Genomic DNA, 70741 nt, shown 5'->3' on the forward strand with positions numbered 1-70741 from the left:
TTATGCAGGAATATGGCGTCTCTTCCCCAGTATGGAAAAGATCTCTTTTGACATCGCCAATCCCCGGTTCAGATTTCACAGTAACAATACCTGGCTCCTCGCATATATAGGGACATGGCGTATCTTCCCTGGTAGGGAGAATATCTCCTTCTACATCGTCAGTCCCCGGTTCAACCTTTATATTCACCGGAGCGATATCCATAATCGTTTCTTTTTAGAGTAGATACAAATTATTGACCTAAATCTTCGATTAATCCTGGAAATAATACAAATTATATTAAAAAGAAAATCAAAAATTTCAAAACCAGTAATCAAACTTATGTTTTGAAATAATGAAATTGCGAATATGATGTAATACGATGCTGTATTTGTAAACTGTCGTTTTTCAGTCATCCAATGACACTTTTCCCACAATTCAAATCAGTGGTTCTGAACCTTTTTGAAGTCAGGGAGCACTTTTGATCGTAAAGAAAATTTGCGGTATACCAAAACTAAAGAATAAAAAAAACATACAAGGATAAATCTTATTAAAAATAAAACTGAATATTTTATTACAGACAAGTTAAAAATTACATCCATTAAAAAAAAAACACAAATACACCAATGAAACTTTTTGCGGTGAAAGTTATTTAATGTATATAAATTTTGGCGATATGAGGTCTAATATTTGATAAAGCTCCTATCATTTCTTCGTCAAAATTGCTAAGTTTTTCGCGTTTCTTCGTTTTAAGATTGGTAAATGTCGAAAAACCTAGCTCACACAAATATGAGGTTGAAAACTGTGATATTTAAAAAAAAATTAAAGGTGCAATTTTGTTGAAAATAGCATACACACAACACTATCGAAATAAACACATAAAAGATTATGTAATAACAGGGTCTGTATATTAGCTAAATAAACGCAATGACGCAAGGGGAATTCCCTGCAATCAAAGGGTGCTACCATCTAGCCATTATATTTGCAACTCAAATCGCACAGTAAATGAGTCAACATTAAATTTTGGTTTTCATAGTTTCGCGGAGCACCGGTTAAGAACCACTGGTTTAAATTTTTTCCATCAGAAAAAATACGACTATAGCAAGTTATTTAGACATTATAGACAATGATGAAGCTTTTGTGAATATAATTCACCGTTATGCCTAAGATAGTTGACTTCACGCCCTTGTATGAAATTTATCTATGTTTGCAGATGCTTGGTTCAGCATCACATTTCAATACAATGTTGTTTCTGGCTGACTTGAATCTGACCTTCAAATTCTTGGGCTTGTTGCAAACATAGCAACCTTTACTTGAGTATTGCAAAGTTGGCAATCTCCAAAATTAAATGGATCTTTTCACTTGTTTATTGACATAATTATTCATTTATGTTTGTTTTTAATTTATTTTGAATCTTTAAATAGGGCACACAATTCTTATGCGTGCTCCAGTAATAACAATGTACATTGATTTAATTTATAAGTAATAATATATTTAAATATAACACAAGATTTTTCTAGTCTTGTGGGTGTTTTATGCCAGTTGAGAAATGCCGTTTTTGTGATCGACACTATTTTCAGAAGTTGATTATTACATTTTTTTTGGATGAAAGCGGTCTGGCTGTTAGCAAAACATGAATCGCCCTTAATGCACCATGACACCAATATCTCTTTTTATTATTATTTTGGACTGGCTGCTTTCAGCATAACTACGTTCACTTGGCAGTCAAATAAAATACGGAATGATCATAATAAAAAATCATTTTAATTTTAAAAAATTGAAGCGATTATTGGATCAGTTTTTTGTGATTAGCTCAAAATAAAGAAATACAATACGTATTTTACCCGATTTGCAATTAGTAGCCACAACATTATTATGTCGACCATCGCCAGCGCTGCGATTCTTATTAATCTAAAATTGCTTTATTTATTTATTTATTTAAATCTTAAAGTAGGGCACACATATCATACATATTGTCATGTGTGTTCTAATAATAACATTGCAAATATATTTAATTTATAAATTGTTTATCACATGTGTCTTGACCATTATTTTAAATTTGGATATGTTTTTTTCTTCATTTCGGAAGAAGATATTACATAAGAGTTAATTTGTTAAAATTGTCTACAGTTACAGCTATTGTCATATCCAGCGTGTTAACCGCTGAAGAATAGACGTCCCGTCCTCGTATGAAGTACGCAAGACGCTTGCCTCACACACGGCAGTTCCGGGTTCGATTCCCGGTGAGAACATAATAACTAAATGTGACCTTTCTCAATGTACAAATCTACAAATCAAATATATTTTGTTATTCTTTAGATATTGAATTTCGACTTACTTTTTGTGGCGATTTTTATGTTAAAACTTCTTTTAATCATCTTTAAACATTATAATTTACGCATTTATTGCCTACAGGAGACTCATACTACTTCGCGTGACAGCTAAACCTCAGATAAAATGTAATGTTCATTCCACAAACAAACATAAATTATGGCTAGAAGTTAAGGCTGTTCCACGATTTCTGTGAGAACTCTATCGTGTACAAATTGTTTATTGACCGATTCTGTTTATAATTTCTTTATGTTCAAACCGTTCCTCATCATGATTTGTAATATTTGTTTTATTGAAATAATTATGTTTAAATAAATTCTTTATTTTTTTACAATAAACTTATATTACTTTTAAGATGTATGTAAAACATTTTAACATATTCTCCATCCCTGTTGTAATTTATTAATCTTTATGACTCCCAAACGACAAACAAACAAACCATCACGCCGTTTCCCCGTAGGGGTAGGCAGAGAGGATAGAACGCCATAACACTCTATCTTGGCATACAGACCTCGCTTCCTCTACATTCATACATCTTCTTATGCACGCACGCCGATTATTCCTACTTTTGACATGTCCATCTTCAAGTATTTGATGGACTTGATCGTGCCATGTCTTTCTCGGTCTTCCTCGTTTTCTGCATCCATCAACATTTGCATCGTAGATCCTTTTAGTCTTTCTTTCGCTGTCCATTCGCTCTACATGTCCAAACCAACGCAGCACCCCTTTCTTAATTCTGTCAATAATGCATGTCTCAGCCTTACACACTTCACGGATCTCGACATTTGTGCACCTATCATACATCGTTTTACCACACATTCGCCTGAGGGATCGCATTTCGACAGCATTCAACCTACTTTCATCATTATTTTTCCAATTCCATACTTCGCTCCCATACATTAGAGTTGAAACTAGAACTCCGTTGTGAACTGCTAGTTTAGCCTCCTGCGATAAACATTTGTTTGCCAAAGTAGATTTTAGTGCACCGTTCACCCTGTTCCCGGCACTCACCCTCCTTTCAATATCTTTATCGGCCTTTCCGTCCCTAGTAAACATACTTCCCAGGTACACAAATTCTTCTACCTGATTCAGAATATCTCCGTTCACGCTGATCTCACATTTAGTTATATTTTCATCCCTTTCAAAAACCATCACTTTGGATTTATCAACATTCATAAGCAAATCGCTTTTCTTGCATACCTCGTAGACTTTTGTTACTAAGAATTGAAGGTCGAATTTATGACTCCCGAAGGCCTAAAATCCAGTCTTTTGTCTAAAAACATTTGGACAAACTCAAATGTTGCAACAAAACCAACTGGTCCGAATTCAGTTCAAACTTTGGAAAAATGTTTTCAGGCGTTGTCTAGTTTGTGAAATAATTCAGTCAGATGAATCTCTTCGCAACAATAAAAATTTAACTCCATTAAAATCAACAAATGGAAGAACTTAACAAATATAGATGTTCAAACATAGGCAAAATTGTGAATGTTACACAGTGTGTAAAGCGGCCACTTAAACCAGCCAATGACAGGTCATAAGCCCTTTAAATACCTAGACTTCTTTATTCTCTTTTTTAAGGTATTCTCCATCCCTGTTATATATAAATATATTTGAATAATTTATAAAGCGCCGTTTTTTGTAAAAATCACCTCAAGGGCGCTGTACAATAAATAAATATACCACCACGTCTTGCAGCTACAGAGCGCATGGACGGTTGGGATTCTTGTTCCTCGTCTCCAATTATGATATACAGGAGCTAGATTACAGCACGTCTTGCAGCTACAGAGCGCATAGACAATAAAAAATCCAGCCCCTTATTTTCATTTTTTATTTTTTATTTGACAATAAAGTTTAAAGATTAAGTAAAATTTTAAAAAAAATAAATAAAAAATAGAAGTTGGATTACAACAAGTCTTGCAGCTACTGAGCGCATGGACGGTTGGAATTCTAGACCTGACTTATTAAATTTGGATATTTGATAACATTTACCTATTGAAGCTAGAATACTTATCGTCTTGCAGCTACAAAGTGCATGGACGAGTAAAATTTTGGCAACTTAAATTTATCAGTAAATTTACAAAAACAAACATTGAACATAATAGTAAATTTGTAATGTTGTAATCTGTTTATTATTTCAACTTCATTTTTACTCCCTAGCGTTTATTTTTTTATTTTGATTTTAATAATTAAAATTTATCATTATTGTAAAATTATGTTTGTTAATATTTTGATTATTTTGTTGTAATTTTTCTAGTTATTTAGTTCTATTTTCCTTCTAATATTTTACTCTGAGTTTCTCTTTTCTATAGTTTTCTTAGTGGGTCTTTTCTGTTAGTGCTTATTTCAATTTATGTTACAATTTTGTTATTTTAGTTAAACGTTTATTGCTACAATAATTATTTTATGTTATTCTTGTATTTGCATTTTTGCTGTCTATTGTTTGTTTATTCCTGATGTTCTTATGTTTATTGTTAATTAATGTTTCTTGTTTTTGGCCGATGTTATTATGTTTTGGTAGAAGGCCCTAATAAAGGGGAAAAAAAACTCTATCGACAGACTTGGTAATCTCACAAGATTTGCTTATAAAAATTAGTATGTATTCCCTTTGCTTTAGTTTAACTGTTTTAACGCCGATGCTACTATTTTTAATAATAATTTATTTATCTTAATAACTAGTCCAACCAATAAAGTTGTAATGATTAACGTCAAACATAAAAACCTAACCTCCAGTATTCTAAAAAGGTGCATGTGTTTTCACGGTCACTATTATCAATATGTTTATTTTTTGGGTGAAACCGTGTGTGATAGATTTGTTCCGACGTTTCGGCTACCATTGCAGGAGCCATCTTCAGGATAAACTGTGTGTTTTGTGGAAAAAAGTAAGTGCTTAAGTACTAGTGATTTGTACAGTGTCAATTTGTAAAATATTAATATAGAAGCGCATGTGTGCGAGTTTTTATGTGTGAGGATGCGTGGGTAATGGAGTAGAGTGTCGTTTTGGTAGGCGTGTGAATATATGTGTGAGTGTATATGGGTGTAAAGGTGGGTTTGTGGACAGGGTGTGTGTGGTTGATATTATTGAATAGAAACATCTTAAATTCATAATGTAAAAACATTTATTTTATGATATGTTTTAAATACAATAAAAAGATTATTAACTCTTAAATAACTGTGCTTCAAAAATCTTTTACGCGTGACGATGTAATATTGTGTTACCACAAGCAAAAGACGGAATATTCAAAAGTTCTGATATTTGAAATAAAAAAACATGGAAACATATTGTTTCATAATTCCTTTTTAATTATTTATAAAAATAAACATATTATTTAGCTTGATAAAGCAAAATTAATTAAAAATTATAAACATGACGGATATCTTACATGCGGGCATCCCACATCGCTGTCAGTAACTTACTGAATCTCTTTCACACAAACACCGGCCTCAGAACAGCGTCTCTGTCTTCCTGGTTATGAGTTTTATCTTCGTGCTCTCTCTTAAACAGGTTCATTGCTAGATAGGCGTCATTTACTTTTCTTGTAGCAAGGATAAATATTTTTTGTAAAATATCCATTGAAAGATTGTTAAAAATACAATTTCATTGTTTTAAAAAATAAGAGAGATATATTAAGTCTTGCATTGTATGTTGACTAGTGGCACATCACAGCCACTCAAGAATTATCAACAATATTTTGAGTTTGTCAAAAATTTTGTTTACAAGGACTGGATTCTACTCCCTAGGGAGTTGTTAATATCAACATATTACAACAGACATAAAGAACAATTAAGAGAAGGTAATATAGAATCCTAGACATTTACAGAGCTTGTGATCTGTCATTGGCTGGTTTAAGTGGCCACGTTACACACTGTGTAACATTCACCATTAGGCCTTTATTTGAATATCTTTATTCCTTCGATTCTTCCATCAGTTGACGTTTGTGCAGTGAAAGAGCTGAAACCTTTTTCATGTGGGTGAGATTCATCCAGCGTATGAAGTAGCCACTTAAACCAGCCAATGACAGGTCATAAGCCATGTAAATGCCTAGACTTCCATATTCCCTCATCGAAAATGTTTTCTCTCTCTGATGCAACACATAGTATGAATAACTCCCTAGGGAGGAAATCCAGCCAGTCTGCAAGCATTCGGACATACCTACTCAAAACATTGTTAAATTAACTACCTGGTAAAAGAAGAAGTATAAAAATTGGAAAATTGTTTTCAGGCGTTGCCTCGTAGGTGAATTGGGTCAGGAATCTCACCCGCATGATAAAGGTTTCAGCTCTTTTACTTCACAAAAGTCAACAGATAGAAGATTTTTTTTCATCGTGTTGGAAAACGGACACAAAACCGTCTAATACGACTGGAGTGATAGGTATGGATTTTTTTTTCATGTACTGTGGTAGTATTCTGAATTTTCTCTAACCCCTAGAGAGTGGTTAATTTGGGGGTTTAATTAAACTTTGCTGCATTTATGGCCACACTGATGATAAAACGTCAAACAAATATGAACACATGAAAGTTAAATGAAAATTTTCATTCAGACCATTATTGCGATCTTAAGCATTACCTAAAATACATAATTACGTTGAACGGACCAAACCACATTTTTCCGTTTTTAAACAACTGTATACTCCATTTGACGTTTAATTCTCAATGTGGCCATTGTATGAAGCAAAGTTAAAAAGATAAATCGCTTAATTAACCACTGTCTTGGGGGTAGATTGAGAAAATTCACAATGCCACCCCAGATGCAATTTCAGTCATACAAAAAATAACAAATTATACATTTTATTGCTATTATAAAATGTCATCAATAAGTTTGCAATTTTCTTAGTAAGAAAAAAATAATTTTTAATATCCTGATTATTTTATAAGGTGTTGTATATAATTTATTATTATCTAATAACAATTATTGTACAATTGATTGTTTAATGTAACCAAAATACTTATTAATCCATAGAGGAATGTAATACGTATCAATATGTCACACTCTAGGCGCTTAATACAGAAGACCCTTTTAACTGGCAACATTGTACGCGCAGTCTGTAGCATTATCGCCGTCATCTAATGGCCGCCATTTCGTGTCTGACGGTTCCTAAAGTATTATCGGTATAAAACGAGCGTGTAATCTCCAATTAAGTCTGCGTTCGCTCGCCACGAACAAAGAAGCAACTTTGGGTAATTTCCCTTTTATTTTTACTTATAAACATTACTGGGAATCCAATATTAAAAACTTTACGGGGCGGGGGTTTGGCCAATGTAACCAAAGTAATCCATTAACATATCTTATGATGTTCTGGTATCTGTCGTAGTCAGGAACGATAGATTGTCGTGTTTTTCTGAATAATATTATGAAAATCGACGAGCTGATCGTAAATTCTTTTTCGGCAGCCGTGACCTTGGTATTTTTATTGACTAAACTTAACACTTCAGAAGTCGAACCTAAAAAAGTTACATGGATACGCGCGGATGCTTGTGCCGAAATGAGCGTTGTAAGTGTATCCTTCAAAACATGTAGAACATAATATGTTACGTGCTCAGTGCGAAGTATTTTTTTGCATGAAAAACGCGCTTTTTTAACGCCTGGTCTTCGACAAATTGACCAAAATCTGTTCATCGCAGCCTCTGTTTCATTATCATTGTTTGTCGGCCTCGTAGTGTAATGGTCAGCGCGGCTCATATCAAACTCCCGCCGCCGCAGCCTTTTCCCCAGAAAATCCTTTGGATTGAGTATAAGTGTTAAAAAACTACAGCGAACTATTACTAAGTATGACAAGTGTAAGGGAGAAACAGACTAAGACCTGCTCGGACGTTCCATTAAAGGCTCGCAGCCCCTAGAAACAAGTTTACCAGAAAATTGAATTACTTTGAACCTTAAAGTCGACAGTGAATAATATCAACGTGACCGGATCCTCGGTCCATGCTGATTATCCTTGTTCAGATCAGCGCCGTCGCAGACACGCTGTATTTTCTTGTAGCGAGTTGTGGTTGAGTGGGATTTGAACCTCGGACCTTTGGTCTGTGAGTCCACAATACTACCACAGTAACTTGAACTTGCCCCTGTCTCGAGCTGTGCTTGCGGAGATAACCATCAATCGGCTGAACACATCCTGTGGCACTGTGTGCTATTAGATGATGCCAGACATGAGATGCTAAATGGTCTGACAGGGGTCATGCGACCAGCGTGGAATGTGTATCTGATGGCCAACAGTACAAATTTTTCACTCTCCCGTCAGTTTGTCCGGACTTGGGTATCGCGTTGGGAGCTCCTCAGATGCGCGGACGCCTAGGTGGGTAAAATATGGTGGGACAGGCAACTGTTCCTGTGGGATGCTCATTCAGTTGGGACTGTTCTTCCTTCCGAGCGGAACGAACACGTTCTTTTGTTTTGTTAAATTATCCAACTTTTGTGAAAATCACCTCAAGGGCGCTGTACAATTAATAAATATCCCAGTACGTCTTGCAGCTACAGAGCGCATGGACGGTTGGGATTCTAGTTCCTCGTTTTTAATTAAGATCAATCAAAAATCATAACAGATAGGAGCTAGATTACAGGACGTCTTCCAGCTACAAAGCGCATAGACAGTTAGAAATTTAGCTCCCATTTACACATTTAAAAAATTGACAAATAAATTTAGTATATTAAAAAATAATAATAATATGAATAGTAAAAAGGAGTAAGATTTCAACACGCCTTGCAGCTACTAAGCGCATAGACGATTGGAATTCTAGACCCCGTTTACAAAATTTAGGTATTTTAAAGTTGATATATGAAAGCTAGATAACCAATCATCGTGCAGCTACAAAGCGCATGGACGAGAGGAATTCCAGCAAAGTTAAAACAATATTAATAAATTTATAAAAAATAAAGTATAGTAGTAAATTGGTCAAGTGTTCATGCCAAGAAGTAAGCAATAAAAAACTAAATAAATCAAACACTGCTTCAACTCCATGGTTAACAAAGAGAAATAGATGTCCGAAGAGAAGCTTTTGTAGACAGTGGGTAGATACCGTCGCCATGTGGCCCGCTAGCTGGTAGATAGTTTCTGGAAACGCACGTGTTTAGTACTATTATGCCTTTTGTTCCAATGACTTGGTGTCCATTTTGGTTCGTATTATTTCGTTTTATGAGACGCAACATTCCTGTTCAAATTCACTTTTTTACATGAATATTACACAAACGCGTATATGAGCGGTTTGATTTATCATTTTGTATATTATAAGAAGGCAGATATTTGAAATATTATGTATTAATCAATAATTACGTGGGTGGTATTCGGATTCTCTGCCTCTGACCACCCAGGGAGTCCTTCTTTATCCAAAGTCGTTATCTCATTGTAAATATCCGTGTTTTTACTTATGTTTTGTGTAAGTTATGTTACTATAGTTTTAAGAAAATGTTTTTGTATATTTGGATACGCTTATTTATGTAAATTATTTTTGAACGTATTTTTTTTTAATAAAAAAAAAAACAGAGGCATTGAGGGGATCCTGAGGGGTAGGGACGACGTGTTGGCCTCTGTCCATACGTCCTCCTTCCCCCTCCTTAATCTGCATAGAGTTTGTATTCCTTAGGAATATTTATAATAACTTTCCTCTATGCGCAGCTGACAGAGAGTCCCCCAGGACTCTATATCAGCTGCGGGTGGATGGTGGGCTTAAGGGTCTCCCCTCAATACTACCACGGTACAATAGCCCGATTCAATATTGTATTTTAATCGGCCCTAATCATGTTTAGAAAGCATTGTTTATTTCATTTTGTTAGTTCGAGAAATCTGTAATTAATTAATTTTTTTGATATTTTCCATTCGCGTTGTATTTTTTTTATCAAAGACCGTCTGATTTATACAATTAATGAAATACATGAAAAAATAATTATATGAACATATCGCTATAGATGTGCATCGTATACATTTTCAGGTGATTGATCTACAGATAAAGCGAGTTCTTTGTAAGTCTTAAGACTGTGGAACATATTATGTTCGCTTCAGTCAATATTAAGTCTGAGCCGGGGACTGGTGATGTAGAAGGAAATATTTTCCATGTTGGTGAAGAGACGCCATGTTCCCACAGAAGCGAAAATCCAGGTGTTGCTAACGTGAAGACTGAACCGGAGAATAGCGAGGTAAAATATAACATTCTCCATACTGCAGAAGGTGCACTATGCCTCTACAAAAGTGAGGATCAAGGTCTTGCTACCGTGAAGGCTGAACCGGTGACTAGCGATGTAAGAGAAAATATTCTCCGCACTGCGGAAGGGACGCTATGTCTCAACAAAAGCGAGAATTTAGATATTGTTACCGTGAAGACTGAACCAGGGACAAGTGATGTAAAAGAAACTATTATCCATTTCGGGGAAGGGATGATATGTCTCTACAAAGGCGAGGGATCTGGTATTGCTACCGTGAAGGCTGATCCGGGGACAAATTCTGAACAACGGCATACTAAGGAGAGTGATATGTTGAGCTTTACAGAAATTGACATTGATCATCCTGATATAAAAAAAGAATGTTTATTGTCCTCTCGCAACATTGAAGGTAATAAAAAGTCCCTTATATTTATTTTTTATCTGAATTTTTGCCGGAGTTCATTTTCACGAGACATTCAAGATATTTCCTTAAGTTTTATAAAATGGTTCAAAATCAGTAGATTGTTGTTTTGGCCTCTACTTAGCTACTTGCCCGGCTCTACAAAGTATCGCCCGTAACAATATGTAATCGCTTGTTGACCAACTCAATAAGTCTATAAATAATATTAAATGCAATAAATCTATTTATCACTGATTAATTTTAATGTACCGAAAAAGACAACTCGGCAAACCTACCAATACTGTGACAACAATACTTCGACTTCATATTATGGTGAAAATGCTGACATCAATTGACTTCACACTCTTGGCAATAAGCATCAAGACGTTGATGACTCATTGTACGTGAAGTTTAGTACATACAGGGCGGTCCTTCTCCTATTTTTCATGGAAGCTAGTACCCAATAGTTCTAAATACAATTTTTTTATCATTTAGTATTTTTCAAAATGTCGGCCTCGTGGTGTAGCGGTCAGCGCGTTTTCCTACCATGCAAGAGGTTTCGGGTTCGATTCCCGACATGGTTAACATAAAATATTTATTTAAAAAGGTGTTTTTACACTAAAATATTTCATAGTCCCCTGGACGGCCATCTGAAGCGTGAGACTGATCATCTTACCTTCATGTAACAAAAATGATCAAGATACGCTGTGATTGGTGCACTAATGCAGTGCCCAATGCGTCGTTCGATGCGGAAAGGGAATGATGATTATGATTGTTTAAAATTGTTTAAATTTCATTGTTATGTTTTTTTCTTTTCTTTTCTTGATTTTATTTATAAGTTAAAATATTTATATTTTTAAATGAGCATGTGTTTTTATGTATATTTTTAATAGTAACCTTAGTAGTAGTTTTAAATAATAATACATGAAACTATTTTTTTATCGTTTAGTGTATAGTAGAGTCTTGGTTATCCGACCTTCGGTTATCCGACCTTCCGAGTTATCAGACCTACCGAGGCAATTTTCCCCTTTTCTTTACCCGACTGCACGCATTATATTTGCGCGCCAGGCGACAGTCCTCAGTACTTACGTAGCTCTTTCGCTGAGTTTTAGTTCGTTACATTTAGTTATATTACATGTACGTACATATTTGAAAAGTTTTCGATATGTAAATTAAATTAGGTAACACATTTTGAATGTCGTTTTTAAAATTTTTCGTGTTATCCGACTTTTTCGCTTATCCGACCTTGTAGCGGACGGTTTAGGTCGGATAATCGAGACTCTACTGTATTTAAAATTGTTTTAATTTCTTTATTAATATGTACTGCTTTCTTAATTATTTTTTTACAGTTTCAATACATTTCTATGACCAAATATTTTCTTTATTATCAATATTTTTAAAACTAGTAATATAAATTTCAAACTCTGCACTTTTTTTTTGATTTCTTAATTTGTAAATAACTGTTTTGTATTAATTTGTTTTCAATACCTACTATATTTAAATTAAAATTCCACTTAAGCGCATGTATTTTATTGCGTATGCAACTTATACGTAAAAGGCACTAAGTGTCGTTTATTTCCATAAAATATGTTTTTAATAGTAAAAGAGATAAATTAGCGTTCTTATAATTAACCCAAATATTTCCATTATAATAACTATTTTTAACGAGTTGTGAATAACTCACTATCAAAAAATGAAAATCAAGTTGCGGTAGAGTAGGGTTCGAACCTCGGACATCTGATCCGTGAGTCCGCAACACTAGCCACTGGACCGCATATCAATTATATATGGTGAGACTCCCCCTCGCCAGACATTATTACTATTTGCATAACGGTCTCTCGATATTTCTGTCCGTGCTAATATTTTTACTTTTACCTTTCAGATACTACTAAATCACCACCATTATCACTGGAGAGAATAAATCTAGCGTCGCATAATGCAGAACCGCTACCGGGGTGTGACTTTGATACACTACAGAAGAATACTCGTAATCAACAGGTGTTGGGACCATTTAAATGCCCATATTGTAGTTTTTCATCGAATTTAAAAGAAAATTTTATAGTTCACATGTCAATGCATACTGCTGAGAAACCGTTTTCATGCTCACTATGTGATTATACATGCTCTTTAAAATCTAATTTAAATAAACACGTGATGACACATACCGGTGAGAAACCGTTTTCATGCTCGCAATGTAGCTATACATGTTCATTTAAACATAGATTAAAACGTCATATGATAACTCACACGGGCGAGAAACCGTTTTCATGCTCTGTGTGTAGTTTCACGTGTAGAACGAAGAGTAATTTAAGTAGTCACATGGTGGTACATTCTGGCGAGAAACCGTTTTCATGCTTGGTATGTAGTTTTACGTGTTCCCTAAAATCTACTTTTAAAAAACACATGATGACACACACTAGTGAACAACCGCTTTCATGCTCGCAATGTAGTTATACATGTTCATTTAAACATAGATTAAAACGTCACATGATAACGCATACTGACGAAAAACCGTTTTCATGCTCTGTATGTAGTTTCACTTGCAGGTCGAAGGGTAATTTAAGCAGTCACATGATGAAACACTCTGGCGAAAAACCGTTTTCCTGCTTGGTATGTGGTTTTTCATGTTCTCTTAATTCTAATTTTAAAAAACACATGATGGCGCACACCGTTGAGAAACCGTTTTCGTGCTCGCAATGTAGTTATACATGTTCATTAAAACATAGATTAAAATGTCACATGTTAACACATACTGGCGAGAAACCGTTTTCATGCTCTGTGTGTAGTTTCACCTGCAGAACGAAGAGTAATTTAAGTAGTCACATGGTTATACATTCTGGCGAGAAACCGTTTTCATGCTCACAATGTAGTTTTACATGTTCCCTGAAATCTAATTTTATAAAACACATGAGGACACACACTAGTGAGAAATCATTCGCATGCTCGCAATGTAGTTTTGCATCCAACCAGAAAAATATTTTAACTAGTCACATGGCGATACATTCTGACGAGAAACCGTTTTCATGCTTAGTATGTAGTTTTACATGTTCTCTAAAATCAAATTTTAAAAAACACATGCTGGCGCACGCCATTGAAAAACCGTTTTCATGCTCCCAGTGTAGTTATACATGTTCATTAAAACATAGATTAAAACGACACATAATAACACACACTGGTGAAAAACCGTTTTCATGCTCTGTATGTAGTTTCACTTGCAGGTCGAAGGGTAATTTAAGCAGTCACATGATGAAACACTCTGGCGAAAAACCGTTTTCCTGCTCGGTATGCAGTTATACATGTTCCCTAAAATCTAATTTTAAAAAACACATGCGGAAACATACTGGTGAGAAGCCGTTCGTATGCTCGCAATGTAATTTTGCATCCAATCAGAAAAGAAATTTAAGAAATCACATGTTTTTACATACTGGAGAGAAACCGTTTTCATGCCCGCAATGCAGTTATACATGTTCATTTAAACATAGATTAAATCATCACATGATGACCCACACTGGCGAGAAACCGTTTTCATGCACTAAGTGTAGTTACACTTGTACATCGAGGGGTAATTTAAGTAGTCACATGGTGATACATTCTGCAGATAAACCGTTTTCATGCTCACAGTGCAGTTTATCGTTTTTACGGGGAGGTGATTTAAAACGTCATTTGTTGGTACATACTGGCGAGAAACCATTTTCATGCTCTCAGTGTGGTTTTTCATGTCTACGGGAAAGTGTTTTTAAACGTCACTTGGCTGTACACAGTGCCGAAAGGGTATTCTCGTGTTCACAATGTAGTTTTACATCAAATAAAAGAAGGAATCTCAGGAGTCATATGTTGATTCATTCTGACGAGAAACCATTTTCATGCTCGCAATGTAGTTTTACAACTGCATTTAAAAATAGATTGAAACGTCACATGATGACACATTCTGGTGAGAAGCCGTTCTCATGCCCACAATGTAGTTTTGCAACCAATCAGAAAGTAAATTTAAGAACTCACATGGTGATTCACACAGGTGAGAAACCGTTTTCTTGTTCAGAATGCAGTTACACTTGTGCAAAGAAATGCAATTTAAGAATTCACATGTTGGAACATACTGGTGAAAAACCGTTTTCATGCTCTGTATGTAGTTTTAAAACTTCGTTTAAAAATCGATTTAAACGTCACATGATGACCCATACAGGAGAGAAGCCGTTCGCATGCTCGCAATGTAGTTTTGCATCCAATCAGAAAGTAAGTTTAAGAAATCACATGTTGATGCATACTGGCGAGAAACCTTTTTCATGTTCAGAATGTAGTTATACGTCTACAAAAAAATGTAATTTAAGAATCCACAAGTTGGAACATACTGGCGAGAAACCGTTTTCATGCGCCGTATGTAGTTTCGCTTGTAAAACGAAGGGTCATTTAAAAAGTCACATGGTGAAGCATTCTGGCGAAAAACCATTTTCGTGCTCAAAATGTAGGTTTTCTTGTTTACGGAGAGGTGAATTAAAACGTCACTTGTTGGTACATACTACGGAGAAGCCGTTCTCATGTTCTCAGTGTAGTTTTACATGTAATCAAAAAAGTTATTTAAAACGCCACCTCATAATTCATAATGGCGAGAAACCATTTTCATGCTCACAGTGTAACTTTTCGTGTTTGCGGGGAGGTGAATTAAAACGCCACTTGTTGGTACATACTACGGAGGAGCCGTTCTCATGTTCTCAATGTAGTTTTATATGTTTAAAAAAGCGTAATTTACAACGGCACGTGCTTAAGCATTCTGCCGTCTAAAATTTGAACATGTCGTTTAAAAATATACATATACACATTATACTCTCCTTATTTTTTTAAAACATAAGTAAGACACATTACCCTATTTGTACATAATTTATACTGTTTATTATGGTTCAGATTAAATGTACAGTTAATTCGCAAAGCATGTTTTTGTTTTATAAAAAATATGGTCAAAAGATAAATAGTGTACCTATGAATTGTAATATTTGAAATAAATTTGGTGGCAAGTTCCAGATAGGCCATAAATCACACTGTTGACAAGATGGCTTTGCCTGAGACTGTGAGAGAGTTTTTAGATACTGAAGACGCCATGTCCCTACAGAAGCGAGGAACCAGGTGTTGGTCCCATTAAGGGTTAACCGGGGACCAGTACTCAACTACAGTATACTATAGAGAGTGATATACTGATTTTTACGGATATTGAAATTGATAATCCTGATGAAACAATAATGTTTGTGATCTTCTCACAGCACTGAAGGCAACTTGCCCACCACATACCGCACACTGCATCTGAGGACATAAGTCTCCTTGGTGGTGCCCACGTACACGGAAAATTTGCTTGTTGTCAAACGAGAAAAGCTGCACGAAGGAGCTTTCTGTAATCTGGAAGCCTTAGCATCTTTGTGCTGAAAGAAAGCAATCCAAAAGTACATAATATGTACTTCATTGGATTGAGAAAAGAGGGAAGTGAATTCTCCACTGACTGGGATTAAATTGATTGGATATGATCAATTTGCCGAAATGAATACAAAACTTTTTAAAAGCCTCAAAATTCTCTTTGGAAGCCACCAGATCTGTATATCCGACAGGACCTATAACAGGGCCACGGATAGTAGCGAGAAGCTCCATTTGCTAATCATAAAGAAGGGAAAAGGGACAAGACCACAGGATGTGTTCAGAAGATTGGTTAGGATGTCCGCAGCAGCACGAAGGGGAGTCAACAAACATTGTTTTATTAAATTTACTAAGACCTGATAAAAACTGCGTAGTCCAGTGATCGGGGATAACCCGAGAAGATTTTAAGCGCTGGCGGATTGAAGGAAAAAAAAGAAAGGTACCCTTCCCTGAAGGGGAAGATTCCCATCGCGATTGTCAAGCATCAAGAAGAGCAATTAAAGATATCACAACACTGAAGGCAGTAAAAAAAATTATCCTGATTCTTCTCATTTCCATTTTGAATTGAATTTTCGTCCGAGTTTGTTCTTATTAGTCAGATAAGCACCTGCCGCCGCCCGAGAACGCCGCTCCATCCGCGCAACTCGTGATGACGCGCCTCACGCGTCGTCCCCGGTCGCCTACGTCGTGTCTACGCACACGACGCCGCCCACGCGTCAACTGCGATATAAACTGCGCTCCTCGCCGCAGTTGAAATTGGAAACTGCCACCCGAGCGATACCGCTCTTGCATCGCGCCGCCCGCTCATCAGCCAGAGGACGCCCCGCTCTTCCATAAGAAGACATCAGCATGCCATGTGCTCTCCTCCATCATATAACCCTAGTCAGAAACTCGGCAGCCTCCAAGGGTGGTATTCTGGATCTTATCTACCCGCTAGAGAGTGATTAATTTGTTTTTTTTTTTAATGCGACGACCCTTTGCTTCATATAATGGCCTCACTGTTGATTAAACGTCAAATAGCGTGTAAAACTTCTTCAAAAACGAAAATAAAATTAATACGGTTTGGTCAATTCAACCAAATTAAGTGTTTTGGGGAATGCTTAGGGTCGCTTTAATATTCTAAATTAAAATCATCATGTTTGATTTCACGTGTTCATATTTTTTGACGTTTATTCATCAGTGTGGCCATCACAAGAAGCAAAGTGTCTTTGCTTAAAATAAAAATCTTCAAATTAATCACTCTCTAGGGGGGTATTCAAGTTCAAAAATAGCACCCCAAATCGTGTGACACCCGGAATCCGCCTGCGTTTTCAAGTAAATTTAAGTTTAATAATAAGTCCTAATTTTAAGAATAAAGTGAAGGCCTAGGTTAAATAACTTTGTTTAATTCTATGGGTTTATATATATATATACCTTACAATATTACACTTGGAGATTTTAAACTAATACAGAATCTATCATTATGCATCCCTTCCTCTCAGTATACATATTATAAAACCGACTTTCATTGATTATTGTTTTTACCAATTTTTCTAATGCAAAACTAACTTTGCACAAATTAAAATACCCTAAAGAAATGATACCATTGTGTCTAGTTTGTTACGCTATTTTAAGTTCCAGTGAGGTGCCCAGTATATACACTAAACTGTGGCTTGATACTTTTCACCATGTTAATAATATAACTATTAACATATTACAATAAAGATGAAGGACATTATAGATAAGGCTTATGACCTGTCATTAGCTGGTGTAAGTGGCCACTTAACGCTCTGTTTAACATTCACAATTCTGCCCATATTTAAACATCTATATTCCTCAACTCTTTCATCTGTTGATGTTTGAGAAGTCAAACAGCTGAAACCTTTATTTACGCGCGTGAGATTCATCTAATTTAATTATTTCACCTACATTAGGCAACGCCTGAAAAATTGATTTTTCTAAATTTCTATACTTCTTCATGGACCAGGTGGATTTTTGTAGACAAGGACAGGTCATAAGCTCTGTGGATGCCTAGACTTCTATAATATTACCCTTTTAATAATGTTTTTCATCTCTGTTGTAATATATTAATATTAACAGCTCCCCAGGAAGTTCAATCCAGTCCATGTCTACAAAAATTTGGACAAACTCAACATATTGTTAATAATATAACTATTAGAGTAAACCTATACATGCGAAATTTTATATTTACACTCTGGTAGTAGTTCTGTGTCATAGCAACCAACCATATCTCTCTCTCTCTCTCTCTCCTTACATTTGTGTATGTTTGCATAACCACCCTCATTAATTCACTCACATTCATATACACGCACATGAATACAAACGTCGCACACATATAAGTTTGTAAGCTCTTTTCTTACATATTATGTATTATTAGATTAAACCTTTCATTACCAGAGTGATACTAGCCAGTAATTTTTTTTTTTTTTTTTGCATTTATGGATTCTATGATTTATTATCATATTTTTACAAAAACGAAAAATAAGAAACGTTCTGTAGTTTACAAAAAAATCATGTACTTGAGGAATGACATTGGTGTAAAATAAAGGAACACAGTACCAAATGCATTTATCATTATTTCATATTTTATATAAAAAGAAAACTACAAAATAAATTCTTATCTTACATTTGCATTACAAAATTAATCAAAAATTAAACATCCATAAGTTTAAAAAAAATAAATTATCAATTAAGGAATTTTACAAAACGATTTCTATTTTGGAAAAGACCAAGAGCCACACCACACTTCTGGCATTAGATCAGTGACCTTTGATGTACAGCTTACACCTCTGTTAGTTGTCAATCAAGGTAGGTAGGCGTTTGTCAAATAAGCGCCTTGGCAATTTCCGCACGAAATTCTACCAAGACCTTGGATTTCTTATCTAATTGACTAGAATGTCGTTTATACAACAGCTAAGCCAATAAAAAAGTTTAAATCCTTGTGACGCAAGCCAATTTGAATCGCCAAAACCATCGTTTTAAAACCCAAATGACAGAACAAGCGTGGACTACCAAAATAGAAACTATATTTTTTCATGTAGAGTATATCTTTGACTAGATGTGTACAAAAATGGAGCATGTTGGTTTAAAAAATAAGGAGATATTAAAATTATTCTTCGTGTACCTGAGGAATGACGCTGGTAGTGAAAGGGCTAACAGTGGATTTTTCAAATTGTCAATACATTTCTACTTATTTTGTGTGATAGTTGTAAAAATCCCAAATAAATTAAATATAAATTTACCACTGACGTTCTGTAACAGTACTTCGAATGACATTCGTCTGTGATATTTAAGACCTATTGATACGAGCTTAACATACATGTTTAAAATATTCGTGCATTAAATATTTTGTTCCCGTAAAAAAAAGCAGGTATTTTCGTTTTAAATTTTTAAATCAACCTTTGTTTGTATTGGGAAAAAACGCGGCAATAATATTTCAATACGAATTTAAAAATAACTTTCCAATCCGAAATTGAACATGTTAAATACTTAGGACTAACAATAGACAGACAACTAACATGGACAATTCATATCAACAATTTAATTAGCAAAGTGGCGACATTATCGAGTCTTTTTTTAAAAATCAAAAATTTTATTCCAAAAACGGAAAAAATTCTAATGTATGAAGCCTATGTAAAAACTAAAATATGTTATACGCAACTATTATGGGGAGCAGGATATCAAAATGACATAAACAGACTACAAAGTCAACAAAATAAAATATTAAAGTTAGTATATGACCTTCCCTATTTAACTGCAACTAGAGAACTTTTTAAACAAACTAAACAATTAAATATAACTGAACTCTTTCAACTAGAATCATTAAAATTTATCCATAAATTAGCCACTTATGTAATTGTAGACGAAGAACTAAAACTAGTAAAAAATTGTAGTCAGCATGGACCATAATACGAGAATATCAAACGAATACCATATCCAACTTTCTAAAACAAGACAAGGACAATCAAGACTAATGAACCAGGGACTGAAATTATACAATAAACTACCAGACAAAACTAAACAAAAGACTCAGACAAACTTTTCAAAAGATGTAAAAAATATTATCTTGAACAACAGAGTATAAATGAAAAATGTATATATTATTTTATGTAATATGAATGTAATAATCCGTAAGGGTTTATAAATAAATTTTCAAATAAAAAAAAATACATTTTATTGTTCTCTAATCTGGGGTTTCTCAGCAATAATGCATTTAAATATAAACTTTTAGTTCATGCTAGCCAATTCCGAAAAGAACCCCATTTTAATTACCGCCTCTACAAATAAATACATTAAAATAAATCCCCATTTACCCGAGCCGTTACTAGGTATTTACAAATATTTCGTCCATTGTTAATGTCAATTACGACCGCGGGTTAAATTCAAATGACCGAGCGGCGAATTACCCGGAATTCCAAAACCCTTTCTATTGAAAATAATAACTTTAACAATAAATATTGACCCATGTTTTCCACTGGGGAAAAACATAACCTTTTTAATAATAATTCGCGAACCGATGGCCATTAAAATAATATTTGTATTTTAAAAACTTATATCAAAATAACAAAATAAAACGCATAATAAATTCCTCAGTAATACATACAAACCTTTCTTTTTCAAAACTCATATACCTTCATTCGTACGCGCGCCGATTATTCTAATTTGCCACATATAACCTTAAACTCTTACAACATTTTTCGCCATCATTTTCTAATCCACGCCCGTGGTACATAAGGCACTACACCAGTGCGCCAATCGCAACGTATCAGCGATTATTTTATAATATGTATAAAAGGATTTTACATCCACCCTGCCAGGAATCGAACCTAAAGTATGGTAGGCAAACGCGCCAACCACTACACTAGAAGGCGAATCACTTCCAATGTTATAATTAATGATTCCTTTCTAATCTTTAACTAAATAAATTAGTTAAATGATTTAGTTTTCTATGTTTAGTGTATGTTTATTTTTAATGAATTAGTTTAAACGTATTTAATATTTTTACATAATAGTCTAAGTTACTTATAATTTAGTTTTATAAGAAATAATATGCTAAACATCATAATTTTAATATTACGAGGTAGTCATAAATTAGTGTTGGAAAGAGACAACTGATAGAAGTGATGAGTGAGAGGGAGAAGGAGAGAGCTCATAATTTGAGAGTTATAAAACCACCCCAAACAGTTGGAACGAGAAGAGTCGGAAAACTGTCGGAAAGGACAGTCGATCAAGAGTCGGTCGACCGTCGGGGAAGTGAGTCGGGTCCACGCGATCGTACCCTCGATCGCGGAGACGATGCAGCGTGGAAGTTGAAGTTTAAGTGCAGTGAGTGTACAGGGTAGCCAGTGCTACGTAGCAAACCTCGTGGAATCCGACTACTCCACGAGTGTCATCGGAGGCCGCCTTCCAGCCGTGAAGGTCCCTCCACATCCAGGACATCCATCGTCCTCCAAAGGAACGCCTGTTTCCCGCACCGCCAGCGCGTGTGCCCAACCCACGGCCGGCCAGTCTTCCGGCTGGGTGTCGCCGTCACCATCGCCACGGGACCGAATCCCGAGAGCCGCCCAAGGCTCTATCCATGGCAGATCTCCGCCCAGGACATCGCCCAGCATGTGTTCGTCTGAACACAGCATCCGGACCCCCATCTGTCATCTCCCCACATAAGTTAAACCACCATTGTGTTAGAATTAAGATATTAGTGAAGAGTAACAATTACGAGCTGCATTAGTTAAGATCTGTAAGTATTTTTCTTTCTCTCATGTTTGTAACTAGTTCTAAGATTATTCCCATGTTCTAATTAAATAAACATAGGTACATAAAACATTCAAGCTTTTTAAGATATCTTCCAATTTACTCGTTTTCAGAATAGATTTAAGTTTTCTTTTGGGCTTTAAATTCATTTAGTTTTAATTAGGATTATATTATCATGATGGGGAATAAAAATGGGAACACATGGTGAAATAACTTTCTACACCACATATCCGATAAGGCACCAGGAAGACGCGATCTTCTGATTCATCTCAAGTTTCCGTTCGGTGAATGTTCCCGCTTCCTCTCAGTTAGCGGAGAGACGGTCAGCTTCCGTCTATTCATACATGCGAACGCGGAACTAGATTTTTCACAGCCTCCGAGATAATCAAATCTCGTCTTAATTTCTCTCATCGCCACTCTATCAAATAACCAAACCTTTCCCAATAAAAACATTATTTTTTATAATCTTTTTTACCCCCCGTAATGGGAGATTCGTAAAATATAATGGCTTTGTTTATTGTTTGCAATGTGTTTAAATGTATCAAATGTTAAGCAAAAATATAAATAAAACAATAATTCTATTCACAGAAAATGTTTATTTATTAATAAACTTTAGAGATGTTATGAAATAGACACAAACAATAATAAAAAAAATACCTTAAAATAATTATTGACTGCAGCAGTTTTTTTTGTTTTTTCATTTTTTTTATTCATACAGAATACAAACAGATGTACAAGTTATATAAATGTTCTTGGAAACAAGATCATTAATTCATAATACCTGATGGTCAAAAAAAATAACACGGGTGACGATGTGAATCCAAATAGACCCAGTTTATAAAAATCACCTTTTGGAACTTTTCATTGTCTTTTTTGAAAATATTTTTTTACTAAAATTGTTAGAGGTATAATTAAGTATTTTATTAAAATAGAAATCTTAGGTATTTCAACCGTATTATTGTGATAATGCACCATCATATATTCACCCTGCTCTCGGTGAGTGCATCTCCCACGTGACCACCTTCTTCGTGACTCCTCTTCGTCGCCACTTGGGGGCGCTGCAGGCACGATAACTAGTACCACGTGATCCTAGCGTTCACAGCGCTACAAAATGCCCTTAATAGTTCGGCCAACCTGACTCTTCTGCGTCCCCGCAGAAGTAAATGAGTGTTGTTCTGGTCCAACAGGTTCCCTCGTAAGTCAGCATTGCTGGTTCCTTCAGCCTTAACTTATGGGTCTTGAAACCTAATTAGAAAAACACTCAAAAGCCCAGAGGGCAAACATTATAAAATTTTGCCAAAAGACTGAAATTGTGCCCCAAAGGCAAATATTTTATAATTTCAGCCACAAAGGCAAATATTTAATAATTTTATCCCGAAAGAGTGAAATTGTACCCCGAAGGCATATATTTTGTAATTTTATCCCGAAAGAGTGAAATTATGCCCCGAATGCAAATATTTTATAATTTCAGCCCCAAAGGCAAATATTTCTAGCCCCGGAAGCATATACTTTAATATTGTGTCATAAGAGTGAAATTGTGCCCCGATAGGCACCGTGGCGCAAATTGGTTAGACGGCCAACTGTGAAATTGGCGTCGCGGGTTCGATTCCCGCCAGTTGCAAGAAAAAAATTCTAGCTTCTTTCACATTCATACATCTTGCCATACTTGCCTTTCGGTTCTGTGTGCTTTCGACATGACCAGACTTAAGATTTTGGTTTATCTGATCATGCCACGTCTTCCTTGGTCATCCTCAAATCACGCAATAGCTTATTTTGCCATATATACGTGTTTTACCATTCTTTCGTCGTCCATTCGTTCTACATGTCTAAATTATCTCTAAAACTCTTTATTAATCTTATCAATCATTTGTGACTCAGATTTACACTCGCCTGATTTCGTCAGTCGTAACCCTGACATACATTGATTTCCCACACATTAAAATTTGTCGAAAGTATTGCATTTCAACAACGTTTCAACTACATTTACTGGGCTTTTTTTTTCTTTTAATAATTTAAAATATAAATTAAATTGAATAAAACAAGAATGTGTTTGTTGAATTCTGAGACAGTCAGGCATGTCCCGCTTTACTTGCTAAACAAGCAAACAAATTTTATCGGAAACTATAAAGGGCGAAATAAAACTAATAATCCAGTCAAGTACTAATAATTAACCTGTAGCCATAATTTCTATGTTTGGTTGTCGATTGTCTACCCCGTTACGTTTTATCTGTGACCCTTCTGTCAAGTGCGAGCAGTACGCGTCCTCATCCTTAAGGTCATAGTATTAGACGAGTAAACGAAGATTTCACAAACAAAACGCCAGAAAGTAAGTAACAAATATATATTTGGTTTGTAGCAAGCACCACAACAGGCCAAGCGTTCCAATTTCATCGGTTGATTACCGCCAGACTTGAGAAAAGACATATTTAGTTATTGCGATCTCACCGGGAATCGAAGCCGGAAGTTCCGTGCGTGGGGCCGCCGAGGCGTCTTAGCTAGAGGTGGATTCTCGAATTCTTCCGCTCCTCGCGCCTTGCCTTTGGCGCGTGTGCATTACTAGGTACTAGGTATGGCAGATGACAGCCGCCTTAACTACAGACATCCATCAGTTGCATACTTTTCTTTTTATTTAGGAATAAAGCTATCAAGTTATAATATTTGGGATCGCATTGGTGGTTGACGTAATATTATGTCAATCCAAATAATTATTATTTCAGTCAGAGGCCGTACCTCTTTTCGCATGAAGATCTTTCCAACAAATTGATGTCCTCGGACCGTTCCAGTAGCTCAATCACAAATAACTATCGACGTGTTAATAGGCGACGTGATAACAATTTCTCACCATGGTTGTTTATCGTATTCGCGATCGCAATGGAACATCGGTGAACACCTAATATTAAATTTCAAAACATTTACGTTTCGTGACGTATAATCCTGCTGCGCAATCACATATTTGAATTTCACTCGTGTAAATATGGAAAATATTCATGAAAGTTATGTAGCATGTAATTGTAAACAAAAATCTAAATTAAAATCAAACATAATATTTTTTTTTTAAAGGGTAGGTCCATCGGGGCTCGGACGCCTGTAACGTTTTTTTTTTATCACGACGCCGGTTAAGAGTTAAAACTGGTCAAATACATAATGAGGTTATTATTTTTAGCATAAAAAACAAATGCATTCATTGTTTATCATTTGTCAAAGTCAAAACATTCCAACTGTTATGTAAATTTGTTTATTCACTATTTGCACTAACGTGCTATTATCTTGTCAGTGTCACTTTTCGATGGCTGGCTGCTCTCTGCAGAATTTCGTTCAGCTGTCGTGTTCTGATAGATTTCCGGTTTCAGAGAAGCCAACTTTTCAATTTGCATGTGACGTCACGGATAGAGATTTTTAAAATGACAAAACTTTGAAAAATCCTAGCTCTGATGTTACGACACAGAAAAATAGTGACTTAGTTTAATAGTATATTTACAAATACATAAAGTAAATTTTTCCAAACCACTGAAATTCCTTATTCCAGCATCTTATTCCTTATTACATTATAAGTGTAATTTTATTATTTAAAAAGATAACGAACGCTACATTTTTTCTTTATTTTGTAATTTGTGATTTAATTTTTAAAGACATGATTTCAATCATTTTCAGAATATAAATCTGCAGAACCAATTGTCAAAACTATGGATATCGCTTTCGTGAATATTAAGGCTGAACCGGGGACTGGCGATCTAGAAGATGATCTTCATGCTGGGGAAAAAGCGTCATCGCCTTACAAAACCGAGGAGTCCGGTGTTGCTACCGTGAAGGCTGAACCGGGTACTGGCGATATAGAAGGAGATACTTTCCATACTTGGGAAAAAACATCATGGCCTTACAAAAGCGAGGAGCCAGCTGTTGCTTCCGTAAAGGCTGAACCGGCGACCAGCACTGACCAGCCTAAAATAACCAGTGATATTATCCTCAAAGAGATGGAAATTGATCATTCTGACATTAAACAGCAACGTTTGGATTCCTCTCGTCACAATGAAATCGCCTCAAGTAAGTAATACTCCCTCCCGCATTATCTGCCCTGAGATTTCGTCTGTGAACTATAGAATCGCATGATTGTTGACATCAAATGAGGTAGGAGCAGATTTTAGAGATATTCGTGCCGCCCATCGAAAATATTGACATAATGGAAGTTTGTGGATGTAACAGCCCTGGGTTTTCAATAAGCCCGCGGTCAAGAGTTATGACTTTCCTATGGTACTCTGACAACAAACGTTCTTACCGTCACATTCGATACTTTTGACTCCCCATTTTTTATGTCGCAAATAAAATTTAAGTAAACATTTAAGGTTTTCCCAGGTTTTTGTTTGATTATGACAATAATATTTTCTATCTAATCATTAATTCTCTCATATGACAGATTTTGAAAAATGTATATTTTTAATCTATACGATCAATCCATATTCACATTTTCTTACATATTCTAAAAGTAAAGGCTTTATTTAGCCTTTCTCATTGAATACTTTAAACGTTTTCTAAAGTTCGTTTTCTTTTCTAATATGTTGGTTGTTTTTCAGTCAGCCTTTCCGTAGAAAACCTGAAATCGTCTCGACTTCTTGAGGGATGGTTGTGGAAGAATTGTATTTAATACCTTGTAATATAACTTTCAAAAGAATTCCGGTTTTAAAAAACTAAATGATCGAAAGTAGTAAGTAGCACTTAACACACGGTGTAACATTCACCATTCTGTCCATGTTTGAACATCCACATTTCCTCAACTCTTCCATCTACATTGAGGGGAGACCCTTAAGCCCACCATCCACCCGCAGCTGTTATAGAGTCCTGAGGGACTCTCTGTCAGCTGCGCATAGAGGAAATCACTTCACAAAAGTCAACAGATGGAAGAGTTGAGGAAATGTGGATGTTCAAACATGGGCAGAATGGTGAATGTTACACAGTGTGTAAAGTGGCCACTTAAACCAGCCAATGACAGGTCATAAGCCCTGTAAATGCCTAGACTTCCATATTCCCTTCTCAAAAACGTTTTCTCTCTCTGTTGAAATAAATTAAAAAATAAACAATTGACTAAATGTTATTAAATATAGGTATGTATGAAACCACTTACCGACTTTTCTACGTCTACCGGTTTAGAGAGTAACACATTAAGACGAACAGTTGGTAATGTTTATGTAAGTTCTAAAGATGATATGAATTAACTGATTAAAAAGTTAAATTATTTTTATCCATATAAAGACTTACCAAGAGAGGTGATTATGGAATAATCATATTACAAAACAAAAAACCATCAAAAATATGAGTTTTTAATGAAATGTAAATTATTTTTCACTTTTGATAGAAATCGTACTTTTAATGTAAAAATCTTCATACGATTTGCAATGAATCTCTTGATTATTCTACAAACACTTAATTTTTCATACCTTTTCATTTTTTCTTACTTAATTGGCTTTTTGTAGAGGTTTTACGATTTCGTTATTCTTTTTTTTTGTTTCAGGTTCACAAGCAAGCCAGAAATATTTTGAATATTTAAAGTATCAATCTACATGTCCGGAAAATAGTCATTTGAAATCACACAACACCGGTGACAAACCATTCTCATGCTCAGAGTGCCAATATGAATGTTCAGAAAAAAGCTCATTCGAATCGCACATGTTATCTCACGCCGGTGAGAAACCATTCTCATGCCCAGAGTGCCAATTCAAATGTTCGTATAAAAGTAATTTAAAAAGCCACATCTTAACTCATACCGGTGAGAAACCATACTCATGCTCAGAGTGCCCATATAAATGTTCCCAAAATAGCCGTATGAAATTTCACATGTTTACTCATACAGGTGAGAAACCATTCTCATGCTCAGAGTGCCAATTTAAATGTTCTTTTAAAAGTAATTTAAAAATTCACATGTTAAGTCATACCAGTGAGAAACCATTCTCATGTTCAGAGTGCCAATACAAATGTTCTCAAAAGAGAGAATTGCAATCACACATGTCTTCACATACCGGTTGGAAACCATTCTCATGTTCAGAGTGCCAATTAAAATTTTCGCGTAAAAGAAATTTAAAAAGGCACACTTTAACTCATACTGGTGAGAAACCATTCTCATGCTCAGACTGCCAATTAAAATTTTCTCATAAAAGTAACTTAAAAAGACACATGCTAACTCATACCGGTGAGAAACCATTCTCATGTTCAAAGTGCCCATATATATGTTCCGAAAAAAGCTCTTTGAAATCACACATGTTAACTCACACAAGAGAGAAACTATTCTCATGCTCAGAATGCCAATTTAAATGTTCCTGGAATTGTTCTTTAAAACGCCACATGTTAACACATGCCAGTGAGAAACAGTCATTCTCATGCTCTATGTGTCAATTAAAATTATCTTCTAAAAGTAATTTAAAAAGTCACATGTTAACTCATACCGATGAGAAACCATTTTCATGCTCAGAGTGCCAATATAAATGTTTCCAAAAGAGAGACTTGCGATCACACATGTTTATACATACCAGTGAGAAACGATTCTCTTGCTCAGATTGCGCATATAAATGTTCCCGGAATGGTTCTTTAAAACGCCACATGTTAACACATAATGTCAGAGAGAAACTATTCTCATGCTCAGATTGTAAAAACACGTTTTTCAAAAAGGAGGATTTAATTCGTCATTCATTAAATCACATTGGTGAAAAAGTTCTTACTGTGAAAATACCAAAGATGAATATCTAACCAAACCTGAAGTGTCGATAATGCTTTTTTTTCTATTCCTCCGAATTATCTTCGGAGCTTTATTTAGTAATACAGTGAATTTGTTTAAAATTTGTCGTGGTTTGATAAGATAATGTGCTGCGCGGTGGTTGGTGTGTGGTTAAGTGATTGTGTTGTAGGTGATTTTGCTTGAACTCTCATCAGCAACAAATCTTCTGGTTATTTCAAAAATTGAAACTATTTTGTACTTTGAAATACATTTTGTTAATTTTGTGATAAAATATAAGTTTTAGGAGTGTATAGTTAAGTAATACCAATAATCAATGTATTGTTAAATGATAATAAAATTTAAGTTAATATTACGACATTTATATATTATAATGTTTGTACTATTTTAAGACCAAATAATTTTGTTTTTAAACTAGGTTTAATGATATAAAACAATAATTTTAAGTAATCCTTCTTCTTCTTAGTCGTTTGCTCTTGACAGGCAGTCGTGGTCACATTGGCAGATGAGAAGCACGTCGTTACGATCCGCCTCCATCCGCTTCTATCTTCAGCGCTTCTGGAGGCCTCCCGAAGAGGGGCGCCGGTCGCTTGTGTTACCAAGTCTGTCCATCTGGTAGGTCGTCCGCGAGATCGAGTACTTGTACCAATTTGTACTGCAGATTCGTGCAGGATGATATATAATTCATTTATTGTGCCTCATGTAAATTATTGTAGTAGTATTTGGTTTTTGGCAACTGAAGGGGAAAAAATAAACTTACTGTCCTGCAGAATAGGGCCATGAGAGTAATTTTAAGAAAGAATAGATACACTAGGATAAAGTTGATGCTGAAACAAACAAAAAATATGACTATCTGTCAACTGACATATTTTAATGTAATGTTTTTTGTTTACAAAATAATTAGTGGTTATACCTCGAAAGAGTTGACTAAAAGGGTTTTTCTAATCAGTGTGATCACGGATAGCAAGAAATAAAAATTAAGTAAGGCTGCCATTTCGTAAGAAGACAAATACACAGAACTCCTCGATGCACCGAGCTGTACAGTTACATTATAAAGAAATGCCGTTAGAAATAAGAGAACAAAAAAATATTGCTTCATTTAAATGTAAGTTTAAAAAAAACATGTGTTTAGCAGATAAGTTAGTTTTTAAAAAGCAATCTTATTCGAGTTGGTTTTATAGAAGTGTACGTATATTGTTTAGAAATGTTAATAATTAGCATATGTTTTAATTATAATTAGATATAAGTTAATATTAAGACATTCAATTATTATGTTTGTACTATTAAAGACTAAATAAAAAAAATAAAAAAATAAAAAAAATATAAATATATTTCGTATAGAGAAAACAAGACGCTGGTCAATACCCAGATCTCGGATTAAAGATACATTTTAAGAAATATCGCTTTCATAAGACTAAGAAAATTATTCCACATATTTTTAAAGCTTAGAGGTACTCGTATCTTATCGACGAATGAATTGAAGAGTTTATTATACTCTAGTACAGTCTATCATTCAATATGCGATAGTTGGATGGGGGGGGGGGGCTTTTAACGCTCATCTTAGACCCTTAAAAGTTCTACAATTTTTTATATCAAAATAATACTGTATAAACCATCCTTCTTCTCAACTACTGAACTGTTCAAGGAATTTAATTTAATTTGTTTTAAGAGTGGAGGATATCTACGGAAAGTGTTGTATACTCCAGGTGCATAAGGAGAGCCTCCCATCGGACCGTATTACGGGAAGGTTAAGAACAGGATGGCTCGCTCTACAGAGAATTAAAACTACCACGGCCAAACATCATTATACTTACAAAGGACGGAAGTTTTTAAATAATTTTCCGCAAAATGTACGGCAAGAAATAAATTACGGATTATTTAAGGAAACATTAAAGAAAAGCTTTTTGACTTAATTAACACTAACCGTATTTTGAAAATAAAGATGTATGTATAATATGTACCTGTGTATATCAATTTATTAATTTTGTGTTTTTATTAAATAAAAATAGCATTGAGGTATATAACTAGATATATAACTATAGTAAGCATGATCGTTCGAAATATAATCCGTCAACCTGCAGCTAATTGGCACATGTTCGATGGAACGGACTTAAGTCTGTTGCGAGCCCTCCCCGGGCACTTTTCTCCTCGCAATTACTAAAATGGCTATATATTCGCTATGATATTGCACAAATCGATCTGGAAAAGCGATGGTTTAACCTTTCACCGGTAAGTAATGTTCTTATCTTGATCAATACTTGTTTTAATTTTGAGGCGTTACGGTTGGCTAGGCCATATACTGCGAATCCCTCCTGAGAGCCTTAACCACGCTTGCCTACTTTACAAGGCATCAGGTTCTCGACGTCCTGGACGTCCACTGCTGTCAGTTCGACGGCAGTTTATGTCAGAACTTAGGGACGATAACCTGACTCGGCCGACACAGATGCATGGAGGCTCTTTGTGGATACCATATTCTCCAGCTAGGGAGCGAACATGGAATGATAATGATGATATTTTACGTAGCTATTTTAATCTTTAAAAAACGTCTTATTAATATGTTATCAGTTAGTCATGAGTCATAAGTTATTTCTTGTCTAGCTCAGTTAGTCGGGCGTTTAGTAAAACGATAAACAAAGGGGACTCGTTTGCGGAAAGGAGCGACATATTGAATAGAACTTACGGAAGACCGATGTAAACTGTCCGTTCTTTTTACTGTACAACTTGTTTCGCTTGTTCAAGTCCATTTTATAGCTCGGATTTGTATGGAGTGTAGTGTCTTTATATTATATTTCAATGTTTCATAAATGTAAATTCGGTCATTTCGAAGACATTTCGAACAGGACAATGCAATTAGAGTTTGTAAAATATTCATTTGTCAAAAAAATATAAGACAGGCTCTGATTAAACACCTCTATCTGAATTTGAAAAACTTATACCAAAAGTAGCTCTGTGCCTTCTGATAAATATGACCGATCGGACTCACTTTTACTCTAGGAGCGGAAATGTATGCATCTGAAAATAAATTTAACTTCTACTAAATTGAAATGTTGCTTCCCTAAAATCAACAGATGTAAGAATTGAAGAAAGGACTATTTTAAGTACTTGTACCGTGAACCGTAAAAAAAAAACTAGAAATCAATATAGGAATGTATACGTATTGATATGTCACACTCTTAGCGTTTGATACATAAGACCCTTTAGACTAGCAACACCGCCCGCTCAGTGGCCGCCATTTTGTGTTGACTTCTGACGTTTCCTAAGGTATGGTTATCAGTGTTAAACGAGCGTATAATCCCCAGTTAAGTGTACATTCGCTCGCCACCAACAAAGAAACAATTACGGGTAATTTTCTTAATAGTTTTACCTATAAACTTTACTGGGAATCAAATATTACCAACGTTACGGGGCGGGAGTAGCGGGCCAACGTAACCGAAGTTGTGCCAAATCCATAAACATATATTTATTTATTTATTCATTCAAAATTACAAACTTAAATATTTATGAACTTATTAAGGCTTTTTAGGCTATGCTTGTGTCAAGCCACAATAAATAATAATAAAAATACATAGTAAAATTAATTAGATCAAATTATAATGACATAGAATCACAATCTAGAAAAAAAGGTAAATGTAATAAATAATCAAATTCCAAAGAATACAATGCAAAAAAGATAATCAGAAATAATTTTTAAAATATAAATTATACAAATCAAGAATCACACATAATCAAATTTACAAAATAGTGGTATCATTAAAACCAACAAAATAATAGTAAAATATAGAAGTATTAAAAAAAAAATAACACAAAATAAGAGCATGATTTAAATCAACAGAAAAAGAATATATATATATATAAAAGCATAATTGAGTTATGTTTTCTAGGTGGAGATGTTCTGATTAAGATGTTCTGGTATCTGTCGTAGTCAGAAACTGTAGAATGTCGTGTTTATCTGAATAATATTATAAAAATCAACGATTTAATTATACATTTTTCTTCGGGAGGCCGTGACTTGGGTATTATCAGAAGTCGCACCTTTAAAAGTTACACGGATACGCGCGCGCGAGCAAAATGAGCTTTATTAGTGTATCCTTCAAAACACGTAGAACACGTGTATGCTTCGTGTTCAATTCAAAGTATTTTTTGCATGAAAAACCCGCCTTTTTTAACGCCGTTCTTCCTTCTTGGACAAATTGATGAATATACGTTCATCGCAGCCGCTGTTTCACTAGCAGAATATGGTACAAATCGTTTCGTTGTTTGTCTTAAACCTGAAGATACATTTATAACAAAAATAGAGAACATTTTAGAAAAAGAAATACGGAAGTTAATGCATTTACAGGGCTTATGACCTTTAATGTTTTATCCCCTTTTCAGATTCAATATTTTTATCGTAAGGTACAATAGTTCAGTTGTTGCTATGTGATTTGGCGCAAGTTATGTAATACACAAGTATTTCTCATTTTTTTCACAGTATTAGCAATAACGTTTGCCAACTAAGCCAAGGCGGGCATTTGTCGAATTTTGTGTTCCACACGTAACCTCCGTGTCTATATTTTACATCAAAAGAAAGTCTCTCTCAAAATTCAACTGCAGTATGCGTTTTAGTAAAAAACTAAAATTCAAGTAGGTTTTAAGACATCCTTTATATATATATATAGAAAAAATTTAAAACCACCGATATTTCTCATTCCAGGATCTTATTACATTATGTGTGAATTTTTTTAATTTGAAAAGATAACGCAATACTATTTCTTTATTTTGTAGTTTGTGATTTTATTTTTTAAATGCCTGATTTTAATCATTTTCAGAATATAAATCTGCAGAACCAATTGTGAAAATTATGGAAATCGCTTTCGTGAATATTAAGGCTGAACCGGGGACAGACGACCTAGAAGTAGATGTTCTTCATACTGGGGAAAAGGCGTCATGGGCTTACAAAACCGAGGAGTCTGGTGTTGCTACCGTGAAGGCTGAACCGGGGACTGGCGATATAGAGGGAGATGTTCTTCGTACTTGGAAAAAAACGTCATGGCCTTACAAAACTGAGGAGCCAGATGTTGCTACCGTAAAGGCTGAACCGGGGACCAGTACTGACCAGCCTAGAATACCCATTATCTACACAGAGATGGAAATTGATCATCCTGACATTAAACAGCAACGTTTGGATTCCTCTCGTCACAGTGAAATCGCCTCAAGTAAGTAATACCACCTTCCGCATTATCTGCCCTGAGATTTCGTCTGTGAACTATAGAATTGCGTGAATGTTGACATCAAATGAGGTAGGAACAGATGTCAGAGACATTCGTGCCGCTCATCGAAAATATTTACACAATGGAAGTTTGTTGAGGAGGACTCTGACAATATACGTTCTTACCGTCACATTCGATACTCTTGACTCTTTCTTTCTAATTATTCATTCTCTCGTATGACAGATTTTTAAAATATGTATATTGTGTATCTACGTGATTAATCCATATTCACATTTATTTATATATTCTAAAAGCGTAGACGTTTCTAGTTACAGTAAGCCATTCGAATTGAATTCTTTAAAGGGTTTCTAAAACATGTTGGTTGTTTTCAGTCAGTCTTTCTTTGGGAAACCTGAAGTCGTCTTCACTTCGTGGGCGGTGGTTGTGAAAGAATTGTATTTAATACCCTGTAATATAACACTTATAAAAAACTAAATAATCTAATGTGTTGAAACATAATCATTTTTGCACATCTAGTAAAATATATATTTTTTCAATTTTTACATTATGAAATTCCTCCTAACATACCTTCCTGTGCTTTACTAAAATATGTAATAATTTAGGAGTCATTTTTTACGAGTTCTAAATCTATTTTTATTTTATTTATTAATGTACATTTCATTATTTTCATTTTCCGGTTTGCTCAAATGCTCTGTGTTAAATCATGACTCTTATGAAATCAAATACATAGATATTAATATAAATATTCTCACACATATTAATGTACAATATAAATTCATCCATATGAAAATGTGATACTTACAAGTAATTTAATAATGCAGTTGTTTAGCAAAATTAAGATCATTGTTCCAGACATGCTGTTGAAATTAAAGTAATAATTCATTTTTGCATTTTACTATTGATTTTTTTTTGTTGTTTATTTCATATATTTCTTCCAATCACGTTTATTACCGTTTTTTATTACATTAAGTATTTCGTTATCTTAATGCTGTTCCTTTCCAAAAGAGACAATATCTTGTGCTTGGAGGGAATTTACACTGTGGGGAGCATCGAACTCGGGTCAGCGACACACCAAAGCACGCATAAGTGAAACCGATACACGCAACACTCGCCTCGATCCAGGCGAGTAGCACTGACCTAAGTGCTGATAACGCAAATTTGATTGTTCGTCAGCCCAATGCCCTGGAGGACATTACCTTCCCTCCGTCGTAGTGGGAGACCAGGGAACAAAGGAATCCAACGTATAAAAGGAGGTCCCGTTCTATGGACCACTACACATCTCTTCAGTACTCTCTTATGGACGTTACTATGTCCGACGTCACTTTTATTAAATATTTAATTTACAATTAAATGGGAAATAAATAATTGTATCAACATCTAACGCTGTTTCTTCTGTCTACGCTCCGACTGGTGTAGAGGCTCCTCAACACTCTAACCGCAAACATATACACAAGTATTTTATGTAATAAAAATATATTATATCGTCATTTTTCATAAGTCCTTATGAATAATCAAGTTGTTTGTTGCAAGGTCTTCCAATTCATAAATTATAATTATAAAAATGATAAAGTTGTAAGTTTTTAATGAAAAAAAATACCACGAATTATTTTTATGGGAGTCGTATTTTTAAGAAAATTTTCTCTATACTATTTGCAACGAATATTTTTTAATAGGTTTTACGATTCCATTATATATTTTTGTTTGTTTCAGGTTCACAAGCAAGCCAGGGTCATTTGGAACATTTAAATTGTCAATATAAATGTCCGAAGAAAAGTAATTTAAAATCACACAATATATTAACAAATACCGGTGACAAACCATTATCATGCTCAGAGTGCCAATATAAATGCTCAGAAAAAAGCTGTTTAGAATCACATATATTATCTCACACCGCTGAAAAACAACTCTCATGTTCAGAGTGCCAATATAAATTTTCTTTTAAAAGTCATTTAAAAAGGCACATGTTAACTCATACCGGGGAGAAACCATTTTCATGCTCGGAGTGCCAATTTCAATTTTCATATAAAAGTATTTTAAAAAGGCACATGTTAACTCATACCGGTGAGAAACCATTCTCATGCTCAAATTGCCAATTTAAATGTTCGTCTAAAAGTAATTTTAAAAGGCACATGTCAACACATACCGGTGAGAAACCATTCTCATGCTCAGAGTGCCAATATAAATGTTCAGAAAAAAGCTATTTAAAAACACACATGTTAACTCACGCCAGTGAGAAGCCATTCTCATGCTCAGAATGCCAATTCAAGTGTTCAGTAAAAGGTTATTTAAAATCACACATGTTAACTCATACCGGTGAGGAACCATTCTCATGCTCAGAGTGTCATTTTAAATTTTCTTGTAAAAGTAATTTAAAAAGGCACATGTTATCTCATACCGGTGAGAAACCATTTTCATGCTCAGAGTGCCAATTTAAATGTTCGTATAAAAGTAATTTAAAAAGTCACATGCTAACTCATACTGGTGAGAAACCATTCTCATGCTCAGAGTGTCAATTTAAATTTTCTTGTAAAGGTCATTTAAAAAGGCACATGTTAAATCATACTGGTGAGGAACCATTCTCATGCTCAGAGTGTCACTATAAATGTTCAGAAAAAAGCTCTTTAAAATCACACATGTTAACTCACACCGGCGAGAAACCATTCTCATGCTCAGAGTGCCCATTTAAATGTTCTTTGAATGGTTCCCTAAAACGCCACTTGTTAACACATGCCAGTGAGAAACCATTCTTCTCGTGCCCAGAGTGCCAATTTAAATTATCTTCTAAAAGTAATTTAAAGAGTCACATGCTAACTCATACCGGTGAGAAACCATTTTCATGCTCAGGGTGCAAATATAAATGTTCCTATAAGAGAGATTTGCAATCACACATGTTGATACATACTGGTGAGAAACCATTCTCATGCTCAGAGTGCGAATTTAAATGTTCCTGGAATCGTTCTTTAAAACGCCACATGTTAACACATAATGTCAGAAAGAAACTATTCTCATGCTTACATTGTGGAAACACGTTTTACAAAAAAGAGGATTTATTTCGTCATTCATTAAATCATATTGGTGAAAAAGTTCTTACTGTGAAAATACTAAAAATGAATATCTAACTAAATCTGAAGTGTACCTATTGATGATTCTTTGTAATTTAATTCTTTTCCTCGGGATTATTGTTTTAGCTTTGTTTTTTAAATACTGAATTTGTTTGAAATTTGTCGTGGTTTGATATGATATTGTGCTGCGCGGTAGTTGGTGGGTGATTCGGTGATTGTGTTGTAGGTGATTTTGCATTTATCCCTCATCAACAAATTTTCTGGTTCTTTCAAAAATTAAAACTATTTTTTTTCTTTCAATATTTTTTGTAACGTTTTTGTTAATTTTGTGTTGAAATGTAAGTTTAAGGTGTCTATAGATTTGTATATATATATGCTTGGATAATTTATATAGCGCCATTTTTTGTGAAAATCACCTCAAGGGCGCTGTACAATAAATAAATATCCCAGTACGTCTTGCGGCTACAGAGCGCATGGACGGTTGGGATTCTATTTCCTCGTCTCCAATTATGATATATAATAATTATGATCTACCGGAGCTAGATTACAGCACGTCTAGCAACTACAGAGCCCATGGATAGTAATAAATCTAGCCCCGATTTACATTTTTTTATTTGATTTGACAATAAAGTTAAGAGCGTAAGTGGTATTTTAAAAATGCAATAAAATACAAATTTATAAAAATAGAAGTTAGATTACAACAAGTCTTGCAGCTACTGAGCGCATGGACGGTTGACATTCCAGACCCCATTTACTTAATTACGATATTTGAAAGTTGATAACATTTACATAATATGGTAGCTAACATCACAAAATGTCTTGCAGCTACAAAGCGCATCGAGGAGTGGAATTTCAGCAACATAAGAATGATTTTATAAAGTTAACAATATAAAAAAACACGATAATAATACACCGAGCAAAGAACTAGCAATTATGGCATTTAAGTGAACATGTAACAGCACAAAAAGTAAACGATTAAAATCTAAACAAAGATAGCATTCCTTAACTTATTATTAAGGTTAACAATACAATAGACGATACTCGAATTCGAATGGTCTCTGTTTTACGTATGCAGTTTACAGGGTCATTTGTCCTTTTCCTAGTACATAACTGTATAAAAGTTTGGTTCACATTTGGTTGTTCCCTGGGGAATGAAAGTAAATGCCTATCTGTGTGCGCAGTGTAGGCACCAAGGGATCTATACGCTTCTCGTCAATTTCGTTTGTTATTATTAGATGCATGTTTCCCACTCAAATTTCTGATCAAGATTTCAGATAAACGGGTGTATTACTTTTGATATTTAAGTAAATTTACGTGATACAGGTAAAAAAAGACATTTGAAATTTTGAATGAATGTAGCACTATAGGTAGTACCATATCATATAGAAATTGTTTTATAATAAATAGTTATATTTCTGCATTTGATCTTCATAAATAAACACATGTTTTAACGAAGCACAGTTATAAAATCACGAGAGTTTAAATATATTTTGGTTAGAACGCAGCGTTGAATATAATTACGTGTATAAAACAATGCTTTAAATTAATTATCTGTCTTCTCACTCTTTGTTTATAGCATTTCCACACTTCCACCTTAGCGACTTAACTCAATGTTTGAAACACATATTTTAAATTTTAAACTAAAGTTGGTTGGTAATAAATATAAATAAGGTTGATAATAAATATATCATTTAACGATAATAAGATTTTGGTTTATATTAAGACATTCACATATTATAAATGCTTTTACTAGTTAAGACTATTTGTTTTTTTTTTAAAAACAGTTATTATCAACGTTTTTAATTTTAAAAAAAAAAACAGTCATTTCTCTTCTATACAATTGAAGAATATAAACCTCTTTACAGAGCAGTCTAGGTCACATTGGCGGAATTTTATATATACACTCAGGAGTGGTATTCTAAATCTTCTCTACCCGCTAGAAAGTTGCTTATTTGGGAATTTAATTTTTTAATGCGACGACTCTTTACTTCATCAAATTACCATTCTGATGACTGTTTAGACGTTTGTCAAATGTAAAAGACTGTTAAAAAAAACAATGGGAAAAAACGAGTACGGTTTGATCAATTCAACCTAATTAAGTGTATTGGGTAATAGGTCGCAATAATGGTCCAAATGAAAATTTTCATATAAAGTTTTACGTGTGTTTGGCGTTTAATCATCAGTGTGGCCTTAAATGGAGCTTAGGTGAATGCGAAAAATAAAAATCCTCAAATTAACCACCCCCCAGGGGACAGAGAAGATTTAGAAAACCACCACTGGTTCTGTGTCATAGTAACGAACCATTTCTCTCTCGTACACACCCTCTCATACAAACACACACACATCCTGATACACGCACACACATCCTCTCATTCATCCACAAACATGCATACACACACACATGAATACAAAAGTCCCACACATACAATTTTTTCAATTCTTTTCTTATGTATTATGTAACAGTAGATTTTTTCAATTGACTCTTGTATTGTAAATAATATATTTCTACTTATTTTTTTATATAATAGCTGTAAATATACGGAATAAATTAAATAAAAATTAACCACTGACGTGTCGTTTTGCAACATTACTCCCGACGTACGAATGATATTCATTAATGATTTTTGAGACTTCTAGGACATTCGTAAAATGTTATTGCTGTCTAAATTGGTTGCAACAGAGACGGATAACATTTTTGAAAAGGTACCTAATATGGAAATCTAGACATTCTCATGACTAGCGATGATTCATTCGAATGAAAATAGCCGAATGCATTCAATTACTAAATTCAATTGGATGATAGTCTGAATGCAGTAATTCAATCGAATAAATTGGTAATTGGACTAAATGAATGAATTAGTAACTGTGCAAAACAAAGAATTATTTACTGTGCCAAATGAATGAATTAGTAATTTCCAAACGATAGTCCTTAAAATGTATCATGATCAGAATGACAGTTGTCAGTAAAAGTGACGACATAACTTTGTAGTAACGTCAAAGGAATTATTTATATTGACACACGAAAAATCATTTGTATCTAGCGTGTAAATTTATTTTTTGAATACAATGCTTGAAACATAAATCAACATTAATATATAAAATCAGCTTTAAAACTAAAATAAACCTAATTATTAACGACGTTCTTACGAGGTTACATCATTTTGCAAAAACGTTAGAGATGGGACAAATTGATCAAATAAAAAAATAATTCATTTGATATTCTTGAAAAAATTATAAATGTCTTATTTTTTTGTGAAAAATTGTGTTAAACACACTATAATAGGCTTGTTTTTGCGTTTTTATATCAATTTTCGGAAACAGAGTTTCATGATTGCATGAAATAACTGATAAAATCGATTTGATCAGTGATCAGTAATTTCCCTAATGTATGGGAGCGAAGTATGGAATTGGAAAAATAATGATGAAAGTTGGTTAAATGCTGTCGAAATGCGATCCCTCAGGCAAATATGAAATAAAAAGATGTATGATTGGTGCACAAATGAAAATCCGTAAACTGTGTAAGGCTAAGACATACATTCGTTGGTGCGAAGTAGACTCGAGAGTGGCTCGATGATTTGGGGACCGTGTGAGTTGAAGTACTCTCTTATGGTGGAGAGGGTTCAGAAGAAATGTCTTCGGTTTCTCTACACGAGGGAGTGCGGCTATTATCCATGGCACTATCCATCCCACTAAGTTCCTCCAGGGTATGCTTGGTTACAGCAGTTTGTAGACTAGAAAGAATGTGTATTTAACAACGCATTTCTTTCGATTGTTGCGCGGTATTATTGACAACCCTGAAATTATGCGGAGCATTAGATTTTATGTTCCTGATAATTACCTTAGACAGCGTCAGCATAGACTGTTTCACATTCCAATATACAGGACCAACCTGCCAATGGTTATGCCTGTTGGAAGGGCTATCTCTATGTTGAACAATATCACTTTGGACATCGACATTTTTCACGTCTCTGAGGGAGTTTTTCGTTACAAGATTCTCTTACTTTTTTAACATATTATTCTTTGGATATTATGTATACTAATGTGTTTTTTTTATAAATTACCAAATTATTTTAATTATTTCTTTATGTATGAATGAAGATATTCCATTTTGTAATGTACATATATATGAATAAATAAATGAATTGAATTGAATTGAATTGAATTATTGACAGAATCAAGAGAAATGTAATGTAGAGCGAATGGACAGCAAAAGAATAGCTAAAAGAATCTACAAAACGAATCTTAATGGATGCAGAAAAGGACGAAGACCGAGCTTGTCGAGATGGCTTTGCATGGCACTATCAAGTCCATCAAATACTTGAACATAAACATGCCAAGCGTAGGAATAATTGGCGTGCGTGCATGAAAATATGCATGAATGCAGAGAAAGCGAGGCTTGTATGCAAATACAGAGTTATATGGCGTTTTACCCTTTCTGCCTACCCTCACGGAAAAATGGCGTGATGGTTTATATTGTTGGTTTGTTTGACGAAATAAATCTTATAACCTGGTCAAGTACTAATAATTAACCTATGGCCATAATTTCTATGTTTGTTTGTCGATTGTCTATCAAGTTGAATTTTATCTGTGGTCCATCTGTCAATCGCGAGCAGTACGCGTCCCTATCACCCAGGTAATATTATTGGACGAGTAAAGAAAAAATTCACTAACAAACCACCGAAAAAAGTGAGTAACAAATATATATTTGGTTTGTAGCAAGCACCAAACCAGGCCCGGAGTTCCAATTCCAGCGGCTTTTGGCGCCGGACTTGAGGAAATACATATTTAGTTATTGCGGTCTCACCGGGAATCGAACCGGAATTCCCGCGGGGTCAAGTTTGATGCGTGAGCACTCTAGTAAATATTTTATTGTCTTTAAATTTACAAGAGTTTTAACCATAAAAATAAAAATAAACGTTTGGAAATCAAATCAACATACAGCTGGAATTTGATGAGTATTATTTTAATGATTGTCTATATCAGAAATATAGATACGAGAAATGCGCATTTTTATTTTTTATAATAAAAAAGTTGAGTAAATTAGAAAAAATAATAATAAACGATTACTATACATTAAAAATATCACTAAAAATGAAAAAATATCGTTGAATACTTGAAAAAAATATATTTTTGAGTGTTCCAAACATGATCTAAAAAGCGAATAGCAATTAAAAATGAAAAGGGAAAAATAGCAATAAATACATTATCATATTGCATCGTTTGTCAATATAAATCACTCCTTGGACGTGACTACAAAGCTATGTCGTCACTTTTGCTGACAACTGTCAGTCTATTTGAGGTATATTGTAAGGAACTATAGTTACTATGCATGGCCGATGGCAGCCGCCTTAACCATAGACAGCTATCAGCTACATATTCTTCTTATTATTTAGGAACAAAGCTATCAAGTTGTATTAATTGATGTCGCAGTGGTGATTGACATACTAATACGTCAATCAATATAATTATTCTTTCAGTCGGAGGCCGTGCCTCTTTTCGCATAAAGATCTTTACAACAAATTGACGTCCTCGGACCTTTCCAGCTCGCCTCGCCAGGTAGTTTTAGTTAGGAGACCCCGAGACGTAAGTTGTTCCGTGACGTAGATCTGTTTCTACGAGACCGACCTGTTTGTCCTCCGGCTTCCTATTTGAGTTAAGTTTTTCGCGTCCGTCAGCAACTCTTCTTCTCATGCTTTTTCATGGCTCGATTATAATTTTTCGTAGGTTAAACTTCGAGGAATGAGGAATACTATGTCTGTGAATTAGAACTAGAGCCCTAGAGAGTGTTTTCGGCTCGTTGGCTACTCTCAGGTAAAAATCCTTAAGAAGGAAATCGAGGGGAGGCAAGTCGGCGAGGCCGCCTACCGTGCTTGTGACCCTGGTTTCTGAAGGGTAAAGTGTTATCAAATAATCCACAGACGATTTCGGAGCTCAAAACGGAAATTCGTCTAGTAATTGATAAAATTTATCTACAATTATATCAAAATTTGATCGAAAATTTCGTAAAAAGAATTAGCGTTTGCCAACTAAGCCAAGACAAGCATTTGTCGAATTTTGTGTAATACACACGTTACCTCCGTGTCTATATATTACATTAAAGATAAAACCCTCAAAATTCAACTACAGTATGTGTTTTAGTAAAGAAAAAGTTCTAGTAGGGTTTGAGACCTTTATAAATAGTAAATTTTTAAGCCACTTAAAATCCTAATTCCAGCATCTTATTGCATTATATGTGTAATTTAATATTTTAGAAGATAACGCAACATTATTTCTTTTTTTTTTTAAATACATGATTTAAACAATTTTCAGAATATAAATCTGCAGAATCAATTGTCAATATTATGGAAATCGCTTTCGAGAATATTAAGGCTGAACCGGAGACGGACGATCTAGGAGATACTCTTCATGCTGGAGAAAAGGCGTCATGGCCTTACAAAACCGAGGAATTGGGTGTTGCTACCGTGAAGACTGAACCGGGGACTAGCGATATAGAAGGAGACATTCTCCATAATTGGGAAAAATCGTCATGGCCTTACAAAAGCGAGGAGCCAGCTGTTGCTACCGTAAAGGTTGAACCGGGGACCAGTACTGACCAGTTACCAGTTATCCTCACAGAGATGGATATTGACAATCCTGACATTAAACAGCAATGTTTGGATACCTCTCATCACAATGAAATTGCCTCAAGTAAGTAATAGTCCCTTCCGCATTATCTGCCCTGAGATTTCACCTGTGAACTATAGAATGATTGCATGATTGTTGACATCAAATGAGGTGACAGCAGACTTCAGAGACATTCGTGCCAACCATGGAAAATATTTACACAAAGAAAGTTTGTGGAAGTCGCAGCCGTCGATTTTCAATATACAACATAAATACCTCAAGTAGATACTAGTTAGAAAGAAAAATATGAGTTTTTAATGAAATGTAAATTATTTTTCACTTTTAATAGAAATCGTACTTTAAAAGTAATTTTCTCCATAAGATTTGCAATGAATCTCTGATTATTCTAGAAATACTAAAAAAAAAATTAGTTTTTATTTTTACTTAGTAAATTAGTTTTTTTTAGAGGTTTTTCGATTTCATTATTCTTGTTTTTGTTTCAGGTTCACAAGCAATCCAGAAACCTTTTAAATCTTTAAAATATCAATATAAATGTCCGAAGAAGAGTAAATTGAAATCACAAAACATATTAACTCATACCCGTGACAAAATATTATCATGCTCAGAGTGCCAGTATAAATGTTCTGAAAAAAGAGCTTTGCGATCACACATGTTTATACATACCGGTGAGAAACCATTCTCATGCTCAGAGTGCCAGTATAAATGTACTGAAATGAGAGCTTTGCGATCACACATGTTTATACATACTGGTGAGAAACCATTCTCATGCTCAGAGTGCCAGTATAAATGCTCTGAAAAGAGAGCTTTGCGATCCCACATGTTTATACATTCCGGTGAGAAACAGTTCTCATGCTCAGAGTGCCAGTATAAATGTTCCCATAAGAAAACTTTGAAATCACACATGTTAACTCACGCCGACGAGAAACCATTCTCATGCTCAGAATGCCAATATAAATGTTTCCAAAAGAGAGCTTTGCAAGCACACATGTTTAAACATACCGGTGAGAAACCATTTGCATGCTCAGAGTGCCAGTATAAATGTTCTCAAAAGAGAGCTATGCAATCACACATGTTTAGTCACACCGGTGAGAAACCATTCTCATGCTCAGAATGCGAGTATAAATGTTCCCAAAAGAGAACTTTGCTATCACACATGTTTATACATGCCGGCGAGAAACAATTTTCGTGCACAGAGTGCCAATTTAAGTGTTCAGGAAAAGGTTATTTGAAATCACACATGTTAACTCATACCGGTGAGGAACCATTTGCATGCTCAGTGTGCCAACTTAAATTTACTTTTAAAAGTATTTTAAAAAGGCACATGTTAACTCATACCGGTGAGGAACCATTTTCATGCTCGGAGTGCCAATTCAGTTTTGCTTGTAAAAGTAATTTAAAAAGGCACATGTTAACTCATACCGGTGAAAAACCGTTATCATGCTCAGAGTGCCAATATAAATGTTCCCAAAAGAGAGATTTGCAATCACACATGTATATGCATACCGGTGAGAAACCATTCTCATGCTCAGAGTGCCAATTTAAATGTTCGTTCCAAAGTAATTTAAAAAGGCACATGTTAACTCATAACAGTAAGAAACCATTCTGATGCTCAGAGTGCCAATAAAAACGTTCAGAAAAAAAGCTCTTTTAAATTACACGTGTGAACTTACGCCGGCGAGAAACCATTCTGATGCTTCTGAGCATGCCAATTTAAATGTTTTCTTAAAAGTAATTTAAAAAAGCCCATGTAAATTTATACCTGTTAGAAACCATTCCCACGCTTAGAGTGCCAATATAAATGTTCCAAAAACAGAGATTTGCGATTGCACATGTGTATGCATACCAGTGAGAAATCATTCTCCTACTCAAAGTGCGAATTTAAATGTTCCTGGAATGGTTCTTTAAAACGCCGCATGTTAACATATCATGCCAGAGAGAAACTATTCTCGTGCTTAGATTGTGGGAACACGTACAAAAAAGAGGATTTAATTCGTCATACATTAAATCGCATTGGTGACAAAAGTTCTTACTGCGAAAATACTAAAAATGAATATCTAACCCAACCTCAAGTGTATCGATGATCCTTTATATTTTATGTTATTTTTACTTTTTTTTCTTTTCCTCGGGATTATTCTTGGAGCTTTGTTTTGTGATAAGGTGAATTAGTTAAAAATTTGTCGTGGTTTGATAGGATAATGTGCTGCGCGGTGGTTGCGCGTGGTCCAGTGATTGTGTTGTGGGTAATTTTGCATGAACCTGATCAAAAATTCTTCTTGTTCTTTTGAAAATTGAAACTGTTATGTCCTTTGAAATATTTTCACTACTTTTTTGTTGATGTGATGAAATGTATGTTTTAGTTTAGTAATAAATACAATTAATTTTGTAATATTATGACATTCATATGTTATAGTGTTTGTACTATTTTAAGAACAAATAAAATTTAAAAACAAAAAAAAACAGTTACTTTGTTATTTTTCAATTTGTTGAAAAATTACAATCAGCCAGTTCTCTTCTTTACAATCTATCTTATATATATATATATATATTGTCAGCCTTGTGGTGTAATGGTCAGCGCGTTAGCCTGCCATGCCAGAGGTTTCGGGTTCGATTCCCGACATGGTTGATATGAAATATTTATTTGAAAGGGTGTTTTCACACTAGAATATTTCATGGTACCTGAAGCGTAAGACTGACCATCTTACCGTCATGTAACAAAAATGATCAAGATACGCTGTAATTGGTGTACCAGTGCAGTGCCCTATGCACCATTATGTGCGAAAGGGAACGATGATGATATATATATTTGCAAATAAATCGCCGTTATCAAACTCCCAAAAACTCGAAAATGGCTTGACAGATTTTCGTGTGGTTTTTTGCAAAATTTTCTAATTTACGTCCTCAAGGTTTTAAAATAATTACCTCTTTAATGTGTTGAGTGGAAAAAAAAAGGTTAGAAGCATATTATATGTTTTTAATCGATTTTCACCATTCTTTGAAGTATGAACTATTAATTTGAAGGCAAGTTAAACATTCATTAAAAAATGAAAACTGGAAATGAGATCCATAATCTTTTTGCGAGTGTAAACTTTTACTTATGGCCGTTTTAATATTTTTGAACTCTTTTGTTTTAAACCTTTCCTGGACAGATTCCCTTGGTGTTAAAGATGCTGGTTCCGACATGGTGGATAAGTATTTGGGTCGATTCAGTACAATAGAAGAAACATCTCCAGGTGTGGTATTCGGAGTTTTTTTTATCCCCTAGTGTTTTTTTTTTTTTGATAAATATTTGCGTCTTTGTGATTTACGCAAATAATTTATTTGAGGGCCATTTTCAACAAATTGTAAATAACTCACTATTAGAAAATGCCAATCTCCAGTAACTGATAGATGTTTTCGTATTTGATTTTTAAAACAAATAAAATGACTTTTGTAAAATTTGCAAAAAAGTTTATTGAACATACAAAAATTAGGTCAGCGTTATGTGAAATATTTATTTCGTTTTAAGATAAAAATGAATTAAACAAGAATGTGTCTGTTAAATTCTAAGGCAATCAGGCATTTCCTGTTTTACTTCCTAAACAAGCAAACCAATTTCAACGGAAGCTACAAAGGATGACACAAAACTAATAACCTAGTCAAGTACTAATAATTAACCTGTAGCCATAATTTATATGTTTGTTTTCTAGATTGTCTATCACGTTACATTTTATCTGTGGTCCTTCTGTCAAGTGCGAGCAGTACGCGTCCTCATGCTCTGGGTTATATTATTGGACGAGTAAACGACGATTTCACAAGCAAAACGCGAGAAAGTAAGTAACAAATGTAAATTTGGCTTGTAGCAAGCACCACAACTGACCAAGAGTTCCAATTTCAGCGGTTGATTATCCCCAGACTTGAGAAATGAAATATTTAGTTGTTGCGATCTCACCGGGAATCGAAGCTGGAACTCCCGTGCGTGGGGCCGTCGCGGCGTCTTAGCTAGAGGTTGATTCTCTTATTCTTCCGCTCTTAGCCCCTTGCCATCTGCGCGTTTGAATTACTAATAACAGTCGGGATAATCGAATAAAAATAATCGAAATATTCGATTATTAAATAGATCGAAACATTTTGTAATGCTTACAATTAGTCGAGTTCACTCGGACTCGACAAAAAATAATCGAGATATCCAGTGAATTCATTCGAAATGGTTTTCCGAAACAATCGAGATATTAATTCGAACTTGACTTTTCGAGACGATCGAAATTTTAATTCGGACTTGTCATTTCGAGACAATTCATTCGGAATGGTTTTTCGAGAGATTACGACAAGAAGTTTACTCGGACCAAGTTAATATTTGGACATATTATGATTCGAAGCCGCTTTTTAGGGAATCATTTGATATGTTCTGTCTGACGACATTTCGAAAGCAAAGGAAATTAATTTCAATGAATTTTCGGATGTGTAAAATATCGTTCGTGTTCAATAAAATTCAAGTTTGTAATATTAAATACTGAAATTGTTGCTATGGGTTCATATTTATAACATAAAGGGACTTACCTGAGCTGATTAAGATGTGGGTAAATATTCACAACTTTCAACATTTATGTGTGTCGTATTATCGGCAGCAAACAGACGTTATTATAGCTTGTTTAAACATCTGGGATCCAAATTGCTCACTAGGAAAACTAAGACTATTATTTACAAAACTCTCCTCAGACCGGTCATTACATATGGTGCAATGCTGGGTTATGACCAAAAGATATGAAAATATGGTATTAGTATTCGAAAGAAAAATATTAAGGAAGATATTTGGTGCTGTCAACCAAAACGGAGTGTGGAGGAGACGGTTTAATCACGAATTAGAGGCACTGTATGGCGAACCCAACATTGCACAATTCATCAAAATAAAAAGATTACAATGGTTGGGCCATGTGCACAGAATGAATGATAACCGCACCTCAAAGAAGATTCTTCATACCACTCCGGAAGGCAGACGAAGCAGAGGCAGACCAAAATTTAGATGGCCTGATAATGTGGCAAGTGACATTAGAGCAATTGGCCTGACGAATTGGAGAAGAGCCGCGGGGTGCAGGGACGAATCTGGAGGCGGCCAGGGCCTACAATGATGATGATTATGTATTATCAGCGCTATGATTTTAATTTTATTTTGAAATTACTCCACGTGTGGCGTATTAAGTTCACGTCTGTCAGTTCTGCCCATTAGTCAGTTTTTTCCTGGAAATATGATAACTATCGCAACGTTTTATCATTAGTTGATTTCGGTGATCTAGTGACGTCATTTAAATAAGTTCATTTTTATTAAAATATTTTTTATAATTTTTTTCACACATTTCCAAGAAATTCAAACGTACCATTTATTGCTCTAATTTTTACTGTGCGTAATAAAACATTTTTTATATCGAATTTTCCGTAGGGCTGAACTTCCACATTATTATCTCGGAGTAATTTGAGGAAGGATGAAAGCCGAGTGAACGCGTTTGAAATGCGATCTCTTAGACGAATGTGTGGAAAAATCAATGTGTGGCAGGGTTACGAATGATGAAATCAGGCGAGATTATTCATAAATAAAAAAAATACTTCATTGATAATTAGGTACCATGTACTTGTTTATGATTGAATTCCAATAAGTACAAAAAAATATTATTATTTCTCCTTTTAGAGGCCTTGTTGTGCTCAAATCAAAATTGCGCAATAATAACTGCTCTAGTGCCATAATCCAGGGAGAAAATACGAGAATATGTTTTGATGAAAAACAGTCAGACCGCGATATACTCAGATATATATAAAACGTAAAGACAAAATATTTTATAATTCAACTCAAACATTTGATTAACTAAAAAATGCATAAAAAAACGTTATTCCAACAAGCCGACATCTTAAGGGCTTCAACCTTGAACCCCAAACCTAATTACAAGAAAATTAACGAATCACCCACTGGCGCATTTTTAGAAACCTCTGAAATGTCTCATTCCAGCATCTTATTATATTATATGTGTAATTTTATTATTTTAACGGATAACGCAACATTATATCATTATTTTGTAATATTTTATTTTATTTTTTAAATGCATGATTTGAATTATTTTCAGAATATTAATCTGCAGAATCAATTTTAAAAATATGGAATTCGCTTCCGTGAATATTAAGGTTGAACCGGGGACTGGCGATCTAGAAGAAGATATTATTCATGCTGTAGAAAAGGCGTCATGGTCGTACAAAACCGAGGAGCTGGGTGTTGCTACCGTGAAGGCTGAACCGGGAACTGGCGATCTAGAAGGAGATATTTTTCATGCCGAGGAAAAGGCGTCATGGTCTTACAAAACCGAGGATTTGAGTGTTGCTACTGTGAAGGCTGAACCCGGTACTAGCGATATAGAAGGAGATATTTTCCACACTTGGGAAAAAACGTCATGGCCTTACAAAAGCGAGGAGCCAGCTGTTGCTGCCGTAAAGGCTGAACCGGGGACCAGCACTGACCAGCCTATAATGACCAGTGATGTCATTACCTACACAGAGATGGATGTCGGCCACCCTGACATTAAACAGCAATGTTTGGATTCCTCTCGTCACATTGAAATCGCCTCAAGTAAGTTATACTCCCTCACGCATTATCTGCCCTGAGATTTCGAATTGCATAATTGTTGACATCAAATAAGGTGGCAGCAGACTTCAGACATCGTGCCGCTCGTCGAAAATATTGACACAATGGAAGTAGTGGAAGTCGCGACCGTGAATTTTGTATAGGCCTGCGGTCAGGAGTTATGACTAACCTATAAGACTGTCACAATATACGTTCGTACTGTCGCATTCGATACTCTTGACTCCACATAAATATGTCGCAAATAAAATTTACGTAAATATTAAGTTTTTCCATTTTTTATTTAATTAGTACAGTAATATTTTTTTTCAAATCATTAATTCTCTTTTTTGACAGATTTAAAAAAATGTATATTGTTAATCTACACGGATTGGTTAGGCCGTTTGCCACTTGAATCCTGTCCCTTTTGCACCTTTATAGTTCCAAAAACTATTTAGTTGATTATTTTTCCACCTGGGGTCAGTGTCCGCTTTGACCTCGATTGAAGTACATGTTTAATCGCTAATCGACTGTCCGTACAAAGACGCATCGCAAAACATAAAACCAATAATAAATTTTAATAAACCGCCGCGAAAAACATATTTAATAATAAACGAAAACGAATTTACAGTGTGGAGTTTTGCCGCTTAAGTTGAGAAACAAGAAAAACTACAAAAATGGTCCGTCCATTCATTCCATTTTCTTGTAATTCATTTGCGCTGTGACATTTACAAAACTTAATATACCTACTGTCGAAAACTGGCTTACGAATCGCCACGGATCAATTAATATTCACATTGACTTACATATTCTAAAAGTGTAGACATTTCTAGCTTCACTAAGTCTTTCCCGTTGAATACTATCACGTTTTGGGCCGGTAGCATGGAGATTTCAAGAGAAGTCGCTTAAGAGATCTTCCATGAGCCTCCACCAACCAACTCGGTCTTTCACAAGTTACTCCATAAAAAATATAGGTCAATTGACTGCACTCGCAGATTTTCCCTGGTGATCTGACGAATATTAAATTAAAGATGTCCAAATGGTATATTAAAAAGTTTATAACAAGGTAAAATGCAAAATATATGAAAAATATATATGTAAATATATAATATAAGGTTCTATTTTTAAATCTTCTTGAATATGCCTCAGTGGTCTGGTCTCCATTCTATGTCAATCGCATAAATCACATTGAATCAGTCCAACATCGCTTGCTTCGAAAAATAACGTGGATGCTTCGACTAGAGAGAGATAATTATTCTTATGCTGAAATAGAGTCAATGTTAAATATTTCTAGTCTACAAAAACGTAGAACTAATATTGACTCCATATATATGTTCGGCATACTAAATGGTATAATCGATGTTCCATCATTACTGGGACAAGTAAAATTCAATATTCCGACTCGTAGATTGAGAAACAATGAAGTACTGTTCATCGATCAGCATAGAACAAACTATGGCCTAAATTCTCCAATGACCCGCCTTTGTCGTATTGTTTACTCAAGACAGGATCTGGACTTTTTTGGTTTAAGTTTACAACGATTTAAACGAGCACTAAATAAATAGTCCAGATCTTGTCTCGATGTCCCTTATGTTTGTCAATGCTTCTTTCTTTTTTCCTTAAATGTTTTAAACTATTCTTTTATTGTAATATTTAAACCTTATAAATTGTATACATGGACAATGTCCGTTAATAAATAAATAAATAAATCTGCGATAAACGATCAGTTTTTATTTTAATGACTTTAAATTTTAAGTTATCTAACCAGGTGAATTTCACAAGAATACAATTTTCTCAGAATTTCAGTCATTTTCTTGAGGACATCCATCGTGAAATCCATTCCAATGGTCATCTTCTTCATGAATTTTTCCTCATTGGTCATTCTGACTTCCGAAGGTTTCTTACGAAGTGGGTAGTTCTTAACTTCCAGCTACCTCTCGTTTTATACTTCAACAAAAGTAAAATATGTTTTTTTGACGGGATAACCCCCAGTGTGATATTTTTTTTTTTTTTTTGTTTATTTTTCCATACTGTTACATATTATGCATGTATTAAATTTCATATTTTATACATTATATTTATTAAACATTAGAAGAGAAAAAGAAAAAAAATACATATTCTAAAAATAAACATAGCCTTAAATTTGGAAAAAATGCCCACAAAGACTTAAACGTCTGAGCGTGGGCCATTCCTTTTTTATTGTTTTTGGTGAATTTTTTGGTATACAAACACAAATATGACAATGCCATTAAAAATCATACAGAAATAACAGGAAAATGACATAAACAATGTAATTAAGACATCAAAGTTTAGAATATGCTGTTGTACGACTCTTTCACAATAGGTGTATATCTGTATTTTCCATGCTGATCCAAGTCCTCAAAGCCGCTTTAAACTTTGGAAGGGATTCTATATTTATAGATATGTAGTGGATTTCTCGTTTGAAAGCTTCAATATTCCATCTTGTTTGCAAGATGCAATTGAAAAATACTTTCCAACGTGAAAGTACGAAGTAGTTTTGTGTCATAATTGAATCAGATTAATGGCTTGTTCAGTTCTACATTGATCAAATCAAAGATGGGGTTTCAACTCGCGATTTGGCTCCCATCCTTCGTCCTCTATTTCGAGGCAAATAGCATTTACTCCTGAATTCGTTAATGACAAAGATTCTTTTATTTTTTTACTGTAACTCCATAAATAGAGGTAATGGACAATAAGAAAACATACAGTTATAAGAAAAATAATTAAAAAAGACTCTAAATAATTGATTTTGCAGAAAAAATACAGTAATCCTCATAAATACCTACTTACTTATTTCTACCAAAAACGTAAAATAAACAATATTTTGAGTTTGTCCAAATTTTTGTAGACAAGGACTGGATTCAACACCCTGGGGAGCTGTTTATATTAACATATTACAACAGAGATGAAGAACATTTAAGAAAAGGTAATATAGAAGTCTAGGCATCTACAGGGCTTATGAGGCTCAAAATATTGTTAGTAAATTACCTGATCCATGAAGAAGTATAGAAATTGAAAAAATAACATTTTCAGGCGTTGCCTAGTATGTAGGTGAAATAATTCAATTAGATGAATCTCACCCGCATAAATAAAGGTTTCAGCTCTTTGACTTCACAAACATCAACAGATGAAAGAATTGAAGGAATATAGATGTTCAAATATAGGCAGAATGGTGAATGTTACACAGTGTGTAAAGTGGCCACTTAAACCAGCCATTGACAGGTCATAAGCCCTGTAGATGCCTAGACTTCGATATTACCTTTTCTTAAATGTTCTTCATCTCTCTTCTAGTTTATGGTGAAATTTTTATTTCTGTTTGGTTGACTTTAGCGATCTTGAATCGGACGTGTTTTTTTGGGAACGCCATTGTGACAAGAGACCCGTTCAAGTGGCGACCTGCTTTATCAACTCAACGTGGGTTACCACTCTTCAAAATAAATCATTGGAATACTTTTTTTTAAAATTGAAAAATTGTTTTCAGGCGTTGCCTAGTATGCGAAATAATTCAGTCAGGTGAATCTCTTCACAACAATAAAGGTTTCAGCTCTTTAACTTCACTAAAATCAACAGATGGAAGAATCGAAGAAATATGGATGTACAAACATAGGCAAAATGGTGAATGTTACACAGTGTGTAATGCCAATGACAGGCCATAAGCCCTGTAAATGCCTTGACTTCCATATTCCCTTATTTAAGGTATTCTCCATCCCTGTTGTGATTTGTTAATACTTCAAAGGGTTTCTAAAATACGTTGATTGTTTTTGGGTCAGTCTTCCTTTAGGAAGCCTGAAATCGTCTCCATTTCTCGAGCAATGGTTGGGGATGAATTGTATTCAATACGCTGTAATATTAGACTTGGAATGAGTCTGGTTAAAAACAAAATGAAAGAAAGTGTTGCAACATAATCATTTTTGCATATCTAGTCAAAGTTTTTTATTTTTTAAATAAAATATTTGCCTTCTTTTGATAAACCTAGATATTACAATTTTGGGAGTTATTCTCTACGAGTTCTTAATTAATTAGTTTATTTATTAAATCCAATATATAATACAAACACATAGTTTACAAAAAATATGTTTATACAGTAAGTACTTTCAATATCATTTTTTATTTTTTTATTTATTAAATCATACAAATTTTTTTTTTTGTACTCCCAGGAGTTACAACAAACTCATTTTGGGACAGAAAAATATTTACACATAGGTATGTTAACAACAATAATATAGCAACAAATAGTAATAAAGTAACAAGTAATAATATGTACATAAAAACTGAAATAAGATAGCAAGCAAATATATGATACAAATCATACATCCGCTTGCCATCCTTTAAACAATCCATAATAAAAATTAAAAATAAAATTGTTATATTTACATATTGCAAGAAAGAAATATTTAAGGGAAAAAATAACTTAAAACTAAATTTCACCCTCCACGTACCTCCTCAAGTAGTAATTTTTTAAATGAATACTCTTGTTATTTATTGACGTTCTATAGGACTCCGGTAGCCTGTTGTACTCGCTACAAGCAAGGTATAGCAGAGATCTTAGACCATACCTTGTCGTGCGTGATCCAGGTACGTGAATATTTTGACGCTGTCGCGTATTATACTGATGGACGTCACGATTAAAGGTATAGCCAATATTAGTCAGAGAGTCTTTATTCACACCTTGAAGCACCCTTTTTGTAATCTCATAATTTACTTTTTATTTATGGATGTAGCCACTCCACTGGCCCACAGGCTTGTTCCGAAGTATCAGTGTATTATTGTTTCCATTTTAATTTTATATATTGATGTACAATTCTATTATAAAACTATTCATTATTTTCATTTCCCTATTTGCTTAAACGTTCTGTGTTAAATCGTGACTTATTAAATCAAATACAAAGATATGAAAATAAAAATGATGACGCATATTAATGTACAATAAAAAATAATACATAAAAAATGTAATCATCATCAGTGGCGCTGCAGCCCGCTGTGGGTCCTGGCCCCCTCCAGAATTTGTCTCCATTCGTCCCTGAACCCCGCGGCTCTTCTCCAGTTCGTCGAGCCAATCGCTCTAAGGTCACTTTCCACATTATCCAGCCATCTTCATTTTGGTCGGCCTCTGCTTCGTCCGCCTTCCGGAGTGGTATAAATAATCTCTTTTGGGATGCGGTAATCATTCATTCTGCGCACATGGCCCAACCATTGTAATCTTCTTATTTTGATGAATTGCGCGATGTTAGGTTCGCCATGCAGTGCCTCAAATTCGTGATTAAACCGTCTCCTCCAGACTCAGTTTTGGTCGACAGCACCAAATATCTTCCTTAATATTTTTCTTTCGAATACTATTACCATATTTTCATCTCTTTTGGTATATATGTACCTAGCATTCGGCACCATATGTAATGACTGGTCTGAGGAGAGTTTTGTAAATAATGGTCTTAGTTTTCCTAGTGAGCAATTTGGATCCCAGATGTTTAAGTAAGCCATAATAACATCTGTTTGCTGCCGATAGTCGTGCTCTAATCTCGGTACTTTAATTGTTATCATTGATCATTTCGGTACCTAAATATTTAAAGGAATTGACATTGTCTATGTGGTGTGACCCAACGTTAATTGCTGGTTGTACATAGTTTATTTGTGACTTTCTTGCAAACATATATTAAATGTATAAAAATGTAATACTTACAAGTAATTTAATAATACTGTTGTTTAGCAAAATTAAGATCATTGTTCGGACGTGCCAGCAAAATTAAAGGAAATACCAAATTTTGCGTTTTACTATTGATTGTTTTTTTTGTTTATTTAATATATTACGTTTATAACAGTTTTTATTATATTTTATGTAAGTTTAGTATTTTGTTATTTTAATGATGTTCCTCTCCAAAAGAGACAATCTTGTGTGCTTGGAGAGGGACTCACACTGAGCTTATTGTGGGTACAAGTATTTTAGGTATTAAAAATTTATAAAATTTACATTTTTCGTAAGTCCCTATAAATAATCAAGTTGGTTTTTTGCAAGGTGTTCTGAATCATTAAGGTTCAATTATAAAAATAATGAAGTTGTAAGTTTACTGGTACTCGATTTGATCCTTGGCATTTATCAGCATCTTTGGGCGATAAACATAAAATAAAAGATAAAAATTTCAAATCAATTTGAAGAAAACATTTACGCGCTTAAGATAAGCATTAAAAGCCCCCCCCCCCCCCCATCCAACTATTGTATATTCAATAATTGATTGTACTAGAGCATAATTAACTATCTTTAGTTGATTCGTCGATAAGTCTCTAATTATCTTATCTAAATAATAATTTACTTCGTCTTCTGCACAAAGAATATATTTGTTCTTTCCGTTTAATAGTTTGATCGATTATTATTCCCAGATATTTTATCTTAGATTTTTGGTCAGAGTAATACATTTAAAGGGGCGGTTGGTAATATTGACCATATTGAGTCAGTCCAACTCCGTTTTCTAAGAAAAGTGGCATGGTTGCTCGGATTACAAAGGGGTAATTATTCCTAATAGAGCAATCTCTTTACCTGTCTTCATTCGAGAAACGTAGAACTGAGATTGGACCTTACATGCATTTTCAAAATACTTAATGCAATAAGTGATGTTCTGACTCTGTAGAAATCAATTTATTTTCATGTTCCCAACCACGTGACCAGAAAAACTTAAAATCTGCGATTTATTAAATCTTCTAAGAGCAACTTTTGTTTTCATGCCTCAATGTCCAAAATGTGAAGATTAGTCAATTCATCACACGACTTGGAATTCTTTGGGATAGATCTTCTGGCTTTCGTAGATCTCTTCGCGACTAAAACAGTGTGGGATAAAGTTGAATTGGCATGATTTAGCTCGAAGTCTTGTATCTTTCGTCTTTATGAATATATTGTATACTATTATTGTATTGTCTTCGTTTGTCTTTGCTACATAGTTTTATGTTCTTTTAGTCAGTTTCTTGTATTCGTGTTTTTTCATGTAATTGTTGTAATTGGCTTAGACGTATATTTAATTAAAAAAATATATAAATATCAGTTCCTAAGATGTTATGAATTAACTTATTAAATCATGAATACTCCCATGTAGATAGTGGTAAGATAATTATTTTTAGCCCAAATACGGGCTTACCTAGTAGACGATTATGGAATAATATTATTACAAAATAAAAAACCCTAAAAAATATGAGTTTTTAATGAAAAATAATAAAAAATATTTTTCACTTTTAATGAGAATAGTACTTTTAAGGTAATTTTCTCCATACGATTTGCAATGAACCTCTGATTATTCTAAAAATAATTAAATTTTTCGTACGCTTTTATTTTTCTTTACTTAATAAGTTTTTTTAGAGGTTTTTCGATTTCGTTTAAAATTAATTTGAAAATATATGTTATTGAGAAATTTTGATAAAAAAATTGTAATATTATCAAAAGTTTATATTAGTTCCTAAGGTGTTATGAACTAACTTAATAAAGCAATTATAAATCAATTATTCTTGTTTTTGTTTCAGGTTCACAAGCAAGCCAGGAACATTTCGAATCTTTAAAGTATGAATATAGATGTCCCAAAAAGAGTACTTTGAAATCGCATAACATATTAACTCATACCGGTAACAAACCATTCTCGTGCTCAGAGTGCCAATATAAATGTTCAGAAAAGAGAGCTTTGCAATCACACATGTTCATACATACCGGTGAAAAACCATTCTCATGCTCCGAGTGCCAGTATAAATGTGCGCATAAAAGTAATCTAAAAAGCCACATGTTAATTCATAGCGGTGAGAAACCATTCTCTTGCTCCGAGTGCCAATATAAATGTTCGCTTAAAAGTAATTTTAAAAATCACATGTTAATTCATACCGGTGAGAAACCATTCTCTTGCTCAGAGTGCCAGTATAAATGTTACCAAAAGAGAACGTTGCAATCACACATGTTTAAACATACCGGTGAGAAACGATTCGCATGCTCAGTGTGCCAATTTAAGTGTTCAGTAAAGAGTTATTTAAAGTCACACATGTTAACTCATACCGGTGAGAAACCATTTGCATGCTCAGAGTGCCAATTAAAATTTTCTTATAAAAGTGTTTTAAAAAGTCACATGTTAACTCATACTGGTGAAAAACCATTCTCTTGCTCAGAGTGCCAATTCAAGTGTTCAGGAAAAAGTTATTTAAAATTACATATGTTAAATCATACCGGTGAGAAACCATTCTCATGCTCAGAGTGCCAATTTAAATGTTCTTTTAAAAATAATTTAAAAAGTCACATGCTAACTCATACCGGTGAGAAACCATTCTCATGCCCAGAGTGCCGATTTAAATGTTCACAGAAAAAAGATTTGAAATCACACATGTTTACTCATACCGGTGAGAAACCATTCTCATGCACAGAGTGCCAATTTAAATGTTCTTATAAAAATAATTTGAAAAGTCACATGTTCACTCATAGCGATGAGAAACCATTATCATGCACAGAGTGCCAATTTAAATGTTCGTATAAAAAAAGTTTAAAAAGGCACATGCTAATTCATACCGGGGAAAAACCATTCTCATGCTCAGAGTGCCAATATAAATGTTCCCAAAAGAGAGATTTGCAATCGCACATGTTGATACATACCGGTGAGAAACCTTTCTCATGCTCTGAGTGTCTATTTAAATGTTCATGGAATAGTTCTTTAAAACGCCACATGTTAACACATCATGCCAGCGATAAACCATTCTAATGCTTAGATGATAAAAACACGTTTTACATTCACAGGATTTAATTCGTCATTCATCAAATCACATTGGTGACAAAGTTCTCACCGTGAAATTACTAAAAATGAGTTTCTAACCAACCCTAAAAACTGTCGAAGATCCTTTTTATTTACGTTATTTTTATATCTTCTTTTTTAAAACTGCCATATTATTCAATTTATGTTTCATTGATATGGGGAAATATTTATATTTGTTATAGATGTAATATTACTGATTTTTTATTAGTACTGTAAACAGTAAACTATTTTATAATTTTTTCGATGTTTTTCTTTTTTTAATATAATGTTATTTTTAGTTCTATTTTTTTTTTTCATTTGGTTGAAATGTAAGTTTTAAGTGTTTATTTTATTTGTTTATTATTTACATACAAGATAACATTTTAAGTATTACCTTTTTAAATTATTTTTTTTTACCGGATTTACCAAGCCATTAATATGGCTTGTCAGTAAAGATCTTTACATAAAAAAACATATGAAACACTAGATAGTTGTACAATAATAATTACTACTAACTTAAATATAAGGAGCGAAAAAAAAAACACATATTTATGTTTCCAAATAATATTTAGAAAAATGCAAAAAAAGCAAAAATTTAGTTTATGATATCGCAATCATAAGATAAAAAATAAATACAAAACCAGAATACCCACATTTAAAACAGTAGTGTATACATAATGAATAGGCACAAAGCCTTTTTTAAAAAACTTTATGTATTTGCATATTTATCATTTATTTATTCATATATATGTACATTACAAAATAAAATATCTTAATTCATACATATAGAAATAATTAGGTAAAATTAGGTATATATAAAAAAAAACACATTAGTATACATAATATCCAAAGAATAATATGTTAAAAAAGTAAGAGAATCTTGTAACGAAAAACTCCCTCAGAGACGTGAAAAATGTCAATGTCCAAAGTGATATTGTTCAACATAGAGATAGCCCTTCCAACAGGCATCACCATATCTATATCGTTTAGGTATATATATATATATATATATTTTATTTTTTTATTAATAACAAATAAAAATACAATAATACAACTAATTACAATTTTTTACATTGATCAAATACATATATTAACGTTTCCCATTACGAAAAAGAAATTAACAATTTTTGTGTACATAATGGGGAATGACGTCTTACAATAGTTTTTTTTTTTAATTAATCATATTTTTATGATAACATATATAAATTACAAAAAAATATAAACTATGTAATAACAAGAATTTTAGATGTAACTTTACACTTCTTTCTTAAATATATTGCATTTCTTTAGCTTTTTTTTTTAAACCCAACTTAACTTCTAAACACAGTTCTATATTTTATCAGTTTATATTGTATTTTTAAAAATTTATGTTGTTTATATGCTCTTCTTCTTTATTTTATACCAACTTTACTTCTAACACTGTTCTATCTTTTGTTGCTAAAGCTAGTTGTATTTTTTAAATTTAATGTTGTTTATATACTCATATTTTATATAACTTTCATTTATGTAAAAGCCTTATGGGCGTGAAAAATGAATAAAATAATAATAATGTAATGTATTCCTGACTGTACTTTTTATTATCTTTGTTCATTTCATTAAATAAAACTATTCCTCTGTAAGTATAATAATGTTGTGCAGCAGTTGTTTTTAATTTAGGAATTAAGATTTACCTCCTGTTCTAGGTCGCGTACTTACGTTTTGTGACTTAGAAATACTACTATTTATTTACAATAAATGAAATACCATTTAATGACAGATTGGGTTGTGGTCCTGTGGCTAGTGTCTCGGACTCACGGACTAAAGGTCTATGGTTCGAATCCCACTCTACCCCAACTTGATTCCATTTTCTAATAGTGAGTTATTTAAAACTCGTTGAAAATGGCCCTCGAAATTAAATATTTGGGTAAATCCTAAGAACGCAAATATTTACATTTCTTTAATAAAAAAAAAATAATAATAATAAAAGGATTTAAGTTCATATCAGGACATTCATATGTTATTATTATTATTATTATTATTATGGATAACTTATATAGCGCCATTTTCGTAATAAAATACCTCAAGGGCGCTTTACATGGTGATTCTATTGTTAAGTTAATTTAATTGAAGCTTTTAAATTTGTAATTTAATTAAAATAATTTATTTTGTTGTCACGTGCTATGGATTTATTCAAATGATTTAGAGAACAAGTGGGTTTTAAGTTTTTTCCGAAACATCACTTCACTTTCACAGCCTCGCACCTCTGCTGGGAGAGCATTCCATGCCATAGGGCCTGCGACCGCAAATGCGCGTTCACCAAATTTAGTGCGCTGTTTGCGTAGAGGTATAACTTTTCCTCTCGCCGTAGACGTAGCTGATCTAAGCGTGAGACGCCTGTCAGCTAGTTCATCTGGAATACATAGTTCCCTTAGATATTACGGAGCCGAGTTGTGCAGTGACTTATACATAAGCCAACAGAGTTTGTATTCGACCCTCTGTGGAAAACGTAGCCAGTGTAGTTCCCGAAGTAGTGGAGTGATATGACTGAACTTAGAGATTCCTTGAGATTGTTGTAATGTGTGTACTATTTAGGACCAAATAAGATTAAAAAACAAATAAAAAAACGTTTTTTGTAACATTGTTTAATTTGTTGAAAAGTTAAAATCAGTCAGTTCTCTTCTATGCAATTGAATTATCAATCCATAAACAATCGATTGAGTGGAGGAATAAAAGCTGAGGAGGCAATAACTTAAAACCACTGGTTATCTTTAAATATGTAATGAACGGAATATCACAAATTAATTTTTTTAATGCCTTTAAAAGCAAAACAAAACGCTTTAAATAATTGAACCAAAGTACATAAAGAAAGCGCGCAAGAAATGAGCATCTTTGCCACATCGTTGCGGAAATAACTGCTGGTATCTGGAAGGAGCTAATATCTGCAGAGAAAGTTACTATGGGTTATCAACGCATGAGTGTACTATAGTCCTTAAAATGTAGCTAGATTTTATTTTATTTATACTTTAACATTGTTTGTATTCTTTTTTTTATACGGAATAATGTTCCCTCACTGGGGTGTCCCGTGCCGAGGGAAAAATTTTACAAAAATGTGAAACATGCTTAAGATAATAATATTTAACAAAGTTATGAAATATATTTAACAAAGTTTAAAAAATTAACAAAATAAGAACAGTAAAAAAAAAACGTAATTAAACCAATTAACCTAATTATAATTAACATAATAAAAAACAAAAATATTCATAAAAAACATAAACAATTCATATAGAGTAATTAATAAAATTCATAAACAGAGCATACATTTTACATATTTGGCTCGATCCACTCATCGATCCGTGCGCAACCCACCTCCACTATCCATTTCTTAATAGCAATTTTATATTTTGATAACTTACTTATTGTCCTCATGGATAATGGAAGTAGATTGTACACTTTAACCGAGTAGTAGGTCAATCCTCTTTGACCGAAGGTTGTATTTATTTTTTTGCAGCATCAGGGTGGAGTATCTAGTGAATATAGTATTTGTAATGGAAGGTAGAGGCTAATGTTTACGTGCGTATAATAACAAAGCTTTTGCATAAAGTTGTTTTATAGAATTTACATTGAGATTTTCAAATATACCGAGGGAGCTAGTTCTAATTGGGACTCTTAGGATAATTTTTATTAAAGCTTTTTGTCCAATTATTATTTGCTTGATCAGTGTGTCATTTGAACATCCCCATCCAATTATCCCATATTCTAAAACTGATTGAGTAATTGCGTAATATATTTTTACAAGTTCTTTTAGGCCAATTATATTTCTTATAGTTTTGAAAAAGTAATTTGCTTTTTCAATTTATTTTTAATATGATTAATTTGATGAGTCCATTTTAAATTCCCATCTATATAAATGCCCAAATATTTAATTGAATCTACTCTGTCTGATTAGAATGGCAGCTGTCAAACTAATTTCATTAGTGGTGGGAAATTACTGATCACTGATCAAATCGATTTTATCAGTTATTTCATGCAATCATGGGCGTAAGTATAGCCTGTGAGCTCGCCAATACATGACAGATGACAGTAAACATAACCAAAGAAAAACATAGCAGTTGAGCTCTCAGAAGTAAAGCAACGTGAATGCAGCAATGCTTGAACTACATGTCAATAATATTCTAATAATAAATAATATTATTTGGCCATACGGAACTTTAAAGCACACCTTGGTTTAATTACTAATAGTATTTTATCGGTTAGGTAGGTGTATTTAAAAAAAAATGTTGCGTACCTGAAAAAAGCACAAATAATTATGTTTTTGTAAATTATGTCAGTAGCGACACTCAGAGAGTGGCTTTGTGACGTTTTGACATTTTTTATAAGAAATTCATGGCGTAGCCGAAATACTGTTATAAAAACGAGGATGTTTTTGTTGATTGACGTTAGCAGGCGCTACCCAGGGGCGACTTTGTGACGTGAGAAATTATTTAAAAAAAGAGATTCATGGCGTAGCCGAAATATTGTAATTAAAACGAGGATGTTTTTGTTGATTGACGTTAGCAGGCGCTACCCAGGGGCGACTTTGTGACGTGAGAAATTATTTAAAAAAAGAGATTCATGGCGTAGCCGAAATATTGTAATTAAAACGAGTATGTTTTTGTTGATTGACGTTAGCAGGCGCTACCCAGGGGCGACTTCATGAAGTGATGAAATTATTTATTTATTGATTTTTTTTTCATTTTACATAGCGTAGCCGAGATAAGAAATTGCGTGATGTTTCGAAATTTAACCGTGTAGGTAGCCGCCTAGTTACAATATTATTTTTGTATTTGTATAACTCCTGTTTTATAATGTTTATGTATTTATCGCTATAGGAATTAAATTAAAGATAGTTTTTACTTTTAATCGCTATCCGTTTTTTAAATTATGTTTGTAACACTCAATAATATTTATTTTTCAAGTATTCAATGTTATTTTTGCATTTTAATTAATATTGTTAATATAAAGCGTATTTTTATTTATTCGAATTTACTAGACTGTTTTTATTACAAAAAATAAAAATGCATATTTCTCTATGTATTTTTCTGTTATAAACAATCTATTAAAATAATACATATCAAATTTCCCTTGTCTGTTGATTTGATTTGCAATCTTCTTTTTTTTTCGATGGTTAAAACTCTAGGAAATTCAAAGACAATAAAATGTTTACTGTCATATATTGGCGAGCTCACACGCTATACATAGCCCCAATCATGAAACTCTGTTTCCGAAAATTGATTTAAAAACGCAAAAACAAGCCTATTATAGTGTGATTAGTACAATTATTAAAAAATAAGACATTTATAATTTTTTCATGAACAACATCAAATCGATTTTTTTTTATTCGATCAATTTGTCCCATCTCTACGTTTTTGCAAAATGATGCAACCTTGTAAGAACGTCGTTAATAATTTGGTTTACTTTAGTAATTTTTTAGTTTTAAAGTTGATTTTATATAGGGAGAAGTGGGATAGTTGATCCCGCGGGATACTTGATCCTAATTAAAATCTGGCGCTACCAAATATTTTATCACTGTTCTTTTGGCACCACTGGGTAGCGGCCATAGTGTTGTCTTTGTTTTAACAAATGGTCGTTACCTGTGAAGAAGCGTAAACTAATAACAAATATTTTTCTGTTTTGTGACTTTGAAACTTTATTTTACGCGTGCAAGGTAAGTTTTAACCATTTTAATTCGTGTAGTTTATGATTATTCTACCTAAATCGGTGAAACATGTGTACTTCGACCTACAAAACACCATTACATTGATATTATAATTGTAACCCCTCCAGCTTTAAATTTCAATTTTAACAAAAAATGTCAACAGAGGGATAGTTGATCCTTTGAAGGGGGGGATACTTGATCCTAGGATCAAGTATCCCACTTCATCTATTTTTTAAACTCTTGATATAATTTATTTTATCCACGTTTGTACATTCAGATGCCGCGTAAGTACACAGCAAAAGAAGGGGCCAAGACGAGAGTTCCACCGGATCCACAACAAATTGAAGGGGCTGTAATTGCTGTGAAAAATGGGGGGAGTTTTAAAGCGTCCGCTAGGCAGTTCGGAATAAACATCATGACACTGAAGAGGTTATGCAAGAAAAACATGACATCCCTCCCGGGCTACAAGGTGCGCCAAGTTTTTTCAACTGATATGGAAAAAGAACTTGGTAAGTTCTTACAAGACATGTCCAAGATGTACTGCGGTCTTACAGTGGTGCAACTGCGCAAATTGGCATACTCTTATGCTGCAACAAATAAGATACAATATCCCCCAGCCTGCTGGCCGCGACTGGTACCGAAGGTTTCTAGATAGAAACCCTACACTGTCATTGAGGACACCAGAGGCCACGAGCTTGGCACGAAGCACAGCATTTAATAGCCACACAGTTGGTGAGTTCTTCACAAAATGAACAGACATTTATATGAGGTGCGAGTTTCCTCCCGAACGAATTTGGAATATTGACGAAAGTGGCCTTACTACTGTTCACAAACCTGCAAAAATCATTGCCGTGAAAGGATCGAAACAGGTTGGCAAAATTACTTCAGCGGAACGAGGCGAGCTGGTTACGGTGTGTGCTGCTATCAGTGCTGTCGGTGGTCACATGCCTCCTTTCATGATCTTTCCTAGAAAAAACTGGCAGGACAGGTTTCTCAACCATGCACCTCCTGGCAGCAATGCAGCAACACATGCGAGTGGATGGATGACTTGCGCTGGTTTCATCAAGTTCTTGGACCGTTTCACTCAGCCAAGCCTAGATAAGAAGCACCTTATTATAATGGACAACCACGAAAGCCATTGCTCGCTTGAGGCTGTAAATTACGCGAGAGACAACGGTATTGTTGTGCTAACAATTCCACCGCACACCTCTCATGAGCTACAGCCGTTGGACCGTGCCGTTTTTGGCCCACTGAAGACCTACTACTCCCAGGCAGCATCTAATTTTATGCTCAAGTTCCCTGGGAGAACTATCACAATCTACGACATTGCCAAACTCCTTGGAGAAGCGTTCCCTCGAGCCATGGCGCCAACCAATATCATAAGTGTATTCAAAGTAGCAGGAATATGGCTGATAAATGCAAACATCTTTACTGACGATGAATTTATGACCAGCGCTGTCACGGACCGGCCCGATCTAATTCTTGCAATTTGTCGCAAAAAACGTTCTGAAAGTGATATTCCTTCCAGTATGATATCCAATGCTATTCACATTGCTGATAGTCAAGATATTGCAGATCTTTTTGCTGATCGTTTTTCTTCTGTATATTCTGTTAACAATATTTCCTACGCTTTAAATAACTCTTCCCTGAATTTTATAGATACTGTAGATCTTAGTAAGTGTGAAATATCTATTGGTGAAGTATTTTATTGATTGAAAAGATTAGGCAGAAAAAAATGTATCGGTCCTGATGGTATTCCTGAACTGTTGTTAAATGAATGCAAATTTACACTGTCTTCGCCCATTTGTATACTGTTTAATATATCTCTTTCCTGTGGCACATTTCCTGATTCTTGGAAAACTTTACAAATCAGGCCTATTTTTAAGTCAGGTGACAAGTTTGATGTCAAAAATTATAGACCTATATCAATGTTATCTTTTGTTCCGAAAATATTTGAATCTATTATAACAAAAAGAATAACACCTGTATTCAAAAATGTGTTGATAGATAAACATGGATTTCGAGCTGCCAAATCCGCTACAACCAATCTGCTTGCTTATACTACTGCTATTACTTGTGCTCTCGAAGACAATCTTCAGGCTGATGTGCTTTATACAGACTTTTATAAAGCTTTCGATAAAGTCAATCACACAATTCTTCTGGCTAAATTACAAGCCATTGGTATGAGAGATCCTTTATTGTCATTTTCAGGTCTTACCTAAGTGAAAGAAAACAGTTGAATCAAATTAATAATTCCTCGTCTTCTCCAATCACTGTTACTTCTGGAGTACCTCAAGGAGCCCACCTCGCTCCATTATTATTTTATTTTTATGAATGATATTATCAATGTTTTTCGAAATACAAAATTCTGGCTTTTTGCTGATGACAACAAGGTACTTAAACTGATTGAATCTCCCAATGATTGTCTTCTTTTTCAGCATGATATTAATTGTTTTGATGAATGGTGCGACATCAATTGTCTTCAACTAAACATTGACAAATGTAAAATAATATCTTTTTCGCGACGAAAAAAACCTATATAATTCAACTACAAACTAAAAAATACTTCCCTTTCAATGGTTTCGTCAATAAAGGATCTTAGCATTACTTTAGATAGTAAACTCTCCTATCGTGAACACATTGATAATATTGTAAACAAATCTCTCAAACTTCTTGGTTTTATCAATAGAGTGACGGCGGACTTCAAAAATATTAATACCATCAAAACTCTTTATTGCTCACTAGTTCGAACCCATCTAGAATACGCTTCTCCTGTTTGGTCTCCATTCTACAGGACTCATATTGACCATATCGAGTCTGTCCAACACCGTTTTTTAAGAAAAGTGGCATGGTTGCTCGGATTACAAAGGGGTAATTATTCTTATTTTGAAATAGAGCAATCTCTTTATCTGTCTTCATTGGAGAGACATAGAACTGAGATGGACCTTATATGCATTTTCAAAATACTTAATGCTTTAAGTGATGTCCCATCTCTGTTGCAATCAATTTTTTTTCATGTTCCCAACCGTGGTCACCAGAAGTCAAAATCTGCTATTTATAAAATCTTTTAAAAGCAACTTTGGTTTTTATGCCCCAATGTCCAGAATGTGTAGATTAGTCAATTCATCACACGACTTGGAATTTTTGGGATAGATCTTCCGGCTTTTCGTAGATCTCTTCGCGACTGTTTAGTCGCTGTTTAGTGTGGGATGAAGTTGGATTGGCATGGTTTAGCTCAAAGTTTTTGGTCTTTCGTTTTTTTATACATTGTATACTATTATTGTTTTGCCCTTGTTTGTCTTTGCTAAATAGTTTTATGTTCTTTTTGTTCAGTTTCTTGCATTTATGTTTCTTCATGTAACTGTTGTAATTGGCTTAGGCCGTATATATATAATAAATAAATAAATATTATTCAAGTGTATAAGAGAGAAATGACCGATTTTAATTTTTCTACAAATTAAATGACTTCACAATAACTGTTTTTTAAAAAAATAAATAATATTTTAGTCCTTAAAATATGACTTGATTAGAATGACAGCTGTCAAACTAATTTCATTAGTGATGGGAAATGACTGATCACTGATCAAATCGATTTTATCAGTTATTTTATGCAATCATGAAACTCTGTTTCCGAAAATTGATATAAAAAACGCAAAAACAAGGCTTTTATATTGTGTTTAACACAATTATTCACAAAAAAATGAGACATTTATACATTTTTCATGAACAACATCAAACGAATTATTTTTTTTACGATCAATTTACATTGATCAATTTGTCCCATCTCTAACGTTTTTTCAAAATAATGTAACCTTGTAAGAACGTCGTTAATAATTATGTTTATTTTACTTTTCTTTTAGTTTTAAAGCTGATTTTATATATTAATGTTGATTTATGTTTCAAGCATTGTATTAAAAAAATAAATTAACACGCCAGATACAAATGATTTTTCATGTGTCAACATAAATAACTCCTTTGACGTTACTACAAAGTTATGTCGTCACTTTTTCTGACAACTGTCATTCTAATCATGTTACATTTAAAGGACTATAGTTCTTAAAATAGTAAGAACATTATAATATTTGAATGTCCTAATATTAACATTAATTTTATTATTAATGAAGAGTACATTAATTACCAATATTACTAAACTATACACACTCAAAACTAACAGTTCATCACAACATTAACAAAAACGTAAAGAAAAATACTGCAAAGCAAAAAACAGTATAAGTTTTTGGAAGGACCGGAAGATTTTTAAGGGTTCATGCAAAATCACCTACAACACAACCACTGAACCACACACCAACCACCGCGCAGCACATTATCCTATCAAACCACGACAAATTTTAAACAAACAAACCATCACGTAACACTGTCTTTACATACATACCTCACTTCCTTAACATTTATACATCTTCTCATGCACGCACGCCGATTATTCCTACTCTTGACATGTCGAGTATTTGATGGACTTGATCGTGCCATGTCTTTCTCGGTCTTCCTCGTTTTCTGTATCATTCAACATTCGCATCGTCGATGATTTTAGCCGTTCATTTGTTGTCCATTCGCTCTACATTTTTACACCGACGCAGCACCCCTTTCTTGATTCTGTCGAGTCGATAGTGATGACTAATGTATGACTTAACATGTGCCTATTTAAATGACTTTTATTAGAAAATTTCGATCGGCACTCTGAGCATGAGAATGGTTTCTCATCAGTATGAGTTAACATGTGCCTTTTTAAAGATCCTTTATACAAAAATTTTAATTGGCACTCTGAGCATGAAAATTTTTTCATACCGGTATGTACAAACATGTGTGCTTGCAAAACTCTCTTTTGGGAGCATTTATATTGGCACTCAGAGCATGAGAATGGTTTCTCTACGGCGTGAGTAAACATGTGTTTTTCTAGAGAGCTTTTTTCATAGCATTTATATTGGCACTCTGAGCATGAGAATGGTTTCTCAACAGTATGAGTTAACATGTGCCTTTTTAAATTTCTTTTATACGAACATTTAAATTGGCACTCTGAGCATGAGAATGGTTTCTCACCAGTATGAGTTAACATGTGCCTTTTTAAATTTCTTTTATACGAACATTTAAATTGGCACTCTGAGCATGAGAATGGTTTCTCACCAGTATGAGTTGACATGTGCCTTTTGAAAGTACTTTTATAAGAAGATTTATATTGGCACTCTGAGCATGAGAATGGTTTATCACTGGTATGAGTTAACGTGTGACATTTTAAATTACTTTTATACGAACATTTAAATTGGCATTTTGAGCATGAGAATGGTTTCTCATCAGTATGAGTTAATATGTGCCTTTTTAAACTTCCTTTATACAAAAATTTTAATTGGCACTCTAAGCATGAAAATTTTTTCATACCGGTATGTACAAACATGTGTGATTGCAAAACACTCTTTTGGGAGCATTTATATTGGCACTCTGAGCATGATAATGGTTTTTCACCAGTATGAGTTAACATGTGCTTTTTTAAATTACCTTTTTGCCAACATTTATATTGGCACTCTAAGCATGAAAATGGTTTCTCACCAGTATGAGTTAACATGTGCCTTTTGAAAGTACTTTTATACGAACATTTATATTGGCACTCTGAGCATGAGAATGGTTTCTCACCAGTATGAGTTAACATGTGCCTTTTTAAATTTCTTTCATACGAAGATATGAATTGGCACTCTGAGCATGAGAATGGTTTCTCACCAGTATGAGTTAATATGTTGGGTGATTTCAAATGACTCTTCTTTGGACATTTGACTTGACAATTTAAAGTTTTGAAATGTTTTTGGCTTGCTTGTGAACCTGAAACAAAAACAAGAATATGAACCGAGTTGTGGTCTCGTGGCTAGTGTTGCGGACTCACAGATCAGAGGTCCGAGGTTAGAGCCCCATTCTACCCTAACTTGATTTCCATTTTCTAATGGCGAGTTATTTACTTATTTTTAATGGTGCTGAAAATCGAAATATTTGGGTTAATTATAAGAACTCTACTATTTCTTTTAATTAAAAAAAATACATATTTAAATCGAAAAACCTTTTAAAAAATTAATTGAGTGAGGAAAAATGAAAAGGCATGAAAAATTTAAGTCTTTCTAAAGTCATCAGAGA

General features: G+C 34.0%; 3 protein-coding genes and 3 long non-coding RNA genes across 11 annotated transcripts in view; 4 read left to right on the top strand and 2 right to left on the bottom strand.

Annotated features, from left to right (window-relative positions):
- LOC148273832 (uncharacterized) overlaps positions 1-2438 on the bottom strand; it is a 6306-nt gene extending 3868 nt beyond the window's left edge. The window contains exons 1-2 of one of the 2 annotated variants that reach the window (XR_015824459.1): positions 2316-2438; positions 1-256 (exon numbers count right to left, since the gene is read on the bottom strand). The exon at positions 1-256 is cut by the window's left edge and continues 366 nt beyond it. This is a non-coding gene — a long non-coding RNA (uncharacterized LOC148273832). Of the gene's footprint in view, positions 492-2315 lie in introns of both variants that reach the window. The other variant, XR_015824460.1, reaches the window with a different exon arrangement.
- A 4908-nt stretch (positions 2439-7346) lies between these two features.
- LOC148273833 (uncharacterized) lies at positions 7347-15758 on the top strand. Its single transcript, XM_088238117.1, has 3 exons — positions 7347-7484; positions 10227-10843; positions 12717-15758. Exons 2-3 carry the CDS (start codon positions 10285-10287, stop codon positions 15611-15613), a joined length of 3456 nt encoding a protein of 1151 aa, XP_088094243.1. The 5' UTR covers positions 7347-7484; positions 10227-10284; the 3' UTR covers positions 15614-15758.
- An 8472-nt stretch (positions 15759-24230) lies between these two features.
- Positions 24231-59221, top strand: LOC148273834 (uncharacterized). 5 transcript variants are annotated; one of them, XM_088238111.1, is made up of 3 exons: positions 24231-24308; positions 25634-26023; positions 27486-29053. In XM_088238111.1, exons 2-3 carry the CDS (start codon positions 25666-25668, stop codon positions 28712-28714), a joined length of 1587 nt encoding a protein of 528 aa, XP_088094237.1. In that variant the 5' UTR covers positions 24231-24308; positions 25634-25665; the 3' UTR covers positions 28715-29053. The 5 variants fall into 5 exon arrangements, with proteins under 5 accessions (XP_088094237.1, XP_088094239.1, XP_088094236.1 ...); XM_088238113.1 differs by lacking the exon at positions 27486-29053 and adding an exon at positions 26551-26953; XM_088238110.1 differs by lacking the exons at positions 25634-26023; positions 27486-29053 and adding exons at positions 49686-50182; positions 57695-59221 and having other exon boundaries at positions 24279-24308.
- On the bottom strand, positions 28016-29883 carry LOC148273835 (uncharacterized). The gene is made up of 2 exons (XR_015824457.1): positions 29614-29883; positions 28016-29527 (listed from the first exon to the last, which is right to left on the bottom strand). It is a non-coding gene; the product is annotated as an uncharacterized LOC148273835 (long non-coding RNA).
- Positions 31979-38726, top strand: LOC148273836 (uncharacterized). Its single transcript, XM_088238115.1, has 3 exons — positions 31979-32042; positions 33509-33895; positions 35621-38726. The coding sequence occupies exons 2-3, from the start codon at positions 33541-33543 to the stop codon at positions 37027-37029; spliced, it is 1764 nt and encodes a 587-aa protein (XP_088094241.1). The 5' UTR covers positions 31979-32042; positions 33509-33540; the 3' UTR covers positions 37030-38726.
- Positions 41572-46053, top strand: LOC148273837 (uncharacterized). The gene is made up of 3 exons (XR_015824456.1): positions 41572-41658; positions 43282-43659; positions 44079-46053. It is a non-coding gene; the product is annotated as an uncharacterized LOC148273837 (long non-coding RNA).
- Positions 59222-70741: the final 11520 nt, after the last annotated feature.

This window comes from Micrasema longulum, unplaced genomic scaffold (assembly GCF_059751315.1).
Source record: "Micrasema longulum isolate JH-2025_06_02 unplaced genomic scaffold, ASM5975131v1 h1tg001828l, whole genome shotgun sequence".
Classification (NCBI taxonomy): domain Eukaryota; kingdom Metazoa; phylum Arthropoda; class Insecta; order Trichoptera; family Brachycentridae; genus Micrasema; species Micrasema longulum.

Coding starts and splice junctions, on each gene's coding strand:
- LOC148273836 (XM_088238115.1), top strand. CDS start 33,541: ATGGAAATCGCTTTCGTGAATATTAAGGCTGAACCGGGGACAGACGAC. Junction 33,896..35,620: donor TCACAGTGAAATCGCCTCAA/GTAAGTAATACC, acceptor TGTTTGTTTCAG/GTTCACAAGCAAGCCAGGGT.
- LOC148273834 (XM_088238110.1), top strand. CDS start 49,717: ATGGAATTCGCTTCCGTGAATATTAAGGTTGAACCGGGGACTGGCGAT. Junction 50,183..57,694: donor TCACATTGAAATCGCCTCAA/GTAAGTTATACT, acceptor TTTTTGTTTCAG/GTTCACAAGCAAGCCAGGAA.
- LOC148273833 (XM_088238117.1), top strand. CDS start 10,285: ATGTTCGCTTCAGTCAATATTAAGTCTGAGCCGGGGACTGGTGATGTA. Junction 10,844..12,716: donor GTCCTCTCGCAACATTGAAG/GTAATAAAAAGT, acceptor TTTACCTTTCAG/ATACTACTAAATCACCACCA.